The sequence below is a fragment of the Podarcis cretensis genome (assembly GCF_951804945.1).
Source record: "Podarcis cretensis genome assembly, chromosome: 14".
NCBI classification, from domain to species: domain Eukaryota; kingdom Metazoa; phylum Chordata; class Lepidosauria; order Squamata; family Lacertidae; genus Podarcis; species Podarcis cretensis.
The window spans coordinates 54260139-54331352 of NC_137183.1; the positions used below are offsets into that span (position 1 = coordinate 54260139).

A 71214-nucleotide genomic window follows, 5' to 3' on the forward strand; every position below is an offset into this window, starting at 1 on the left:
TAACTGTAAGAGAAGAATGGGAAAACTTTGGAGAATATTTAAAGGATTATAACAGTTGCATAAATCTCCAAGCAGGACTAGATATATGAACAGCAGCTAAATTAATTAGGTGTAGAAAGATATGCAGCACAGCTAAGAGTAAAAAAGAGGGAGGGGAGGGGAAGTCAATAATGTAGAAGAATATTGTGAAATGGATGTACCAATTTACTGTAAAAGCATAAAAAAGGAAAATGCATGGAGACTCCCCCAGAGTCTATAAAATCAGTGTTTTGTTAAATGTTAATGGAGGTCTATTCAGTCCTGATGTATCAATATGAAAACAGCAAAATCAACAGTGTTGGTTTTAGTAAATGTTATATACTGATTACTGCTTCATAAAAAAGGAATACTGTGCTTGTTGTTGTTGTTGTTATCCATTGCACTTCTATACTGCTCCAAACTTTTAATTTTTTTAAAAAATAATATTTATTAACATTTTAAAGACTACAAAAGAAAGAAAAAGAATTAAGCAAAACAATACGATACAATACAAAAACAAAAACACCACATAACACTAACACTAAAATATTAAATTAACAAAACAAAACAAACACAGTTTAAAACACATCCAATAATTTCAGTATCTTATCTTTCATTCACTTGTTTCAACAACCTCCTCACGCCTCCCTTTTTGTATTCCACTTTAATTAACTGTTTCAGCAATTCCTTTCCATCTTCCTCTGTTTTCTGTCCTGTAATTTATCTTAACATATTCTAACCTTATTTTTTCCCTTTAATACATAAATAATCTATTTGTACTTAATTCCTTGTAACATTTCTGCTAAAGCCATATAACTTCATTCCAACATTTTTCTAGCATTCATTAATTTTACAGTATTTCCGTAAATAATCTTTAAATTTTTTCCAATCTTCTTCCACCGACTCTTCTCCCTGGTCTTGAGGCATCTAATCCTAAGCCTGCATTTTTATCAAACTTATATTTTGATCAGGGCCTGTATCTTAAAATGAGCTTAAAGATCTTCAAATGTTTCATGCCAGGCAGAAGAGCAGCTGCCTAAGAACCTTGGCAATGTTTTTCCTCCTAGACAAGGGGGCCCCCTGATTTATAGCAGAAAACAATTCTCAAAGTCAAAAAGGGAATTACAGGCTGAGAGCGAGGACACTGACCCTACATATTACAGAAGATAAAAAAGTAGAGATAAACATAATTAAGAGTGGGTAAATAGTAAAATAAAACCATGTGCCTCCCATTAAACTTGAGCCATATTTTCCTAAGGTTCAAAGGTCAAGAGCAATGGAAAAGCATCTAGCTGGCAGAAAGGAAGAGAGTATTTTGGGAAGTCTTTTTCTAAAGTTGTTTCTTTCTTAAACTGAGATCCTTTTAAGATTTCTTTTCCTTTTAAAAGGTTATTTATGTTATGTATTAAATATATTGGCTTAAATGTAATATGCAAAGGATTTAAGAAATGATGGATTCTTATTTCATATAGTTGGAAGAGATCACAGGGGCCATCAGCCACCAGCCCAGCCCCCCTGTCAAGCAGGAAACATCATTAGAGCCAGTGAACTCAAGATCCTTGACATCTGTTTAAGATAAAAATTTAAGATTAAACCATTTGTTTTGGAGGGCAATAGGGCGAGGTGAGCTGGTAATTAAGGTTCCTTGTTGAGACACATGTAAGATATATTACTACTTATTTGTCATTTATAGATAGAAGAATATATATCTTTTTGATTCCCATAAAAGGGCAAGAGGAAATGGGTGTATCTTTTGTGATTGGTTCTAGCAAACAGCCAATAGGAATTTCAACCAGGCTGATTGGACAGAGGCAGCCACAGGAGGAGCAAGGGGGCTGGATTAAGGAAATATAAGTGCTGGCCAGAATGGCAAGAGGCCAGGCCAGAGCTTGGTAACCAAATACCACTGTGCCTCTCATTTATTTGTCTGACAAATAAATTATTATTTTAATTTCTCTATTGCTGCGTTGAATATTTCATTCCAGCTAACCGTTAACCACAAGCAGGGTGCTACAGTCTCGGATTCTGCCAGTCATTTCCGCCAGTTCCATATAGTCCATCAACTTCATCTGCCACTCTTCCCGGGTGGGTAAATCTTGTGTCTTCCAATACTTCACGATGAGTATTCTTGCTGCTGTTGTTGCGTACATAAAGAAAGTTCTGTCCTTCTTTGGCACCAATTGGCCGACCATTCCCAGGAGAAGGCCTCTGGTTTCTTCAAGAAGGTATATTTAAATACCTTTTTCATTTCATTATAGATCATCTCCCAGAATGTCTTAATCCTTGGGCATGTCCACCAAAGGTGAAAGAATGTACCTTCAGTCTCTTTGCATTTCCAACATTTATTATCGGGCAAATGATAATTTTTTGCAAGCTTGACTGGTGTCATTGACTGGTTTCTCTTCAGATCGTATAAATCTTTCGCCTTTTGCTCCAAACTTTTAGTGGGGGGGGGGGGGAATCCATTAAGCAGTTTGCTTACTACATTCAAAGGTCAGGCAAAAAATTCAGGGATAAAAACGTTACAGAAGAAAATCAAACAGACGTTGAAAAAAATCTCATCTTGAACGATGTCAGAATATGGTATTTTATGAAATTGCCTGCGGTTATCTATTCACCACTGGTGCCTATTTATTTATGAAATAAAGAAAAGGAATACCCTGTTGGTTCAATGAAATGTTTGTGGTTACGTATATATTCTTCGCTGGCCCAAATAGGACTAATTTAGCCAGCTAGCCCTGGTGATAATCTAATGTTTATTGGATGGATTTCCCCCTAAATTGATTTTTGAATTCTGAATTTATTGTTATTCACATTTCATATTGTATTTTATGCTGTTGTTTGTTGCATCAATTAAGTGTTTTAAATTTGTTGTTAGCTGCCCTGAGCCGGGTTTTCTGAACCAGGGGTATAAATAAAAATTTATACCAAGGTGAAGAGTTGGTGGAAGAAGATTGGAAAAAATTTAAAGTTTATCTACAGAAACATTGCAAAATTAAGGAATGTTAGAAGGATATTGGAATGAAGTAATGTGGTTTTAGCAGAAATGATATAAAGGATTAGGTAAAAATGGATTTGTTAATTGGTGAAGGACTGAGGCATCTAATCATAAGCCTGCATTCTTATCAAGCTTATATTTTGATCAGGGCCTGTATCTTAAAATGAGCTTAAAGATTTTCAAATGTTCATGCCAGGCAGAAGAGCAGCTGCCTAAGAACCTTGGCAAAATGTTTTTCCTCCTAGACAAGGGGCCCCCCTGATTTATAGCAGAAAACAATTCTCAAAGTCGTAAAAAGGGAATTACAGGCTGACAGCCAAGGTTACACTGACCCTACATATTACAGAAGATAAAAAAAGAGATAAACATAATTAAGAGTGGGTAAATAGTAAAATAAAACCATGTGCCTCCCATTCAACTTGAGCCATATTTTCCTAAGGTTCAAAGGTCAAGAGCAGTGAAAAAGGCAACTGGCTTGGCTGGAGAAGAGAGGTTTTCTTTCTATTTTTGAGGCTGGAAACTGTTCCTTACTTTGAAAAGGTTTATTCTTCTAAAAAGCTATGTTATGTAATGTATTAAATATATTGGCTTAAATGTAATTATGCAAAGGAATTAGAAGCTAAGAAATGTTAAATCCTTATGCTAGATTCTTATTTCATATAGTTGGAAGAGATCACAGGGGCCATCAGCCACCAGCCCAGCCCCCCTGCCAAGCAGGAAACATCATTAGAGCATTTGTCAAGCTTTTGTTTAGAGACCTCCAAAGGAAGGAGATCTTTCAATGATGATCCTTGACATCTGTTTAAGATAAAAATTTGAGATTAAACCATTTGTTTTGGAGGGCAATAGGGCGAGGTGAGCTGGTAATTAAGGTTCCTTGTTGAGACACATGTAAGATATATTACTACTTATTTGTCATTTATAGATAGAAGAATATATAGCTTTTTATTTTCCATAAAAGGGCAAGAAGGAAATGGGTGTATCTTTTGTGATTGGTTCTAGCAAACAGCCAATAGGAATTTCAACCAGGCTGATTGGACAGAGGCAGCCACAGGAGGAGCAAGGGGGCTGGATTAAGGAAATATAAGTGCTGGCCAGATTGGCAGGAGGCCAGGCCAGAGCTTGGTAACCATATACCACTGTGCCTCTCATTTATTTGTCTGACAAATAAATTATTATTTTAATTTCTCTATTGCTGCGTTGAATATTTCATTCCAGCTAAGCGTTAACCACAAGCAGGGTGCTACAGGACGAGAATGTAAAATTACAGTATATTAAGATAAATTATTAGGATAAAAACAAAGCTGGAAAGGATTTGCTGAAATATCTAATTGAACTAGAATACAAAAAAGGGAGGTGTGAGGAGGTCAAGGAAATAAGCAAAGGAAAGAAAGTTATGTAAAGGTTTGATTTGGTTTTTTTTCTTAATTGTTTGTATTTTTCTGTTGTTTTTTTTGTCTGTTTGTATCTATTGTGATGTATTGTTTTGTTTTTTCTTGCTTAGTGTTTTCTTTTTGTAACCTTTAAAACTGGAATAAATATTATATATATATATATATATAAATATAAATAAAAATTTATTATTATTACTTTTGTCTCTTTATTTTTTTTAAAAAAAACAACCAGTGCTTTTTAAAGAAATACTGAGTAATAAATAGTTGCTGATTTGAAATGTCCTTGTTTCATTATGTGGGACTCCCTAATCTGACTTCTTTCTCAAACTTCTGTCTTTTCTGCCTCGTTTTGTGTGTTTCTAAAAATTCCCCTCAGGCACCTCGAGACAGAAAGCCTTTCGCGCCAAAACCCAACAGTCTCGGGGAAGCTGCACTGCGCGCGCGCAGAAAGACCTCGCGCACCATACGGCGCACGCGCGAGCCCTCGTCCCGTTCCCGTCCCCCGCCTCTCTCCGGAAATCGCGCAGGCGCACGGGCGCTACGGTGGCCGGTCGCGAAGCGCCCGCCAATGGCCGGCCCGCTTTCGCCGCGGCGAGGAGGGAAGTAGGCGGGTTGGCGCAGGCGCGCTGAAGGCTCCGGCCACTACCGGAGCGTAAACAAGGCGCCGCTGAGAGGGATGAGGAGGCGGCCGGAGCCGAGCGGGGCCGGGAGCCGTCGAGGCTGACAGGCCTCTTTCCGCTGCCCTCCCGCCGGCCGGGGACGGGGGGGGCGCCGCCGCCGCCGCCGCCAGGGAGAGCCATGAACTTGGCCAGTCAGAGCGGCGAGGCCGGCGCCGGCCAACTGCTCTTCGCCAACTTCAACCAGGACAACACGTAAGGCCAGAGGGGGGAGGGGGCGTGGCCGAGAGAGAACGCGGGGGGGGGGAGCGGAAGGAGGGGGGAGGCGAAGGTTCGAAAACGGGGGGGGGGCGGGGGAGGATCCCCCACCTGGAACCCCGGTACTGCGCGTGCGCGTGCCTGAGTGGCTATACCTGAGATCCTGCACGCATTATTATTATTATTTTTATTGCTATTGTTATTATTGTTCCAGTTACAGGTAGGTAGCCGTGTTGGTCTGCCATAGTCAAAACAAAATAAAAAAAATTCCTTCCAGTAGCACCTTAAAGACCAACTAAGTTAGTTCTTGGTATGAGCTTTCGTGTACATTCTATACAAGATCTCAAAGTAGCTGTTCTATTACAAAGGAATTTCAGAAATAGACTGGAAAGAGAAGCTGCTGAATTGCAACTTATTACCAAACTTAAAACCATGGAGAGACCTGGTCTGAACAAAGACAATGGATTCTTATCTCATTATACATGACAAAGCCATTTTTCACCTTCTCACCCCTTGCTTTTTCCTGTAAGACCTATTGCAGTCGTTAAGAGTCGTCAACAGGCTCATCACAGCTATCTGCCAATCACCCATTCCCACCACCCTTCTGAGTAATACCCCTCCCCACCTTCTCACTATATAGAAGGGTCTGGTGACTTCTGTTTCAGTGTATCTGAAGAAGTGTGCATGCACACGAAAGCTCATACCAAGAACTAACTTAGTTGGTCTTTAAGGTGCTACTGGAAGGAATTTTTTTATTTTGTTATTATTGTTGTTTGAATTTATATACCGCCCTATACCTATAGGTTTCTGGGCGGTTCACAAAAAAAGATGGCAATACAGTATATAAAATCAAAAGAAAAACAATAACCCAATAACACCCCCTCCCCCCCAGAAAGAGCCACATTTTAAAAAAGTATAGGATGTCAGTCAGGTCAACCAAAGGCCTGGTTAAAAAGGAATGTTTTTGCCCAGCTCCTAAAGGTGCATAATGAAGGTGCCAGGCAGACTTCTCTGGGGAGAGCATTCCACAGACGTGGGTTGGCAGTGACAACAGATATGTCCTATGCTTATGGTAATATGTTATATCTTGTTAATTATGCTGTTTTAAATGTGCAGTGTATATTCCTTTGAAAGAGGGAGAGTTTGGAGAAGAAATGTCCTTAAATGAGGCGGGGGGCGGGAGGAAGAGAAGGCACGCACACCGAGGATTTATTTGTTTCTTAGTTTATTTTTATTGCTTTCTTTCTTTTTTAAAAAATCCAAGGAGATCGTGCCAGGTGTATTATGGTTCCCACTGCCTCTCCTTTTTATCCTCAAAACACGCCTGGGAAGTAGAATTGTAGGGATGCTGAGGATCATCTAGTTTAACCCGCTGCAATGCAGGTATTTGCAGGGGCTTTGTGGGGATTGAACCTGCGACCTTGGTGTTATCAGCATCAGGCTCTAACCATCTGAGCTATCTACTTGTGAGTAGGTTAGACAAAGAGAGAACGGGGGACAGTTGGCTGGCTTCCAAGGTCGCTCCCAGTGAGCTTCATGGCTGAATGAGGATTCGAACCCACTCTTTCCCAGGTTCTGGTCTGATCCTGTATTTATTATTATTATTATTATCATTATTTATTCATTTAATCTATATCCCACCTTTTTCTCCATGGAGCTCAAGGTGGCAACATTCGTAGATCTCCCTCTCCTCATTTAATCCCCACAACAGCCCTGTGAGGTAGTTCAGGCTGAGAGGCAGTTGACTGGCTTCCATGGTCACCCAGCCAGCTTCATGACTGGGGATTTGAGCCCCGGTTTCTCCCATGTCCTGGACCAGTGCTCAACCATTGCACCAGTGTTCCTATGCAGTGTTCATATTTTGAGTGAAGTAAGAATTCACATGGTATATTGGATTTTGTAATCATTGCCTTCAAAGTTGGCTGCTGCTGGTGCCATATTTACCAACTAGCTTCCCCTATTTGATTCTCTCCAGATGTTTTGGACTGCAAGTCCCATCGGCCAACATCTGGAGAGCACCAGGTAGAGGGGAAGGTTGATCTAGCATAAGGAAGAGTTCTGGATAATTCCTTTCTTTTAAAGGAGGTTGCTGTGTCTTGCCTGAAAGATTCAGATTATCCTTTTTAATGTGTGTTAAAATCCTAGCCTTACAGATAAATGTTGTGGTTTGCCATGGAGGTTAATAATTTTAATGTTCATTATTAGGTTTGTGTCTCTTACTCTGTCATTTTTATTTTTTTTATACATGTTGCTGTGTTACTTTCATAAAAGTATATTGCTCCCTTTGTTAACTTTTGCTTAGTAACATTCTGATGACTGAACGCAAATAAATCTGAATCTGGCCAATTCTGTGAGTGACTGGGAGTTTGCCAAATTATTCAGATGGCCACTGTTTTATTTAGGGATCTCAGGTGGGTGAGAGATAACCACTGCCAAGCTGTTCATGCTGTTGCCAAACCTGCCTTGTTATTGGTCACTGTAGCTATGTTGTAATTGTCCCTGTATGTCCTTTTTCCATTTCATTTCCCTCTGAAATCACTTACCTACCTTTCCCAACCATGTGTTGGGGTGTGTGTGTGTGTGTGTGTGTGTGTGTGTTTTTGCACGCGCACACACAGTTGTGTGTACTTGCCAGTTCAGGATTTGCAATTCATACATCTGACAAGATGAACAAAAGTGAAAAAAAAGGTGAAGGACCCCTGACAGTTTACAGTATATATTGGTTAGCATTGTAAGATACCGCAAATCTCATTTTTGTTTTTTGCTACAACAGACTTAACACGCTACCTGTCTGGAAGGCGTATGTGCTGCAAGATGCTTGTGTTTTTAAAACAGGTTCTTGGCAGGGAAATATTTAACTTGCAATTCTTTCTCCATTGTGGAGGTGCTTTGATGAGGGTTAGAACCTCGAATCATCACACACACCCTTCTTCTTGAGCTTAGAGCACCTTGAGGGTTGCTTAGAAGCAAGTTGCTGGGGATCATAAGAGGGAGACTGCTAAATCTTCAGTGTGTCTCACTGAAGAAGGCTTCGGAAGGTGCTGGTGGAGAAAAGATCACGACTCATGGCCTGGGCAGGTGGAGAATGAGGGATTGGTGGTGGTGAAGTGGAACTCTTTCTTGATGCCTGCAATGAGAGCAGATCCCATAGAACCCAGTGTGTTCTAGCACTTCAAAAAGAATGAAAGGACGGGTCTGTGCCTCGAGCTTACAATATAGAGGATAACACAAGGGCCACTGTGGTGTAGTGGTTAAAGTTTTGGGCTGGGAAGGACTGAGGAGACTAAGTTTAAAGCCCCACTTGTCTATAGAGCTTACCAGGTGGCATCACGTCAGTCACTACCTCTCAGTCTTATCTCACAGGATTGTTGTAAGGATAAAAGTGTGCGCAGGGGGAGGGGGGCAAACTGTGTATGCTGCCTTGTGCTCCTTGTAGAAAAGTTGGTTCGTAAACTAATAATTCCCAGAGGAAGGGTAGGCAGAATATACCATGTTGCACTTACGCATACCTGGGTTCAGTTTAATTGCAGTATGAAAACTTCACTGGGAAGGCTTTGAGGAGGGGTTTGAAGTCCTTGGCAAGCACTTCAGGCACAGTTCTGAGTAATCCCAGTTTGGATTCAGCTGCAATCCCCAAAGCAACCTTTCTTGGGGATATGAAACTGCTTTTTATACTGAGTCAGAGGTTTGATCTATTTAGCCCTGACTTGTCTACTCTTTGCAGTCTTGTGTTGAGGCCTGGGGGTGGGGTCCCAGGCTTGTTAGACTTCCCCACAAGTCCCATGAGTGGTAAGGGATGTGGGGGTGGGTGTTGCAGGGGGCAAGCCTTTTCTGTTTCAGAGCAGCCTCTCTGATCCACTCACTGAGAAACTTACATTGAGCTTCCCAAGAACCTCAGGGTTTCCTGGAACATAGTATGAAGGCCTTTGGTATGAAGAGTGTAAGAGATGCTCTGTCCAGTTCAAGGCAACCTTTGCCAACCTGGGGCCCTCCAGATGTTTTTGGACTGCAGTAGAGTTATCACACCTCTCTTGTGTGGACAGTGCTCAAACATTAGGTGCATTGAAGTCAGTGGACACCCAGTAGTTTTTCCTGGAAGACACCCACTGCCCTGATGCAGTTAGCCTTCAGGGGGGAGAGAGGGCCCTAATGTTTACTCAGAAGTCAGCCCTGCTTTGTTAACGAACCTTACCCTGTAATTCTAAGCAACTAACTTTGGAGTAAGTCAGGAATGGGACATCTGTGGCTTTCCAGGTGTTGCTGGTCCACAGCTCCCATTGGCCATGCTACCTAGGGCTGATGGGAGTCTGAATGCAGCAACATCTGGAGGGCCACATCCCTGCTGTAATCAAGCTCTTATTCTTTGTATATATAAATTTGGTATAACCACCCCCAAATCAAAGACGGTGTGTGTGTGTGTATCCCCGGGTCTCCTCTTTCCTTCTCCTTGTCCCCAAATTTGTGGCTTTCTGGGCCTGGCGTTGGTGTGGGGGTGTGGGACTTCCTATAATGGGAGCAGAAGCAAGCTGAAACACTGCAGAGTTCTTGCCTCTTGAATTCAAAGTAGGGCTCACACTGAAGTGCATGGGAAAGAAGTTGGAGTATGTAATCAGAGTGTGAGGGTTTTGAAATGCTTAAGAGGCAATTGATGGGGCAGTGATAAATAGGCCATTTTGCAGGGAGGAGCATCACCCGTGGGAAGTGAATAAGAGGAAATGATCGGGAGAGCTGTGCCGTTGGGCTGTTTTTGGTATGACTGCTTCCTTTGTGTACAAGGGAAGCCACACAAAATTCCTTTCCTTGATGCTGGGTGACTCGCTGAGATCGAAGGGCCCAAAGGTCTAGTAGCCTGATCCTTTCCTCAAAAGCTTGGCTCCTTCCCACCGCAACCCTTCCACAAATAGGCTTGCATAGTCTGTCCAGTGTATGAAATTCTTTAGTCAGTGTGTGTAATAGAAAACCGCTCTCCCTGTGAAAGAAAGTGATCCAAGTTCATATCCCTAGAGAGAAGTAAATTCTGTGGCCCAGTACAATGATATTAAATATAGTACGATTGCACCTTGCACGCAATTAACTTGTGTGATTTCAACCTTGCGTGACTGAAAGCCAGCTGGTTGAGATCTTGCGGATAAATTGCACACATGGGTTCTGGTATATGTGTTTTTGCATAGTTGCACCATCTTAACCCCTGCACAAAACACACTAGTACTGTAGATAAAACTAAATGACAGAAAGTGTAAGTGACAAAACTTGGGAATTTTAGCACTATGGTGTGGACTTATTTAAATAAAAGCACTGAATTTATGATTAGGCAGAGCTCTGCCCCCCCCCTTTCATTGCAGGAATGTGAAACGAGACCTTCCTGTTGTGGTACAGAGGTTTGTGGATATCATTTGCTGTAGGTTCACACTGAAATAAAAGTGTGTGGAGTGAAAGAATTGATTTCTGTGATTATTGTTGATAAATTCCCCAGCACTGAGTACATCTTGAGCAACAATAAAAAGAAGGGTTTTGATATGAAGAACAGTGTTCTGTTTCAGGTGGATATAGGGGTTATCTTGAAAGAAATGTTGTGGTCTCTTGTTCTTACATTGTACTCTGGTCTTGTATGCAGAATGCCACAGTCCCACTTATCGCATTAATAATAATAATAATAATAATAATAATAATAATAATAATAATAATATATTTGAGGCTTAGTGGGACGCGGGTGGCGATGTGGGTTAAACCACAGAGCCTAGGACTTGCTGATCAGAAGGTTGGCAGTTCGAATCCCCGCAATGGGGTGAGCTCCCGTTGCTCGGTCCCTGCTCCTGCCAACCTAGCAGTTCGGAAGCACGTCAAAGTGCAAGTAGATAAATAGGTACTGCTCCGTCAGGAAGGTAAACGGCGTTTCCGTGCGCTGCTCTGGTTTGCCAGAAGCGGCTTAGTCATGCTGGCCACATGACCCGGAAGCTGTACGCCGGCTCCCTCGGCCAATAAAGCGGGATGAACGCCGCAACCCCAGAGTCGGCCACGACTGGACCTAATGGTCAGGGGTCCCTTTACCTTTACCTTTATTTGAGGCTTGTCAGATAGGCTTAGTGTATGTTTTTTAAAATGAGAACCACAATATTTACCAACCAGAGCTAGGTGCAAAGGATGTTCAGTTAGAACAGGATACTTCTGAGCACTTTCTGAGCCCAGGAATTTGTATTTAGTATCAGAACTGAACTGGACCAAACTCAGTCCTTTCACCTATAAGTCTACTCATGGTTTGCTTTCTTCAGGTCAGCAGCCTAATTTGGTGGGGAAAGTTGATGTCGTTTAAAACATTTGGAGTCTTGCCCACCTGTGACAAATTACCCAGAGATCTGCCAGCAGATCCTGAGCCGCCTCCTCATGCGCAGAGTACCTGCTGTTGAGAGACTTGTGGAAGATGCTCAAAGGAAATGTTTTGCAACCACAGTGTGTGTTTTGTCTTCTGACAAGTGTAGTCTTAATTATTTACAACCACATATCACAGCATGTTAGTAATCGATCTTTGGTGCTGTTTGGAAGGATAATGGCACAGGAAGAGGCTGTTTATCTTTCAAGCCAGTTCTTCCAATCAGACCTCAAAATGGGGGCTGGGTGTTGCATGAACAATTCTCCCCTCCCCCTGTTTCATTTTCTCTTCGTAGCTGCTGTTCTCGCAGGCAGCACGATGGCATTGCTAGCTCAGAGATCCTAAGGAGGGGCGGGGAGAGATGGAAAGTGGGCAGAATTATACCATGAACACCAGAATCCCTAGTCCTTTAGGACAGGGATGTCTTACTGGTCGATCGCGATCTACTGGTCCATCGTGGGGTGTCCCTGGTCGATTGAATCTCAACAACTCTGGTCAATCCAACGGTAGATCACTGCCAGTTTTTTTATAATGGGAGTAGATCGCAGTCTCTTGGAAGTTGGATGTGCCTGCTTTAGGAGAAGGCCATAGCAAGATGTTTGCCTCGATCCCCCTAGGTACATACTTGTACAGGGAAGTTCACATCCCTAACAGGACAGGGAACAGGGCGTGCCAATGTGAGCTACAGACTGGGTTGAACATGCATCCTCTTGCCAGTCAGTGGAGACACTACTGAGCGAGACAGACCCAAAGGTCTGACATAGTGTGAAGCAGCTTTCAGTGTTAGGTTCAGCCTTCTGTTGGGGAACACAGTGCTTCTCTGCTTGCTACCCCCAGCTTCTAAATGACAGGATTATCGCTGATCCACTTGGCTCTCCAAAAATCAGGCCTTTTTGCTAGGTCATCAGCACAACAGCTTGTTGTGGGGTTTGGTCATTTGATTTAGCGTCTGATACAATTGACAATGGGCAGTGCAAGTTGCAGAAACCTCAGAACAACAAATGCCTTAAAAATAAAGGCTTTCGCTACATGGCGCACATTACAACTAAGCATTTCAGCTTCCCCAAAGAGTTGTGTCTCTTAAGGGGAAATGAATTGTCATGTGATTTGTGTTCATGTGTCACTTACTTGGTCTGGTCAATATCTAACTCTCTTGAGGACATGCCTTAGTAATAACTTTGGAAAAAGCAAGCACTTAAGTTTCTCCCCCTCCCCAGGCCACTCAAAGAGAAACAATTTGCCCCAAGCCAGGAATCCAGTATGCAAAGAAAGCACTATCTTACGGGTGCAAACAAATCACACAGCTATTATCAATATGCACATAGTTCTGTGTTCAGCTCTTACTGCTCCTTGCAGCATGCTCTTTTTGAACCTTGGTCTGCATTTATTTTTGCAGTAAGGCAAATAAAGAAAAGAATGGGGCTGCTATTTTGGTTTTGCAAGCAGCCACGTACTTGGATGATGAAATTGGTGAGCGCGTGATGATCCAGGACAAACTGTGAAGTTGCACGTGCTTGTGAGAGAGCTTGGGGTGTTCTGTTGCAATCTTTGCCAACCTGGTGCCCTCTGGATAATTTGGGCATGACTCTCACCAGCCCTAGTGAGCACAGCCACTTTCACTGGGGCTGATATAGTCCAATACTTCCGGGAGGGCATCAGGTTGGTGGAGGTTGCTGCTTGGTTTTCTGTGTGAAACGGCGAGTTTGTTCCGTTCCCGTGCTTCATTGACCTCATGTCTTGCTTTGCAGGTCCTTAGCTGTTGGCAGCAAATCTGGTTACAAATTCTTCTCCCTTTCTTCTGTGGATAAACTGGAGCAGATCTATGAATGCAGTAAGTGTATATTTTAATTCCCCTTCTGCCCCACCCCATGCCCCCTTCCATCTTTATGTTGTGGTCACCTTTTGGACTGAGCAGATAGTTTCTTGGAAGAATCCCATCTCCTCCAATTGACTGCCCCCTGCTCTAGTAGCCTTACTTACCTAATTGACTGGATCCCTGGGCTTGCCCTCCTAGCTGCAAGGACAGCGGCCAGATCCTTGACCCCAAACATCCAAGCTTGTATGTTTGGTACTTTTCTGGAGCTTCTTTCTAAAAAGTTCTCTTTGCATCTCTTATTCCAGAAGCCTCCAAAGCAAAAGAGGGAGAGAGAGATGTTTGGGCCACCTAAAATGGTAGTCTCTAGCCCCAGCACATGCAAGATCTTCAACATTGCATTGCTGACTGCAGGCAGAATTCCAGTTGGTGCCGGCTGCTGGGGGCAGCTGCTGTTGCACTGCTGGCAAGCAGCGAACCTGTCCTACAGGGTTGTGGTTCATGACTTCAGTGAGAGATAATAGACCACAAGTGGTATATTGGGGTCCCTGTGGCAGCTCTGCCACTTCCAAGAAGACGATGCATCTGTGATTAATGGGGGTCAAAGGTGGCTTGCTTCTGCCCAACTCTGCACCTTCATTAAAAAAAAATAAAAATGACTTGGCCTCAACATGGGTTCAGCAGATTTTTCATTCTGCATTCCCATGATCTGCAATTGGTCCATTTACATGTTGCCCTTGCCCCAAGTGAACAGCTCAACATCCCTGGGTCCTAACTCCCCCTTTCCTGGCACAAATGTGTTCCTAGCTTGTGTCCATGTGTCTCAACCACCAGACCCAGCCTTTCTCTAACTGGGAGGTCTCATTTGCCTTTTAACAACTCACGTCATGCTTTGCATCAAACCAGAAGAAATGTGACTCTTGAGTTATTTGCGATGTCTGTCTTGAGTCCTCCCTGACTTGGAAGCTTTGATTCTGAACAGAGGGTGGAGGGGAGTATAATAATAATAATAATAATAATAATAATAATAATAATAATAATTTATTATTTATACCCCGCCCATCTGACTGGGTTTCCCCAGCCACTCTGGGCGGCTTCCAACTGAATATTAAAAACAGTTTCTGTTCCCCTCTGTCCCCTCTTGCCACCTTTTGGGTGTCTTATGCTGTTTGCTCCCCCAATGTGTTTTTGACATTACCCCACCCATTTTCAGCACAAAGAGGATATCTGGCTGCATGGTGTGGCCTTGGCTGGAGCATTGGTATCTTCTCACATTACCAAGCATTTTATGTAGTTGTGCAGGAATACGAGATGAATCATGCTCAGCTCTTTGAACAGTGGTGCAAAGGTACCCAAGTTCAAGGATGGCTTTGTAATTTACATGGGAAAACATGTTTGCTGTTTGTACACAGATGTTTTCCCAGAGCAAGCGCAAACCGTGACAACATACGGGCATATACATGTACCTAAGAGACATGGTTGTACCACAGCCTGCAACGTGTGTGTTGTGCAGAAAACAAACTTGTCACACAAAAGTGTGGTACTGTCCTAAAGGACAAAATCCCTGCGTGGTGCCGTTGTTTGTGTTTCACACTGCTGGGTTAATTGGGTGTGTTTCGCCTCATTCGATGGGCAGGCATTGATTAGGAATTGATGAGCCGCTGCCCCCCAACTCACACCTCTGCTTAGTGTGGGGAAATCCACCCACTAAATCACACAAGTACAGTTTGTCTTCTTTTTTTCATTTTCGCTCAGCTTTTGGAGCAGAGTCTGAAAGGAGTGAATTGCCCTTGGTAATGGAAATGGCGCCGCTTGCTTGATAGACCCAGTAGATGAACCAGAACCCCTTCAGGCTTTAACTTCTGGCAGTTTTCCTAGTTGGCAAATGTCAACCGTTGCACCGCTTGATACAGTTAAGATTTATACTAATGGTTCTGGCCAGGAAGCCTCCGTAGCTGCTTGGAATCTGTTCCATGGCACATGCTTTTAGCAGGCTCTTTATTTACAGCTTGCTCATCTTCAGCAAGCAGAAGGTTGGGCTCCCTCCCGTTCTGTTGTCTTCCCCCACTTAGCAGCTTTGCTCTTCCTCCTGTAATATTAAGGTCTATTTACAGCCAGCCTAGCCTTGGATATGTCAATCTATTGATCCTCAGGGAAGAGCGAAGCTCTAGCCAGCTGCAGTTTAGTCAAGCACCTGCATGTTCTCACCCAGTTCAGTCTCTCTCCCTCAAACCTTGTGCCTCTTTAAATAGAAAAATAAGGTAATTGTGACCAGACGTGCCTAAAGTTTTGGATGGTAGACCTTTAGAAGCAATCTTAACACCTTGATCCTAGGCACACTTTCTTGAGAGTATGTCCCATTTGATTTCCATGGAGTTCCTTTGTAAGTGTACACACTAGCAATCTGATATGAGCATTTTAGGTTAGCCCTCTTGTCAGCAAATGGTTTTCAGATTTCCCTTCCCTCAGGGAATCCTTTGCATATAGACTTGCCGTCTGATCAGCCACTGTCCATGCCACAGAGGATTCTAATGGGTTTAAGTGACAGGAGCATGGATTTCGGTTGAATATTAGGAGAATCTTCTTGACGGTGAGAGTAGCTGAACAGTGGAACCAATTTCTTAAAGCAGGGGGGAGGCTTCTCTTTCCTGGAGAGCCATATCCTGGGGATGCTCAAGCTTTAATAATAATAATAATAATAATTTATTATTTATACCCCGCCCATCTGGCTGGGCCTCCCCAGCCACTCTGGGCGGCTTCCATAGAAAGCAAAAATACAATAAAATATCACACGTTAAAAACTTCCCTGAACAGGGCTGCCTTAAGATGTCTTCTGAATGTCAGGTAGTTGTTAATCGCTTTGACATCTGCTGGAAGGGCGTTCCACAGGGCGGGCGCCACTACCGAGAAGGCCCTCTGCCTGGTTCCCTGTAGCTTTACTTCTCGCAGTGAGGGAACCGCCAGAAGGCCCTCGGCGCTAGACCTCAGCGTCCGGGCAGAATGATGGGGGTGGAGACGCTCCTTCAGGTATACTGGACCGAGGCCGTTTAGGGCTTTAAAGGTCAGCACCAACACTTTGAATTGTGCTCGGAAACGTACTGGGAGCCAATGTAGGTCTTTCAAGACCGGTGTTATATGGTCTCGGCGGCCGCTCCCAGTCACCAGTCTAGCTGCCGCATTCTGGATTAGTTGTAGTTTCCGAGTCACCTTCAAAGGTAGCCCCACGTAGAGTGCATTGCAGTAGTCCAAGCGGGAGATAACCAGAGCATGCACCACTCTGGCGAGACAGTCCACAGGCAGATAGGGTCTCAGCCTACGTACCAGATGGAGCTGGTAAACAGCTGCCCTGGACACAGATTTGATCTGTGCCTCCATGGACAGCTGTGAGTCCAAAATGACTCCCAGGCTGCGCACCTGGTCCTTCAGGGGCACAGTTACCCCATTCAGGACCAGGGAATTCTCCACACCTGCCTGCCTCCTGTCCCCCAAAAACAGCACTTCTGTCTTGTCAGGATTCAACCTCAATCTGTTAGCCGCCATCCATCCTCCAACCGCCTCCAGACACTCACACAGGACCTCCACCGCCTTCACTGGTTCTGATTTAAAGGAGAGGTAGAGCTGGGTATCATCCGCATACTGATGAACACCCAGCCCAAACCTCCTGATGATCTCTCCCAGCGGCTGCATGTAAATGTTGAAAAGCATGGGGGAGAGGACAGAACCCTGAGGCACCCCACAAGTGAGAGCCCAGGGGTCTGAACATTCATCCCCCACCACCACTTTCTGAACACGGCCCAGGAGGAAGGAGCGGAACCACTGTATGACAGTGCCCCTAGCTCCCAGCCCCTCAAGACGGTCCAGAAGGATGTTATGGTCGATGGTATCAAACGCCGCTGAGAGATCCAGCAGAACTAGGAAACAGCTCTCACCTTTGTCCCTAGCCCGCCGAAGATCATCAACCAGTGCGACCAAGGCAGTTTCAGTCCCATGATGAGGCCTGAATCCCGACTGGAAGGGATCCAAATAGTCCGCTTCTTCCAGGCGTGCCTGGAGTTGTTCGGCCACCGCTCGTTCAATCACCTTGCCCAAGAATGGAAGATTTGAAACTGGGCGATAGTTGGCCATCGTGGCCGCATCTAAAGATGGTTTTTTAAGAAGCGGTTTAATAACCGCCTCTTTCAGCGGGTCTGGGAAGGCTCCCTCACGGAGGGAAGCATTCACCACCCCACGAAGCCCATCGCCCAGTCCTTCCCGGCTAGCTTTTATAAGCCAGGATGGGCAAGGATCCAGGAGACAGGTGGTTGGCTTCACTCGTCCAAGCAGCCTGTCCACATCCTCGGAGGTAACAGATTGGAATTGATCCCACTCAACTTGACTAGACAGAACTCTAGCACTCTCCCGCCCCGGCCCTGCTCCCACGGTGGAGTCTACTTCTTCCCGAATCTGAGCGATTTTATCTGCAAAAAACTTTGCAAAATCATTGCAGGAGAACATGTGGCCCGTACTGGGCCCCGATGTTGCAGGTGGTTCCACTAAATTGTGAACCACCTGAAAAAGTCTCCTGCTACTGTTTTCTGCAGATGCAATAGAGGCGGTGAAGAAATTCTTCTTCGCCGTCGCTATCGCCACTTGGTAGGCTCGACGTTGAGCTCTAACCTGTGTCCGGTCAGATTCGGAATGAGTTATCCGCCACCGGCGCTCTAGCCGTCTCAACGATTGTTTCATTGCCCTCAGATCCGTGGAAAACCACGGGGCTGTCTGGGCTCCATGCAATCGGAGAGGGCGCTTCGGAGCCAAACAGTCAATAGCCCTGGTTAACTCCACATTCCAGCGGGCCACCAGGGAATCGGCTGAAAGGCCATCAACATGGGATAAAGCATCCCCTACCACTCTCTGGAAACCATTTGGATCCATTAAGTGGCGGGGGCGGACCATCCGAATTGGTCCCACCTCCCTGCAGAGGGGATGGGTCGCAGAGAAGTCCAGTTGCACCAGGAAGTGATCTGACCATGGCACTTCTTTCGTTTCGCTTTTACTTAGTGTCAGATCACCAACATCCATAGAGGTAAACACCAGGTCCAAGGCATGTCCGCGACTATGGGTTGGGCCAGACTTATTCAGGGACAGCCCCATGGAGGCCATGCTTTCCACGAAGTCCCGAGCAGCCCCTTGTAAGGTCGTGTCGGCATGGATGTTAAAATCCCCTAGGACGACCAAGCTAGGTGTCTCCAGGAGAACATCCGCCACGACCTGAAGCAGCTCGGGCAGGGAATCCTTGGTGCAGCGGGGAGGTCGGTACACCAAAAGGAATCCTGTACTGCCCCTATTGCCCAACTTCCAGAACATGCACTCGGAAAACTGGGTCTTCCCAATAGGACGCCTGGTGCAAACTAATGACTTCCTAAAAATCACTGCAACCCCCCCCTCCCCGCCCACATGACCTGGGTTGCTGTGCGTAAGAGAAACCTGGTGGACAAGCAGCGGCAAGGACAGGCCCATCTGCTTCATCCAACCAAGTCTCTGTTACACATGCCAGGTCAAGTCCTCCATCCATGATCAAGTCATGGATGGCAGTAGTCTTATGAATCATTGACCTGGCATTGCACAGCAGCACCTTCAGGTCATGTGGGTATCCCTTGCTGATTCTAGTATCCATCCGGTCAGGACCAGACCCGGAGGCAGGGATAGTCCTCAGACAACGACTAAACCTGCCTCCTCTGTAATGACATGGTCTGGTCTTAGCGTAACTCCTCCTCCTACCCGTGATCACTGAGATCGGTTGTCCCAGTGCATCCCCCCCTGTGGAACATGCCCCAGCCATTTTGTGGGCTGGGGCCCACTCCCCGGCAGCCCTGAACCCTCCCCCTAAGAACAAAATAACACCTTAAACAAACAAAACCAATAAAACAATACAAACAAAAAATGTAAAAATTACAAAACATCAAAAAAATAATTAAAAAATAATAATCCCCAAACCCAACCAAACATCCATCCCACCCCCACCCCCCACATATAAAAATTTTTTTAAAAACATTTTAAAAACACTCTGCCCCTCTGGCAGTAACAACAACTGTCCTAGTGAGGCCTGTCAGGCCCCGCCTCAGGCCAGGTGGTAAGTGGCAGGAAGGAGCAGGACCCTCAGGCACTCAGGGGAGTCCTCCTGGGCAGCAGGCAGCAAGCAGCAAGCAGTCCTTGTGAGGCTTCAGGCCCCGCCCCAGGCCAGATGGTAAGTGGCAAGAGCAGGGCCCTCAAGCACTCACTCAGGGGAGTCCTCCTGGGCAGCAGGCAGCAAGCAGCAAGCAGTCCTTGTGAGGCTTCAGGCCCCGCCCCAGGCCAGATGGTAAGTGGCAAGAGCAGGGCCCTCAAGCACTCACTCAGGGGAGTCCTCCTGGGCAGCAGGCAGCAAGCACCACGCAGTCCTTATGAGGCTTCAGGCCCCGCCCCAGGCCAGATGGTAAGTGGCAAGAGCAGGGCCCTCAAGCACTCACTCAGGGGAGTCCTCCTGGGCAGCAGGCAGCAAGCAGCAAGCAGTCCTTGTGAGGCTTCAGGCCCCGCCCCAGGCCAGATGGTAAGTGGCAAGAGCAGGGCCCTCAAGCACTCACTCAGGGGAGTCCTCCTGGGCAGCAGGCAGCAAGCAGCAAGCAGTCCTTGTGAGGCTTCAGGCCCCGCCCCAGGCCAGATGGTAAGTGGCAAGAGCAGGGCCCTCAAGCACTCACTCAGGGGAGTCCTCCTGGGCAGCAGGCAGCAAGCAGCAAGCAGTCCTTGTGAGGCTTCAGGCCCCGCCCCAGGCCAGATGGTAAGTGGCAAGAGCAGGGCCCTCAAGCACTCACTCAGGGGAGTCCTCCTGGGCAGCAGGCAGCAAGCACCACGCAGTCCTTATGAGGCTTCAGGCCCCGCCCCAGGCCAGATGGTAAGTGGCAAGAGCAGGGCCCTCAAGCACTCACTCAGGGGAGTCCTCCTGGGCAGCAGGCAGCAAGCAGCAAGCAGTCCTTGTGAGGCTTCAGGCCCCGCCCCAGGCCAGATGGTAAGTGGCAAGAGCAGGGCCCTCAAGCACTCACTCAGGGGAGTCCTCCTGGGCAGCAGGCAGCAAGCAGCAAGCAGTCCTTGTGAGGCTTCAGGCCCCGCCCCAGGCCAGATGGTAAGTGGCAAGAGCAGGGCCCTCAAGCACTCACTCAGGGGAGTCCTCCTGGGCAGCAGGCAGCAAGCAGCAAGCAGTCCTTGTGAGGCTTCAGGCCCCGCCCCAGGCCAGATGGTAAGTGGCAAGAGCAGGGCCCTCAAGCACTCACTCAGGGGAGTCCTCCTGGGCAGCAGGCAGCAAGCAGCAAGCAGTCCTTGTGAGGCTTCAGGCCCCGCCCCAGGCCAGATGGTAAGTGGCAAGAGCAGGGCCCTCAAGCACTCACTCAGGGGAGTCCTCCTGGGCAGCAGGCAGCAAGCAGCAAGCAGTCCTTGTGAGGCTTCAGGCCCCGCCCCAGGCCAGATGGTAAGTGGCAAGAGCAGGGCCCTCAAGCACTCACTCAGGGGAGTCCTCCTGGGCAGCAGGCAGCAAGCAGCAAGCAGTCCTTGTGAGGCTTCAGGCCCCGCCCCAGGCCAGATGGTAAGTGGCAAGAGCAGGGCCCTCAAGCACTCACTCAGGGGAGTCCTCCTGGGCAGCAGGCAGCAAGCAGCAAGCAGTCCTTGTGAGGCTTCAGGCCCCGCCCCAGGCTTTGGAGTTCTGCATCAGGATGAGATGCCTTACAGGCCACCTGACATTTTTTTTTGCGGGGGGGGGGAGGGGATGACTCTGGAGGATGTAGGGCCACAACCAGGCTTACTGGGCGTCTCCGTTGTGAATGGATAGGGTGACACAGAACATGCTCTCCTCCCCAGCAACTGCAAATTGCAAAGTTCTTTCAGCAAAGCTTGTCAAAAATGACTACAGTGGTACCTCGGGTTAAGTAGTTAATTCGTTCCGGAGGTCCGTTCTTAACCTGAAACTGTTCTTAACCTGAAGCACCACTTTAGCTAATGGGGCCTCCTGCTGTCGCCGCGCCACCAGAGCACGATTTCTGTTCTCATCCTGAAGCAAAATTCTTAACCTGAAGCACTATTTCTGGGTTAGCGGAGTCTGTAACCTGAAGCGTATGTAACCTGAGGTACCACTGTACTGACAAGAAGCACCTCTTCAAGGTTGACCATGTACATACGCAATAAACAATCTTTATAAAATCCCTTCAAACCATAACAAGTACAAAATGAAATCTTTAGTCTCAAAGTCTCTGAAAATCTTTAAATGAAGCGAGGTACCAGACTTACATGAGCGCTGTTCCACAGCATTTAATATTTTCATTTACATACATTCATTTGATATAAGATGGGTTTATGAAGCAATTCTATATCCTCCCACCACGCTGATGACGAATTCTACGAAACAGTAGTCAATATCCGGAATTCTGTAACCTGAAGCGTATGTAACCTAAAGCGTATGTAACCTGAGGTACCACTGTAAACCCTTAAAGGGTTCCAGGGAACCCTAAGGTTCACCTGAACACAGTTTTGAAACCACAGCGTCTCCACACACATTAAGAAGGGGGTATGACTCTTAATTACTGTCTTTTGAATCGTGTTGCATCTTTGCTTTTGCTGGTTCTGGGGTGGGCGGTGCAGGCAGATGAGGCAGGAGAATGGGGCAGGTCAGCAGCAAGAGGAGTGACTTGAAATTCTGATTTGCTGTGTGAACAGCTCCTTTGCACACCTTCATCCTTCATTTTGTCAACGTTTTCCTACATCTCTCCTTTCCACCCCTGCAGCTGACACAGAAGATGTGTGCATTGTGGAGAGGCTCTTTTCCAGTAGCTTGGTGGCCATAGTGAGCCTCAAAGCCCCTCGCAAGCTGAAAGTTTGCCACTTCAAGAAGGGGACAGAGATTTGCAACTACAGCTATTCCAATACAATCCTGGCTGTCAAGCTTAACAGGCAGGTGAGTCGTGATGCTTTTGCGTCATCTCAGGCTTCTTTTGTTTTTTATTCATATTTAGTATTTTATTGATTTGGTTAACCAGAGTTCAGATCCCCACTTGGTCATGAAGCAGACTGGGTGACCCTGGGCCAGTCACTTGCTCTCAGTCTACCCCACCTCGCAGGGTTGTTGTGAGGATAAAATAGGGAGGAGAACTATGTCAGGCACCTTGAACTCTTTGGAGGAAAGGCAGGATACAAACCACAGCAACAAGAGAAAAGAGCCACCGTAACAAAAAGAAAGAAAACAAAGAATCAGAAATGTAAAGCATAAAGGACAAAAGGCCTATTTATTTGTGGTCAGTCCAGTGTCTAGGAATAAGTTTGAAACTGTGGTCGCAAGTTGGGTGGGTTTTGTGGCACTGGTACTTTCTAACAATAGAAGGGACAGTAAAACTTCTTTTTCTGGACACACTTATGCTGCAGATAGGGGCCTCTTGTGACTTGAACGCTTCTCCTTGCACCAAACAAACAAAAAACTATATATCTCATAGAAAGCTAACCTATAAGAGCAATATTATATGCTAGTTTTCTATGTACAGTGAAGACAGGAAAATAGGAGTTGACCCTGTTTCTGGACTCAGCTGCTGCAGGTAGGGGCTCATGCAGATGAATTTCCTCCTGTCCCTGTGACATGCTCATATCGGCCATGCATAGTTTCGTTAAGTGATTTTTGTGGCATCAGAGACATTGGAAAGCGGGGGGGGGGGGGATAGTTTGGTAAAATTTCCCTGGAGGCAGGTTTTGCTTGCTGATAGCAGCCAGGCAAGTGCCTGTTTTCCAGGCCTCCATTCTCAGACTAGAACATAGCACCACTAGCTCTAGCTTAACAGGGTGACTGGTGAGTAGTCAGTCACTTGATCCAATCCAATAAATAATTATCGTGGAATTTTTGTTGGAATCTTGCTTAGTATTTTGTCCCTTGATGGACTGCAAGAAATTCTAATCAACCCTTATTTATTTTGAGCACAGATATTTTTGTTGTGCTGGGCGAGGTGATAATTGCACTTCCTTCTGTCCCAGAACACAAACACACATTGCTTGTAGGGCGAAGAACAGTCAGGATCTTTCTTGAATTGAGGTCAGGATCAGGTGAGGCCTCCTAATAACAGGTGATCACAGTTGCCTCGCCTAAATTGTGGGAAAGGAGGATTTGCCTTGCGCTTCTAAATCAACATAATCCAGGCTGGCAGATTTTAAAACTGCCTTCACTAGTCACTAACTTCCTTCTGTAGGAAGCTTCACTCCGAAGGTTTTACGCTGCTTCAGGATTTTCTCTTCATTCTCTTCCCTCTCCTTTTTTTATTTCCCTCCTCAGCGATTGATCGTGTGCTTAGAAGAGTCTCTTTACATACATAACATCCGGGACATGAAGGTGTTGCATACCATCAGGGAGACGCCCCCCAACCCCGCAGGTAAGGGAGACCATTCTCTATTTCCCACACATAATCTTTGACATAGTGAAAGCACCACCCAGCTGTAATTCTGCTAGGAGGGTAGCTCAGTCAAGAATTAAATTTGTGTTTGTATAGTCGACCCTCCTGGTTGCATATTCTTCAAGGGGCAGCAGCATATGAATACAGACATAAATGTGCTGGTTCTCTCCCTGTTGTCCTTCTGCTGGCAGGTGTTTGCTCCAACAGGCCTTGGGGAACTGACTTTTTAAAGGAAAAGGCTGTGTGGTTTTTAGCTTTTTGTATTTTACCAGCGCTGTCCGTGCAAACTGCCTTGAGTCCCAACCACAAGGCCACCTTAAAATGCTCCCTGTCACCCACAGGAACTCCAAACCCTGTCCTGCAAGCCTTGGTGATGGCTGCTTTCCCTTCCCAATCCTCCTTGATGTGTTTGTAGCCTGAGGCAATGCCCCCCTTTTCTCTCTGTCCCTAGGCTTGTGTGCGCTGTCCATAAACAACGACAACTGCTACCTGGCCTACCCAGGCAGTGCCACTATTGGGGAAGTCCAGGTCTTCGACACCATAAATCTGGTGAGGTTCCGCAAGCATCTTTCCTGCTCCTGTGCCCAAGGAGATCTTCCCTGTTTGGTGCTGGCTGCGCCTGTGCTAAGCTCTTGTGCCCCTTTTTTCTTCTTCTGCAGAGAGCTGCTAACATGATCCCTGCTCATGACAGTCCTTTGGCTGCGCTAGCTTTCGATGCGAGCGGCACAAAACTGGCCACGGCGTCGGAAAAGGTGAGGGCCTGATACACTGACTTCCGTTTTGAACGGGAACAAAGGCAGCATTTCTGTGTGGGTTTTTTGAAAGAGTGAGTTGAAGTGCCCAGAAGCCTCCTGCAGTGTTTCTGCTTGGGAATAATCCAAAATGTCAGCCCAAACCTCTCACCCTCCAACTTAGGACTTGAGCCGCTGTTTCAGCTATGAACACCCTGTCATGCTAAGCTGTGCATTGGTTCTTTTTATCAGGTGGGGTTCTGCCCGCCTTTTAAAGTATAGCTGTATTGTCAGGGCTTTTCCTGCAGTGGTACTATGTTATTCCTGATGATCCTTCTCACAGATCCTGGCAGGAAATCTCTCCTGTTTCCCCTGTCCCACCCCACAGTAGGTACAGTGCTGTATCTTGGAATTAAACTCTGTGATGCAGTAGTGACGTTGATGACAGTCCTACACTTTCCAAGCTTGCTCATCCTCTCAAATTAAGGTTACCAGACGTCCTCCTTTCCCGGGGACAGTCCCCAGATTTACAAATCATTCCCCTGAAAACTCATTTGTCGTCCCAAGTCTTTGCTGGCAATGAATACCAGTCTGTTCTTAATCTGTTTGCTTTTAATTTACTGTTTTGTTTTTAATTCCATTGGTGTTGGTTTTATGACAATCCTTACGTTGTGCTGTGCACAGCTTTAGTCTTATAAATAAAAGACGATGTGAATGTCTTCTGCATGAAGGTTTTAAACCCCAGTGGACACGGCCAAGGATCTAAAAATTGCTCTTTCGACCCCAGCCATTTTGGTTCCTCTCAGTATAACCGGGGTGGGGAACCTCTGGGCTGTGAGTCAAAGGTGGCATACCAGACTTCCCCATTTTGCTTGACAGGCCATTGTGGAGAAGCCACACACCTCTGTACCTGATGTCAAAGGTGATGGTGCAGGAGGGGCGAGGCTGGGACTTCAGGGGAACACTCAGGAGCTGGAAGTGGGCTCCGGATTGTTCCTTCTGTTGGAGCAAGGCAGGAGCAGGCCTTGCTCAAGGAGGAGGAAACTGTTTCCATTAAATCGAAACAGCTGTTTGAAGCCTTCCCAGCCTCTTCTCCCATTTCCATCTCCAACACTGGGGGTGGAAAGGAAAAGCCTAGGGAGGCCTCCAGAGCCCAGGGCTCCTACCACCCCTGGCCACTGTTGTCTCCATGCTTGGGAACCCCACACAAGAGAATTTTGACAGGCAGGCAGGTTGACCTGCCTGTCAGAGTTGGCTCACAGGGTGGAGACAGCCAAAGATCTCTCTCTCAGAGCTAGATAGGTTCAGCCCCTCTGCTCTCGAACTATATTGGGACTCTGCAGCAGCTATTTTAAACTGAACATTGAAGTCTTTGTTTCTCACCTCCTTTTTCCCAACAGGGGACGGTGATCCGGGTATTTTCCATTCCAGAGGGACAGAAACTCTTTGAATTCCGAAGGGGTGTGAAGAGGTGAAGTAAAATGCTCAGTCTCAGAATCTTGCTCTTTGCAGGAGGTTCCCCCCCCCCAACACACATATACCTCAGCAGTTGAACCTGTGTCATAGGTAGCTGTGTTTCTTCATGGCGGGGGGAATCCAAAATCTGCAGAAGGGCGAAAGCTTTGTTTTGCAGCAGGAAGCAGTGAGCAAGTTTTCGGGTGCCTCAGAATTCCCCAGCAGTTAAATGGGTGGGACCCTACCTAGGCCACTGTAGAATGTGGAGCAGTTGCCTCTGTCTAGCTGCCGCCTCTTCTTCCTCCAGCTGGGATGTGGGAACTGACCGGCTGTTTTCTTTTCTGCTTATTCCCTCCAGGTGTGTGAGCATCTCCTCTTTGGCCTTCAGCATGGATGGCATGTTTCTGTCCGCATCCAGTAACACGGAGACAGTGCACATTTTCAAATTAGAAACTGTGAAAGAGAAGTAAGGAAACCTTTCTTTCCACAGCTGCCCACTTAGATCCAGGGTGGCCATAGGGTGGGCTGCAACTCAGCTCTGATCTCTCAGGCTAAGGGCTTTCAGTGTGGCTGGGTGTGTGTGTAGGATTTGCCACGTTCCTCTCTTGTTTCGGAATATTCTCCCCAGCCACTATTCATCAGGCCCCTAAGTTAAATAGAGCTTGTGTCCAACTAATGTAGGCATGTTCAAAGTCCGTATCAGGGGCCTAATCCGGCCTGCCGGTCAATTTAATCTGGCGCCTGTGGCAAGGATTGAAGCTCAACAACTTCAATCCTAAAAAAAGCTGAACAACTTTGTGGGAAAATTGTAAAAATAGCTCAGCAACTTTGGTCAGCCCTCACACATGTTCACTTCATCAAATCTGGCCCTCTTTGAAAAAAGTTTGGGCACCCCTGAACTAATCCATACCAAGAGTAGACCCATTTAAATCAGTTGTCTTAGGTTTGTCACATTCATTGATTTCACTGGGTCTGTTCTGAGCATGACTGAGTGGTAAGTAGGTCATAACAGTGGTAGCTTTTTAGGAGCCAGTTTAAATCTAAAAAAAATCCCAACCTTTTGACGTGCTGACTCTAGGGTAACTTGCTTTTTGCTTATATATTGTCCAGGATAAATGAACTGTTCTTCCTTGTTCAGAATCGTTACTACCTGTTGTGAGCATCTGCAGAGCTCTATATTTGTTAGCAAAGCAGGATATAATAAACACTTTTGATAAATATTCGTTTTGACGTAGAATCGGGGTGGAACTGGGCTGTTAAGGCAGTGTGCACACACAACAACCAATGATACCGTTTCTTTAAAATTTGTGCTGTTTGTTGACATAAATATAGGATAATTTTTAAGGCCACCTTGTTTTGAAGCAAAAACCCAATGCAAGCAGTGCTCTAGTAAACTGTATAGTGGAGAGAGAACATGAAAGAAAAGGTTTTTAAAAAATTAAATAAATCTGCCTTTGGAAATAAAGTAAAGCTAGATCCATCTGCATCTCCAGAGGCAGAACGGGGAAAGTCCCATCTTTTCTGTAGAGGCCAGTCTATTTCCCAAATGCAATGGAAGACTTGTGCTAATGTCTTGAAAGAGCAGCTGAAGCTTAGAGTAAGTTATGCTTCTGCCTGTGGCTGTAAGCCAAGACATACTCAAATATGGCAGAATTGTTAAGTGGTGCAGGTGTAATTTCCACTCTCCTTCCTTTCTTGCAGACCTCAGGAAGAGCCCACGACTTGGACGGGTTACTTTGGGAAAGTCCTGATGGTCTCCACAAACTACCTGCCTGCCCAGGTGACAGAAATGTTCAACCAAGGCCGAGCTTTTGCCACCGTCCGCCTCCCTTTCTGTGGGCACAAAAACATCTGTGCATTGGCCACGTAAGTATGGGAGCGCTGGGTGGGGAGGGGACTTCTCCCCACATCTTTCACAAGCACCCTACAGGTAGAGGTGGAAAGGAAGGCCACGTGACCCTCTCAACATGTCTGTGTTTGTTTGTTTTTAACAATTATACTGCATTTGGATAATGCACAAAACCCAGGTTCCTTTGTGCACAATAGTGAGGCTTGTGAGGCTTAATTGATCAGCTGACAGCAAAGTCCTGTGCATGTTTAAAAGGGTAAAGGGACCCCTGACCATTAGGTCCAGTCACGGACGACTCTGGGGTTGCGGTGCTCATCTCGCTTTATTGGCCGAGGGAGCCGGCGTACAGCTTCCGGGTCATGTGGCCAGCATGACTAAGCCGCTTCTGGCAAACCAGAGCAGCACACGGAAACGCCGTTTACCTTCCCGCCGGAGCGGTACCTATTTATCTACTTGCACTTTGACGTGCTTTTGAACTGCTAGGTTGGCAGGAGCTGGGACCGAACAACGGGAGCTCACCCTGTCACGGGGATTCGAACCGCCGACCTTCTGATCGGCAAGCCCAAGAGGCTCAGTGGTTTAACCCACAGCGCCACCTGCATCCCCCTGTGCATGTTTACTCTGAATTAACTCCCATTCGGTGCAGTTGGACTTACACTGATCTTTGTAAAGTGAACTTAGCTGCTGGGAGGAAAGCAGCAACTTTAAAAACCACACACACATAGTTTAATCTTACGTAGTAAGGTTTTTAAACTTGACTAGGATTTACTTGTAGAATCCAGAAGATCCCTCGGCTGCTGGTAGGAGCTGCAGATGGGTACCTGTACATATACAACCTGGACCCCCAGGAGGGAGGCGAATGCACCCTGATGAAACAGCACAAGTAAGTCTCCTGTCCTCCTTCCTTCTTGTGAGATGCTCCCATATTTTTGTTTTGAGATGTTCCATTTCAGAGCTAGGGTGAAGCATTGCCTTCATACAGGTGGCTGTGGTAGCCATACAGTGATGCCTCGCAAGACGAAATTAATCCGTTCCGTGAGGCTCTGCGTATAGCGGTTTTTTCGTCTTGCGAAGCAAGCCCATTGACGGCTTAGCGGATTAGCGCTATTAGCGGCTTAGCGGATAAGCGGCTTAGCGGCTTAGAAAAGGGGGGGGGGAGGGAAAAAAACCCGCAGGAACTCGCAAGACATTTTCGTCTTGCGAAGCAAGCCCATAGGAAATTCGTTTTGTGAAGCACCTCCAAAACGGAAAACTCTTTCGTCTAGCGAGTTTTCCGTCTTGCGAGGCATTCGTCTTGCGGGGCACCACTGTAGTTAGTTCTAAGGCACAGTTTGCTAATTTTAATTCTGTCATATTTTTACACCACCCTTCATCAAAGAAACGTGTCGGGGCAGTGTACAGCATATGTACAACTGTAATGCAGAACAATAGGCCCAATGCCTACAACAATTTTAAAAAGCTAGCACAAGGCTGAGCAAAATACACTGTCGTGAGTTGGGAGGGGTCAGCCTGGATGATGCCCTGAGTCCTTTCCAGTTTTGGGGATCCTATACCTGGCGGTAGAAGGCATGAGAGCAAGGTTGCCAAACCAGTCCCATTGTCTAAGTCCAAACTTTTTTCAAAGAGGGCCAGATTTGATGAAGTGAAGGGCCGTGAGGGCCAACCAAAGTTCTTGACCTTTTTTAAGGATTTTACCCCATAATAATGATCTATTATTTATACCCCGCCCATCTGGCTGGGTTTCCCCAGCCACTATGGGCGGCTTCCAACAAAACACTAAAATACAATAACCTATTAAACATTAAAAGGAAATAGACTGCCACAGGGGGCAGATTTAACCGACCGGCGGGCCGGATTAGGCCCTCGAAACAGACTTTGGACATGCCTGGTCTAAGCAATGGCTTTGGCTGACCCGTTAAACATAATTTGCATAACCAAAGAATGTGTCGTAGAGCAAATGGGTGGGCCTTTCACCTGCCCTCCTTTAACTGCTAGGTAGGAGAGCCATAGCCAGAGTAGTGTGTGTGAGCTGAGCCAGAAGCAGGCTGGAAGCTGGACACACAGAGATCCGCTTGCTCTGTGCTGGATCCAAAGCTGCGACTGATGAAGGAGACTGATCTGTTGTAGCGTTAGTGCTGTGAGCCCCTCCATCTTAGGCTCAGGTCGTACAGGTTGTTAATACACGGCGAGTATTAACCGCTTTCAATTTTAACCTGAGGATTGTCATTTGTCCAGTTTTAACTTTAATTTTAATTTATATGAATTAATTTTGGGTTGCATTTGAATCGATTGATTGCTTGTTTTTATGCATATTGTATTATTTATATGATGTTAGCCGCTCGTGAGTCCAGCTCCGGCCGGGGAGGGCGGGGTACAAATAAAAATTTATTATTATACGTGTAGATGAAACCATAAAGACAACACGGTCTTTCTTTCTAAGGATTGCATTGGTCACCATTCGCTCTCTGGTTCTTACCATAGGCTGGATGGCAGCATGGAGCCAGGCAATGAAATCCTAGAATCGGCATCGCACGACCGGCCGCTAGTAGCACAGACGTACAGCACTGCTGTGACTAAAGGTACTTACGTGCCTTCTTCGCCTACAAGGCACGGTAAGGATGGGACCGGGGTGGCTGAGTGAGGAGCCTGCAAGGGGGGTGCCCACAAGTTCCACGTGGCCTTCCCCATAGGGCATAGAATCATAGAATCATAGAGTTGGAAGAGACCACAAGGGCCATCGAGTCCAACCCCCTGCCAAGCAGGAAACACCATCAGAGCACTCCTGACATATGGTTGTCAAGCCTCTGCTTAAAGACCTCCAAACAAGGAGACTCCACCACACTCCTTGGCAGCAAATTCCACTGCTGAACAGCTCTTACTGTCAGGAAGTTCTTCCTAATGTTTAGGTGGAATCTTTTTTCTTGTAGTTTGGAACCATTGCTCCGTGTCCGCTTCTCTGGAGCAGCAGAAAACAACCTTTCTCCCTCCTCTATGTGACATCCTTTTATATATTTGAACATGGCTATCATATCACCCCTTAACCTCCTCTTCTCCAGGCTAAACATGCCCAGCTCCCTTAGCCGTTCCTCATAAGGCATCGTTTCCAGGCCTTTGACCATTTTGGTTGCCCTCCTCTGGACACGTTCCAGTTTGTCCGTGTCCTTCTTGAACTGTGGTGCCCAGAACTGGACACAGTACTCCAGGTGAGGTCTGACCAGAGCAGAATACAGTGGCACTATTACTTCCCTTGATCTAGATGCCATGACTCGCCTTCCTTGCCCCTTGGGAGAGGAAGACCACCCTGGTCAAGAAGGCCGCTTGAGCCACTCGGCCTGGTCCTTTCTTTGCTCCACTCCTTGTCAGAGGCAAGAAGTCAAACATCGCATCCCCCTTTATTATGAATAAAGCATTGACAAAGCTTGAATGTTATGTAATCCAGTCTTTGGGGAACGGGCTGTAATTTAGTGGTAGGACAGCGGCTTGGCATGTAGAAGGTCCCAGGTTCAATCCCTGGCAACATCTCCAGGTTGGGCTGGGAAGGTCCCCCTGCCTGGAACCTCGGAGAGCAGCTGCCAGTCTGTGTGGACTACACTGGGCTAGATGGACCTACCATCTGGCTTAGTATAAGGCAGCTTTCTGCCTGCCTGCCTGCCTGCCTTCCTGCCTTGTATTGTTATGGTAATAAATGTATTAAAATGAAATGAATTGAAATGAAATGGGGCACAGGGATACCCAAGCCAACTGACCATTTTAAAGAGCATTCATTTCCCCTCACCTGCACTCCAGAGTGCTGCTATGTCAGGGTGGCTTGGCCCAAAAGGCTGAGCAGTTCAAATGCCACTTTCAGGAACTTGGGGTTGCGCTGCACCAAGGGTACTTCAGTCCCTTTGGGTCTCTGGGTAGGGAGGGGAAGAGGCTGTTGACCCCTGAAGCCACCTCTGCCCCATCCTGTGTTCTGCCTTCAGCCTCTGTCTTGGCCATACCCACCCCTACTGTGGCCAAACTGCCTGGTGTCACCGTGGACAGCCAAGCCTTTTTGATTACCTGGGTCTCCAGAGATAGCACTTGAGGCTGCCATCCTAAGCATTTTTTTTAGGAATTAAATTGAATTTCCCTCTTTGCAAGCATGCTTAGGCCTGCATGGCAAGAGATCTTCAAGTATCTGTGTTTGGGTTGATGCTGTGGTATGTGATGCGTAATTTCCTAGTGTAGCCTTTGCCAACCTACTGCCTGCCTGGTTGGCGTGGGCTGTCCATATGTGTATCTGTGCCCGTCTCCGTGTCTGCCTCCTGAAACCTTGTGCTTTGCATTCATCTTCCAGCCTATACCGAGGACCTGGGTGCGGTTGGTGGCGCTTGCCTGGAAGAGGACACCAGCACCCTGCGGCTGGACGAAGACAGCGAGCACCCCCCGATGATCCTTCGGACGGACTGAACTTTGACCTGTGAACTCCACTCCTGAAGCCGAGGACGCAGGCCTGACCCCTCTGGAGGATTATTGTGTCTGTGCTGCTACGAACCTTGACCCAGGCTGAGAGCAAGAGGGAGGACGGCGGACGACTCTGAAGTCATTTTAAAACAAACACACACACAAACCATTGTAGCCGTAATGCTGATTTGATGCCATGGAGGTGGGGGGGGTAGGGTGGGGGGGAATATATGGTTTCACTTCAGTGGCTTTTAAATCCTGCTTTACCTTTTAGCTGTGAGGATATATGCATATATATTTTTTGTCGTTGTTCCTGTTGCCAAAACCTGCTCTCTCTGTGCAGCCTTCGGCACCTCCTAGCTTTGCATGCTGCCTTGTGCCAAGCAAGCAGATCACTTCATAACGAAGAAGTTTGCCGAGTTCTGGGGTTCTCTCTCTTTTTTTTTAGAAGACAAATACATGTACATAAATAACACTTGGCATCCGTGAAGGGAGGAGCAGCAAAGTTTGCTTCTGGGTGCTTTGACTTCTTCCAGTGCTCTTCAGCCTGGGGATGGTCATGGATGATGGGGGTTTGTAGTCCCTCCACATCTGGGTGCCCAAGGATTTGAAGGACATTGGCCTATTCTACTCGGACAAAGGTTCCAGGTAGTTTCTTGCGCATGGGCTTTCGGTTGCAACTCCTAGAAACATGCAGCGATCTCTCTCAATTTTTCTTTTCTCAGGTTCTTCCCATCACACAACCTCCCCCCTCCTGTCCAGCTTCACAGTTTATTCCCTCCTTTCTTCCCCGCCTCCTTCTCTCCTCCTTTTTCCCTGGACCATTTTGTTAATTAAAAACTCCTTCTAAATGCTGCCTTGCTTGTGGGACTGTTGTGTTCTCTTCCGCAGAGGGGATGGTGTGCCTCTGCTCTGGATCTTGCTTCTTTCTCTCTCTTTGGGGACGTGAAATGGAGAGAGTGACCAATTCAGGCTGGACATTCTTTGGGAGCAGGGGAATCTTCTCCCTTCAGTTCTGTCTTTGTCTGAAAGTAGGGTCAGAGTGTTCCAGTTTCAGAGGTGTTGGCCAGTTAACTCAGAAAGCATCTTCATCCTTCGGTCCTTCATGTCCATCTGCTCATCTTGCTTCAATCCTTGCAAAGCCTTGCATCCTCCTTCAGCTGGAGCTCCCTTCACAATCTGTCGGCCCTGCTCTCTTGACTTCTCCCTCTCCCGCGCCACCTTCAGATGGCCACTATTTGAGCTTTCCCCGAGTTCCTCCAGGGCAAAGTGACATGCAGAGCCGCTGTCGAAATCCGCCGCCCTGTTCCTGGTACTCTCCATCTGCCTTCACACCCTGCACTGTGGTACCACTTCAGTCAGTCATGGCTTCCCCCCACAGAATCCAGGGAGCTATAGTTTGTTAAGGGTGCTGAGAGTTGTTAGGAAACCCCCTTACAGAAGTACAATTCACAAATGGTTGCACCACCCTGAGAACTGCAGGTCTGCGAGGGGAGGGGGTGGTCTCCTCCCAGCTCCCAGAATGCTTTGAGGGAAGCCATGCCTGTTCCAAGTGGTATTGTAGCGCTTTAAATGCATGGTGTGAATGTGGCCTCACTCCGTAGCCCATAGTGGGGCTTGGGAGATGGATAGCATTGGGTACTGAAACATGGGGCAACTTCTGCCATGCAGCACTGGAGAAGGGAGTGCTTGCTTCTGTTTCCAGGGTTGGCCCTGTGATCCCTCATGTAGTTGTGATTCCAGTCAAGGACCCCAAACCTCCCTCTGCAGTCCGTGGCTGCACACCTGAGCTACAGCTCATGCACCTGTGTCTCAGTCTTCATCCCTTGGCTCCCAGACCTCTCAACCTCCAATTCTTTATGTAATCTCCCACCTCCTGACCGCTGGAACAGCAGTTCCGGCGTCAGGAGGAGGGGCAGGTTTTTGTGGAACTGCAGGGACTTGCGAGGAAGTGACCAAAGCTGGGCAAAACTGCCGCCCTCTTTTACAGAGCTGTAATGTGCCTTTTTTGGTTCTTAACCTTCCAGTTTGTTTTCAGTGAGCAGCAATGTGTGTGTGGGTGTGTGCGTGCAAACCCTTTGGGTGTGAACCTCTTGTTTTCCTTAGATTGTCAGCCAGCTTTCTTTTTTCTTTTTCGATTAAATTATTACTCACTCTCCCTTTTTTGTGGCGTTCTCTTCCAGGCAACGAAAGAATCGTGAAACCCAATACGATGGCACTCTCGAGGAAGGGAAAATGGGTTTACCTCAAGGGGGAAAGGGAAAACATGCCCGTGGGTTTCCAGGCTCAGTTCAGGCAAGAAAGAATGCTCTTTGTAAAACCGAGCGAGCACCCAGTGCATTTTGCTGCCCAGGTCTTTATCCCACCCAGCAATACTTAAGCAGAAACTAATATGAAACAATGCTTTGTAATGACATATATATATATATATATATATATATATATATATATATATATATATAGTGGCTTGATTAATGGGGTGGGGAATGCTTCAAATCTAGCAACATTTAGTAGTGTGCTTTTGTACCTCCCAGCATCTAGCAGTTTCTCGTTGTGCCACTAGATGGTAAACCTCTCCTGGTTTTTTTTTTGGGGGGGGGGGGCAGAATGCAGCTATAGACATCATGCGAAGTCATGACTGCACCACAGATTATTGGGAGGAAAACCTTGTTGCTCATACAGCAGCCATGGAAAGACAGGTAGCGAGTCGGTGGCGCTATTCTGCAGAAGGATGTTTGCCAAGATCAGGAAGGAAGGCAATGCTTGTGTGAGCAGCAGATGCAGGGTGTGGTCAAGGCCTGGGGGCTGTAAGCTCCCTCTTCTGACCTCTCCGTGTGACCCTTGGAGCACTTCCCAGGCCAGATGCCCCACAGGCTTTGCCTCTCGGGTGTCTTGTCTACCTGGAAAGCAGTGGCAAAGCGTGGGTTGCCAGCATCCAGGGCAAAGCAAGTATCCTTGGCACTGCTCGCTGATAGGCTGGAATAGGGGTCGGCAACCTAAGGCCCATGGGCCAGAAGCGGCCCATGGAGGCCGTTTAACCAGCCCACAAGCTGCCCCTGAACCGATCCGCCCACTCAGTGATACCCTGCACGCTACACTAAACCGGGACAGCGTGGCGCGGGCACCCATGGGCACCAAGCACAACAGAGAGTGGGACGTGGCATTGGTTGGGAATGGGTGTGTTTCTAAAAAGCCTGTGCAGAGTGCGCCCTAGCAACTGGTTGTCGCCCAAATCCACTCTGCAGTCTTCCCACACAAACACTGGGAGATTTTCCGTGAGGGAGAGGGTGTGCTCTTTTTTATTTATCATTGCTATCTCTTTTGAAATTTTGCACCCCTACGAATTTTGCATCCAGCGCAACCATCCCTGTAGCCCTGCCCATACTACCCCACTGCTGAGAAATATCCTTAGACATACAGTGTGAGACTCGGGTTTGAGCCCCACGTTGGGTCAAAGTTTTCTGCCTTGCAGCAGGTTGGACCTAGATGGTTCTCCTGGTCCCTTCCAGCTTTACGGTTCTGTGGTCCGAACTCTGATGATGCCTCTTGCTTGTTTGGGGAGAATACACAGAGGGGTGGAAATTAGGCTACTATGGTATAAAAGCAATATTACCCTATTTTTCGCTCTATAAGATGCACTTTTCCCCTCCTAAAAAGTAAGGGGAACTGGAAAGGGCTCTGTTTCTCCTCCCGCTTTGCTGGAGAGGCGCTGAGCAGAGAGGGAGAGAATATTTTTTTTCTTCTCTAAAACTAGGTGCATCTTATGGTCGGGTGCGTCTTATGGAACGAAAAATACGGTAGTTTTCATTGCTCCGCCTGCTTTCCCTTCTCGCCCTGCAGAGTTGCTCAGAAGGAAATGTGCCCCACAGGATGAAAATAGTTCCCTACTCATGTTAAAGGGGGCTACCCTTCAGACCCAGGGTCAGCGCTAGGGGATATTTTTGGGGGAGGGAGGGTTTAACAGCCAGTCCCTTTCCCCAGGGAATTCAAAGAACAGTCACTCTGCAAGGGGAATAGTGGTCTACTAACTTTATGCACCTGTAGAATCGTAGAATTGTAGGGTCCAAGGGAACCCCAGAGGCATCTAGTCTAACCTGCAATGCAGGAATTGCAGCAAACTACAGCTCCCAGGATGCTTTAGCCACCCAGAGCGGCTGGGGAAACCCAGCCAGATGGGCGGGGTATAAATAATAAATTATTATTCTTATTATTTAGGAGGGGAAGCTACAGTTGCTTGAAATGTCTGGGGTGGATTTGGACAGAGAAAATGGCTAAACGTAAGCCATCGAGACGTTGGCTGTTTTGAGCATCCTGGAGCAGGATAATTCCATTTGAATCCAACCCCCTTAAAAACAAAACTGTTGTTCAGTCTGAAAGAAAACTTGCCCAAAGCAGTTGAAATATGGAAGAAAGCTGAAAAGCAAGGGCCTCTTCTCTCTCCCTCCGCCACTACCCCAGTTCTCATTTGATGTTCTCGTTGAACTCCTTGCAATCTTAATTAGGAGTAATTGAACATCAAAGGTATTAACATGGGGATTCAGGCAACGAAAGGGCCCCTTTTTGTAGATGACGAGATTGTAGGGTTTTTTTCTCTACAGTAAGAGCTGACATGATTTTGAAACAAGTTAATGAACATGACACTTTTGTGGAAGGCAGGGAATAAATTAGACCGGGGTTGGGGGAGGCAGGCAAGAATCTGCAGCCTTCATTTCTGTTGACTCAATATCCATGCCGGAAAATAAACACCGTTAGCTTCAAGTCACTCCTGCTAGCGTTAAATATCCAAGAGATCAGGATGACCTTTAAATGAAGAAAATGAGAATGTTTTCAGCGGCCAAACCTTTGGCTGGATCTTTTTCAAGCCAGCATTTGAATGCTCACCTTCTCTCCCCCCCCCCCCCACTGCATCTCCTCGCCATATTTATACATTAATTATCAGTTATTATGTTTATATTCCTTTAGTGCAAGGAGCAAAGACGGATTACATAGTCCCCACCCTTTGGTTTGCCTGCATCCCACCAACGCAAAAGGATTTAACTCTGATCATTAGCTGATGAGCGTGGTTCATTTCTGGGGGAAATTAAGTGAAGTATTTTATTGGGGGGGGGGTAGTCTAGATGGTGCCCTGAGCACCTTCCAGTTCTTGGGCTCCTGTACCCAGTGAGGATTAGAATCTAATAGAAGAGCCTATTGCTGAACATGTCGAACAAGATTCTTTGTAGGACCTTAACTGGCCATGTGAGTGTCCTCACCAGCAACCCCAAAGAATGATCCAAGTTGCAAGAGCTGCAATTGAACGATGGGACCCTCAAGGCTAAGGGGTGGGCCTTTCCTTCCCCCTCTCTCCTAGCTGCTAGGTAAGAGAATAATAGCTGGTGTGAAAGCAGCCTGGAAGCTGGAGACACAGAGACCTGCTTGTTCTGTGCTGGATCCGAAACTGAGACAAATGGAGAAGCCAGATCTGTCAGAGTGTCAATACTGCGAGCCGCTCCATCATATGCTCAGGTTGTAAGGTAAAGGGACCCCTGACCGTTAGGTCCAGTCGCACATGACTCTGGGGTTGCATGCTCATCTCGCTTTACTGGCCGAGGGAGCTTCCAGGTCATGTGGCCAGCATGACTAAACCACTTATGGTGATCCAGAGCAGTGCACGGAAACGCCGTTTACCTTCCCGCCGGAGCAGTACCTATTTATCTACTTGCACTTTGAGGTGCTTTCGAACTGCTAGGTTGGCGGGAGCAGGAACTGAGCAACAGGAGCTCACCCCGTCACAGGGATTCGAACCGCCGACCACCTGATTGGCAAGTCCTAGGCTCTGTGGTTTAACCCACAGCTCCACCCGCGTCCCTTTGCTCAGGTGGTATGGATATGTAAATGAAACCATATATCCTGAAGACGCCGCAGTCTCCGCTGACCGATGTTCCAAGTAAACCGAAATGAATGAATGAATGAATTCATTTACGTCAGCCATTGGCCGTAGCGATAAAACAATGATACAATGTACAAAGAATATAAAATAAAAAGTCAATTATATAAAATAACATTCTGGGGTTTTGAATCAATAGTCAAATATTGGGTCTTCTTCTAATTGCCCCAGCTAAAAACCTTGCAACCTTTGCTGTCACCTGCTCATCTGCCAAGAGAAAGGACACGTTGGCAGTGCTGGACAACCCGGAATGGACAATGAAAAGAGGGGTGATAATCTCATTCCTCAAGTCTTTATTAAGAGTGCAGGCCAGAAGGACATGTGCCACCGATTCGGTACTGCCATCTCCACAGGGACAAAAGCGTTTTTCGTGTGGAATCTCTTGGAATTGTCCCTCAAGTACAAGCGAAACCCGGGATGAGTGCTTGCAACCCCTGGGGTTTCTTCACTGTTCAGAGATTGGGGTGGCTGGTAACAATACAGTGGTACCTCGGGTTAAGAACTTAATTCGTTCTGGAGGTCTGTTCTTAACCTGGAACTGTTCTTAACCTAAGGTACCACTTTAGCTAATGGGGCCTCCTGCTCCCACCATGCCGCCGGAGCACGATTTCTGTTCTCATCCTGAAGCAAAGTTCTTAATCGAGGTACTATTTCTGGGTTAGCGGAGTCTGTAACCTGAAGCATATGTAACCCGAGGTACCACAGTATCTTTCTCCCTCTGCCCCGCCCCCCCAATCCCACACTATCTTGCTTCTGTTAATTACCAGCACGCTCTGAAAGAACAAAGTTGCTCCAGGAACGGCAGAGATTCTTTTGCAAAAAGAAGTCCAGCCCTCTTGCCAGCTAATTAAGGTAAGCTTTGGATGAGGTCAGCTTCGAGCCAAGGAAAGATTAAAATTCAAATCACAAACAGGGCTGAACAAAAGTTTAAAAGCTGCAGCTCAAAAAAAGAAAGAAAAAGCGATACCAAGGGCCCTGGCGATTTCATTCCCATTATGCACCTATCTGTTTATTTTAGGGCACAACCCTATTAAGGAGTATTGAGGACTTTTCAGCCCCATTGATCTTGGTAGAGATTTATAGAGCAACCCACTACATGCCTGCTCATAACTAAATATAAGACGCAGTCTTTAAGACAGGCTTAATTCTGCTGATTGCAGTCACTAGGGGGCTTCCAGATTCAGTGTTATTTATGTATTAAAAATACATACTTCCCTTAAAAAATAAAAGCCAGGGTGCAAGAAAATATAAGGGAAAAAATACCTTAAACGGTAACCACTATGCCGCCATTGGCTCACGATCATGTGGATCAGTTCAGAATCTTTTCTGCACACTTGTGGAATAGTTAACCCAAGGGTAGGCAAACTAAGGCCCAGGGACCGGATCTGGCCCAATTGCCACCTAAATCCCACCTGTGGATGGTCCGGGTGTCAGCGTGGTTTTTACATGAGTAGAATGTGTCCTTTTATTTAAAATGCATCTCTGGGTTGTTTGTGGGGCATAGGAATTCGTTTTCTTTCTTTTTCAAAATATAGTCCGCCCCCCCCCCCCCGAAGGTCTGAGGGACAGTGGACCGGCCCCCTGCTGAAAAAGTTTGCTGACCCCTGCTTTAACCTATGGAACTCCCTCCCCCAGGAGGAAGTGAAGCCTGTCAATTTGAATGGACAAATTCCCGCAATAAAAAGCTGTCAGTGGCTACTAGCTGTAATGGTTATGCTCTGCTTTAATGGTTAGAGGCCGCAAGGCTTCTAAAAACCAGTTCCTGGAAGCTGCAAGACCTGATCTTCTGTTCGAATCCTGTTTACGGGTTTCCCACCATGGCTTGCCACTGTGAGAACAGGATGCTGGGCTAGACAGGCCACTGGGCTGTTTTGGCAGGCTCTCCTTATGTCCTTATGAATCTCCCTTTCTGTATCCATCCTTGGTATTCTCTGCAGTGCCACTCAAGGTGCCAACCTCTTTGGTTTTGCCTCAAGTGATAGACGCTGCCAACGTCATGGGGCGAAGGGGAACCCGGAGCCCTGGGTGAGAAGCTGGCCTGGTACATATAACAAGTACCTATGGGACCGCCTCTCCTGGTATGCCCCACGGAGGACCTTAAGGACCACAAATGACAACACTTTGGAGGTCCCAAGTCGCAAGGTGGTTAGATTGGTCTCAACTAGGGCCAGGGCCTTTTCAGTACTGGCCCCGACTTGGTGGAACGCTCTGTCACAAGAGACTAGGGCCCTGCGGGACTTGACATCTTTCCGCAGGGCCTGCAAGACAGAGCTGTTCCTCCTGGCCTTTGGTTTGGACTCAGTCTGACCCTTATGTTTCCCTCCCCTTATGGTCTTGATCTATGGGCTACTTTTTTAAATGAGGCTGCATTTTAAATTGCATTTTAACCTGCATTTTAAATTGGGGTTTTCTCCTATTATGTTTTTAGTGTAATTTTACTGGTGTTAGCCGCCTTGAGCCTGGCTCTGGCCGGGGAGGGCGGGGTATAAATAAAATTAATTATTGTTGTTGTTGTTGTTGTTGTTGTTGTTGTTGTTGTTGTTAGTCTTTGCACAGACAAACTTGGCAACTTGTTTTGAAGGCCCCCCTCCCATCATGACAGACAAACAAAGACTGCAAGGGCTGAACAAGCAACAAAGGGGAGCAGCCCTGAGCTCTTGCCTCCCATTATTTTCTGAGAAAAAATATTTAAAATAAAAGAGGAGAGGGGGGAGAGAGAGATGAAGACTTTTTAAAATGTCGTATTAGAAGCACTCTTTCATGTGCCCCGGCTGAACAGTCATTTGCATATCAAGAGGTCCACATGGAACACTTGCTTTCATATACACGCCTAAATTAAAATAACTTTTGAAGCCATTAAAATATGCAAAGGGAAACGATCGCCCCCCCCCACCTCCTGTCATGTGTTCTTTATCTGTTCCATGTTGTTGTTTTTCTAATTGGGAAATTACTCGGGGTTTATTCTTTATTCTTTTTAAGGAAAATTAAAACTTTTGTCACATCATACGGCACTAGTGTGTGTTTTTCCCCTCTTTCCAATTTGCATTTAGAAAAAAGTCACCCTCCAATTCGGCTTGCAGAAACAAACATGAGTATCTTATTTCAAACCACAACGCGGTCATTTAGAACAGCAGCTACGTTGGACAGCCACCCGCTTACACAGAAGTATTAGAAAATAAAGAAAAAGGGTTAGTGGCATCCATTTTTAAAAATCACAAACGGAGCCCAGCATCTGCATTAAAAACAACTCAGAATAAATGGTGTTTCAAGGGCTGTTTCAGGGCAGGACCAATGGAGCCATAGGGAAGCGAGTCTCGCCAATCAGGGGCTACCACAGAAAAGGCCCTGTGTCAGCTACTGATCCTACTTAACACCCATCAAACTAGCAAAGATGTACAAAATGAAAAATAAGAACTGTTGGAAATGCAGTGTAAAAGACGGAAATTTTCTCCACATGTGGTGGTTGTGTGACAAGGTGAAGACTTTTGGGGATAGTGTATATAATGAGTTAAAAAAGATATTTAGGTACAACTTTTATAAAAAAACCCAGAGGTATTTTTCCTAGGAATGGTTGGAGAGGACATTAAAAAGGAAGATCAGAAATTCTTCCTGTATGCCACAACAGCAGGAAGACTACTCCTCGCACAGAGATGGAAACAACAGGATATTCCGACAATTGAAAAATGGCAACAGAAAGTATAATAGCAAGGCTAACTGGAAGAATCCAACAGCAGGATGATGAGAAATTCCAAAAAGAATGGTCCAAATTTATGGTATACTTAGATAAAACTGTACCCAAAAAAAAGACACTCACAGGACTGAAATAAAACTCATAATGTTTATTGTAAACATTTGCTTAGACCACAAGACGTAATGCTGTAATATAATAAGGAATGTACGTCTAAAGTATAATACAAAAATTTGTTAAGGAATTATGGACATTTATAGAATGTATATATAGTAATCATGCTCAAGTAAGAGCAAGGTAGAGAAGCCAGAAGAGGGGTGGAGGGAAGTTAATTCGGATAAGATATAGATTGAAAGGAGAATAATATTGTTAAGCAGCATTGTGTTTAAGATATTTGGAAAAAATTAATAAAAATTATTGGGGGGGGGGGAGGTGGCCCCACAAGGAGACCCTCTGAGGCTGATCTTGTGGGATGCATCATCACTGAACCAGTCAAATACAACATTTCCTGTTTCCTAGAGTGGACACACAGGGGAATGTTGCTCAGACCGGGAGGACTTCCTGTCATACCTGCTCTGGCTCATCCTCCCTCTGTGTGTGACCAGGTAGATGGGTGTCACCCTAGCAGACCCTACAAAAGGGCTAGTCACGCAGCCATCTTCCTCTTCGGCTCTTTCTGGTTCTTTTGCCACCTTCCTACATTCCTAGAAGACCTCCATTGGCTCCCAGTATGTTTCCGAGCACAATTCAAAGTGTTGGTGCTGACCTTGAAAGCCCTAAATGGCCTTGGCCCAGTAGACCTGAAGGAGCGTCTCCACCCCCATCGTCCAGCCCAGACACTGAGGTCCAGCTCCGAGGGCCTTCTGGTGGTTCCCTCCCTGGGAGAAGCCAAGTTACAGGAAACCAGGCAGAGGGCCTTCTTGGTAGTGGCTCCCGCCCTGTGGAACACCCTCCCATCAGATGTCAAAGGGGAAAAACAACTACCAGACTTTTAGAAGACATCTGAAAGCAGCCCTGTTTAGGGAAGCTTTTAAGGTTTAACAGACCACTGTATTTTAATATTTTGTTGGAAGCCACCCAGAGTGGCTATGGAAACCCAGCCAGATGGGTGGGGTATAAGTAATAAATTATTATTATTATTATTCCTCTCTTCCGACTCTTAGCCAGCAGCACATGGCTCATCCTTACAGAGGATGGAAGCTACAGGGTGGAAAGTCTGAGACCTAGCTCAGACTTCTTTTCTGTGCAAATGTAACTGTAACCGCAAGACAAAGCCTGCCTTCAGAGCAGGGCCAGATTTAGGTTTGATGAGGCCCTAAGCCAGGCTTCCTTGGCCCTCCAGATGTTTTTGGCCTACAACTCCCATGATCCCTAGCTAGCAGGACCAGTGGTCAAGGATGATGGGAATTGTGGTCTCAAAACATCTGGAGGGCCGAGGTTGAGGAAGCCTGCCCTAAGCTACTGAAGGTAATGAGGCCCTTTGTATGTCCAGCTGTCCTTTGTCAACAACAAATTAGGTGAGCTTTGCTGGGTGGAGCAAGTTGTCTTGCTTGGAGCTCTCCGAGGTCCTGAAAGGTCTTCTCTGCCTGCTCGTCGTCATGGCCAGGAACCTCTAGGAGTCGCAATAGATATAGGACATAATATAGATTTGAATCTCGGGGGGGGGCGGGGCTTCGGAAGAGCGATTTGAAGTTCACTGCCTGTTATTCTTTGAAGGAGAATTACATGAAAATGATTTATAGATGGTATTTAACTCCAAGCAGACTTGCAAAAATGTTTAAGTCCAAATCAGGTAAGTGCTGGAGATGGAATGAGGTTGAGGGTATGTTTCATCATATGTGTTGGAATTGTAAAAAGGTAAAAGAGTACAGTGGTACCTCGGGTTAAAAACTTAATTCATTCCAGAGGTCCGTTCTTAACCTGAAACGGTTCTTAACTCTGAAGTGTGCTTTTGCTAATAGGGCCTCATGCTGCCGCTGCGCTGCTGGCGCTTGATTTCCGTTCTTATCCTGGGGCAAAGTTCTTAACCTGGAGCAACCACTTCCTGGTTAGCGGAGTTTGTAACCTGAAGCGTCTGTAACCCAAGGTACCACTGTATTGGGAAATGATATATTTGTTGTTGTTTAGTCGTTTAGTCACGTCCGACTCTTCGTGACCCCCTGGACCAGAGCACGCCAGGCATTTCTGTCTTCCACTGCCTCCCGCTGTAGCACCCTGCTTGTGGTTAACGCTTGGTCGAACTCATGCTGGTAGCTTCGAGAACACTGTCCCACCATCTCGTCCTCTGTCGTCCCCTTCTCCTTGTGCCCTCCATCTTTCCCAACATCAGGGTTTTTTCCAGGGAGTCTTCTCTTCTCCTGAGGTGGCTAAAGTCTTGGAGCCTCAGCTTCAGGATCTGTCCTTCCAGTGAGCACTCAGGGCTGATTTTCTTCAGAATGGAGAGGTTTGATCTTCTTGCAGTCCATGGGATTCTCCAGAGTCTCCTCCAGCACCATAATTCAAAAGCATCAATTCTTCGGCGATCAGCCTTCTTTATGGTCCAGCTCTCACTTCCATACATCACTACTGGGAAAACCATAGCTTTTACTATACGGACCTTTGTTGGCAGGTTGATGTCTCTGCTTTTTAAGATGCTGTCTAGGTTTGTCATTGCTTTTCTCCCAAGAAGCAGGTGTCTTTTAATTTTGTGACCGCTGTCACCGTCTGCAGTGATCATGGAGCCCGAGAAAGTAAAATCTCTCACTGCCTCCATTTCTTCCCCTTCTATTTGCCAGGAGGTGATGGGACTAGTGGCCATGATCTTGGGTTTTTTTTATGTTGAGCTTCAGACCATATTTTGCGCTCTCCACTTGAATTGAAAAAAAATGTTTAAAAGTACCTTTCCAAAAAAACCAGTCCTTTTTGTAAATTAGAAAATTGTATGTATGTGTGTTTGTGTGTGTGTGCTTATAAACCTCCAGGAGTCCTACAGCAGGGTCCCCAAAATTGAGGAGATAGACCCACTCTCCATGCCCTTCCGATTTGGGTCCACTGGCACTGTTATTAATTAACTGATTGATTATATTTATCCCTCTGAACCCCAGGGAGGCAATCCTGCCACCGGACTCAGATCACTGGACTACAGACTCCTCAGAGGATCTGGAAAGAGATGGGGAACTTTGTTCAAAGGGGTCCCTTGAAACCCCAGGACAAGGGACAAGATAGAAAAGGCACTGGCCAAATGTAGCACTCGGTGAACGAATTTCTCATCTTAACGATGTAGCTCAGATTATCAAACTATTCCTGTTGCTCCGAGACACTGCTAGGGAAATTTGCTTTTTCTGCCTCGACTGCAGGGCAGCAGACTCTGTTCCTGACCCAGCTGACATGTTTTAAATTTACTAATGACTTCCAAGTAATCCTGAAATGACTTGCAAATATGTGGTTTGCATAGCCAGGAGCTCAGTTAGTTCAGCCGTTTGGCTCCCAAATTAACAAGTGGCGTCATTTGTGCTCTTAAATGAATTCTTTTCTCTTTCATTTTTTGGAGTGAATACACGCTGCACAAAAGTGAAAAGTCAAATTTGTAATCTTATTTTATATGCATGAAGTAATTTCTGATCTTATTTTGAACCGGGCGACATGTGTTTGGATCTGCCGTTTGTGTATGCATGACGGCAAAAGCTAGCAAATAAATTGGATTTGGATGCAATTTGTATTTGACTGTCTGTGGTCTTTCATTTGTTGGCAGCGAGATGAAGCATGGCATTGTTTTTCTTCTGAATTAAAATGAGAGGCATACTTTGTGTCTACAAGAATAAGCATCCACTGGCCTTAGGGTAGACCACCTCCTAGTGGCCAGCACCCAAAACAACATCCGCCTACCCCACTAATTCGCAAAGCAGTTTTACAAATAGTGCTTAAGTGCTTGTGTGACTGGGCACGGGGCCATCCTTCACAATGGCTCAGTGCAAAAGATGCTATATTGTGAGGTCAGCCCCCCCCCCCCCCAGTCCCTCTTGGGACTTTGACATCCTGCCACGCTGTTGGCTGCAGTTACAAGGAAGCAGCAAAGCATATTTTTATGAGGTTTTTTTTTTTGGGGGGGGGTCCATCTAGATGATACTATGAGTCCCTTCCAGGGCCTACTTCAAATCTAACAGAAGAGGCTGCTGAACCATCTAAGCCAGTTCCTTTGGCTGGCCAGTTCAAAGAAACAATTTTTATGATATTTTTTTAAATAGAAAATTTACCCATGAACTCTCAATCTACCTTCCATGCTCCAGGCCCTCAATCTCTTCACAACTGTGCACATACTTTACCTATAATGTGTGGGAATGTTCAGGGATGCAGGAGAGGATATATTGTTTGATTATAGCCTTTCCAACTTGTGTTAACAAGTTCACAATTTAGCAGAGTAACATCCCCCCTTTTAAACTCACAGCGGATGCGTTTGCTCAGGCTTGCTAAAGCCTCTATAATAATTGTTCTGGTATTCTCCCCTTATTCCCTCATAAAAGATAAGACATGACACAGTCTTCTATAAAAGTATAAAATGAGTTTACTCACTCACATTCTGTTCACAGTTGGATCCCAGAAGCCAGACTTAGCTTAGAAAAGTAACATACACCTGGAAACTATCTCATAAGAAGACAGTCCCTTTGTTGTCTCTTGGCTGGAGGCCAAGAGAGCATCTATGGCTAAGCAGATGTTGCATCTTCGATGAAAGTAGTCACAGAGAAAGAGATGGCTGCCCTGCCCTGTGCTTTTGTCCTTACCTGCACAGGTGAGGCCCCGCCCACCTCTAGTCACATGCAGAGGAAGTCTGTCCCAGCCCAGAAGGAAACAGGAAGTTTACTTGCTGGCTGGACAAACACTCCTCCTCATGTGTAAACATGTTCACTCTAGGAATGTGGTACTTGACTGCTCCTGTGTTTCACATCCCACATAATGCTGCTACAAATTGCATAAAATTCCTGCTGGGTCTGTTCCTATTGAACAGGTTATATACCCCTCAGTTCCTACATTCCAGTCATGGGTTTCATCCTACGAGGTTTCAGGAATGCCTATTTGATTGCTATTTTGTATGTATTGCCTAAACACCAGCTTCCAGGTTGGGTATTTCATCACTTATCTGTAGGACAGTGTTATATTCTGAAAGAATTTATCAACTTGCAGGACAGACCCTTCAAATATTGGGGGGGGGGAGGGCTAAGGGACTTCGGCCCCTATGCGTTGGATTGTGAGTGCGTGTGTTTGTAGTCTGCCAAGTCATCTTCCTGTTCTAGGTTGGGGGCAGGAGGAAGAACGAAAAGCGAAATGTCTTTGGATCAATTTTGGCTCAGATCTCAAAGCATCAGCCGATGTGGCTGCAGCTGCTTCCTTGCGCCTGCTGTGCACTGTGGAAAGGCAATGCGAGGGCCCTGCTGCCAACATGGAAAGGGTTGGGTTTGCTTTTTCTTGGGGGGGGGGCTGGTGGCAGGAGATAAGTGTCCCCCTGCAGTGCTGTGTGGCTGAGAAGGAAGGGAAGATGGGGCCTGACCTCACCCGAATCGTCACAAACATGTTATCTTCAGAGAAGGGGTGTTTGAAGGAAAAAACCTGGCTATTTTTAGCTCTTTGCGTTTGTTCGGAGAGGGCTTTGCTCGTCTGCTGATCGCTTTCGGGTGAGATGTGGCATTTACAGCCAAGAGATAAGCTTAGGAGGACGGCACACAGGCAGTGATGGAGAACACAGGCCAGTGGAGTGTGTAATCCTCTCTTTTTGGGGGGGATTTTTAATGTAAATTCTGCACCCAGAAAGTGTGACTTCCCTGCCACCTGTATGCATTAGGCAAATTGAGCAGATTTGCATCTGTTTTGCTTATGTTGCACATATTTTCCCCTCTGCACCTGCCATTCATGGGACAGGGCCAGAAACCGGACCCCTACACTCCATTATCCTCCGATTCAGTTTAGAGAGAGGGACAAGGCTTATTAGGCTTCGGTTTGGAACCACCAGCTTGCAGTATTGGACAGAGCAGGGAGATTTACGCTTTTGAGAAGGATTTCAGCTATCTCTGTATGCAGATAGCTTGCTACTGTTTATTAGCGGCCTTGAAATAGGCACACTGGAATTAATCAGATTAATGAATGGATTTGTTAGAGTTTCAGGCTGTATGATTAATAGGTCAAATTCTGAATTAATGCCAGTGGACAAGTGTACAGCACCTGTTTTGCATACGAACTGGGAATGTCATTTGTGCCCAGAAGTCATAGCCCATCTAGGGATTTTGGATCCTACAGAAATCACTCAAATGATTAAAATAATTTTTTTACCAGGTTGTGAAAGAGAATCTCCAGCGATTTGGAAAGGTGGGTGCTACTCAGGCTTAGTATTTGGGGTTATGATTAAGAAGAGTCTGCTTTAAAAATGTGGTATAAACACAAACAATTGAGAAACACTAGCCTGCAAGCACTCCAATTGGAGAACAGCCTTTACCAAAGGTGTCATGGGCTTTGAAGACACTCGAACTCAGGGCGCAAGGGAGAAATGTGCTAAGAGGAAGGCACGCTTGGCAAATCTACACCGTGATCAACTCCCGCCCAGAAACCTATGTCCCCACTGTGGAAGGATGTGTGGATCCAGAATTGGCCTCCACAGTCACTTATGAACTCATTGTTAAAACCATGTTTATCGAAGACAATCTTACTCAGCTACGAGGGATCGCCAAAGATGAAGAAGAAGGAGAAAGTATTCAACTGCATAGGCCTGGCAGAATAGAAAAGTTTTCAGCAGGCATTCAAAAGTTGAAGCAGAAGGCACCTGCTGACTCTCCAGTGGCAGGGAGTTCTGCAAGACCTGGCCAATGACAGTAAAGTCCCTGTTTCTCACTGTTGTCAAATGAGCCTCGCCAATTTGGGGAAAGACCATTGACACTCCTGCAAGTGACCTCACCTGTGCACTAAAAGGGGAGGGGAGAGAAGGGAACACATCCAAATTGAAGCAAAGTTATTCTGTATCATCCAGGACGCCAGCCGTCCCCTGAACCTAATCCCCAAGTGGCTCCATGTAGCTCTTTGCTGAGCTCTCTGCGTGCAACATTTGTACATGACAGAGATTGGGGATAAAAAAGGAAGCGTGCGGGGAGAGGAAAAACAGTTTCTCTGTTTTAAATGGCAAAATAATTACAAAGGCTCTCAAACACAGCGGAACCACACTGGGCCTTTTTGACTTCGTGAATAATATTAGCATTTTCTCAGCCCTTTGATGAATCGTCAAGTTCATTTGTTGCCTTCCTGCTTCTGAGGACGGCTGCCTGATTGGTTTTTGTCCCACTTGTGTTAATTAATTTCCTTACTAGCCACGATGGGGTGGCATGTGCCCTCATCATGTGACAGGACACCATTGTGCCCTTCCATGCGAGAGAACAGCGGCCGTTTGGGATGCTGTGAGATCTTGCGTGATTTCTCCCCAAAAAAGCACGGCACTCAAAAGCACACATTTTGGGGCACCATGTGAGATCGTAACCCCCTTAAAACCCTTTTTGGGGGGGAAATCGCAGCACGAAATCGCAGCATCCCAAATGACCACTGTTCTCTCGTGAGAAAAAATGGGATGCCCCATTTTTTCCAGGACAGTTGCGGGGGCTGATGTTGTCACCTGCCCTGGAATCTTAGGGTGAGTCATTAATTATAGCAAGGATGATAAATAATAACTTTCCCCTTGCAGGGCTGTTTGGTCAAAGTCTGATTTAATTAAAAAAGAACCTGCAGGAAGGAAGTGGGCAGAGGAGGCCTTGAAGTTACCTTGAAGTCAGCAGGTGGTACCTGAGCACCAGAATAAACAGGACAAACTGCTGATTGTCACCTTCTCAATCCCCCCCCCCTTTATCCTTAAGATATCAATGACTTCCCTTCTTCTCTTCCCATGGTTCATTTTGCATATCATAAATCCCTGCACATTTTACAGAAACTATACCATTCCGTATTCCATTATTACATCCATCATAACCTACTTACACTGTTGAAATTGTCTGAATGCTGCCAGTGTTTTCAGCTGTACACAGTTATTTCCCATATATTCAATAAGCGTTTTCCAATCTTCTCTAAACGCATGTTCTTCTTATTCTATATGTTAAGTCTGCAAGCTGCACATATTCTGTGATTCTCTGTTTCTATATCCGAAGAGGGGGCTCCGTTAATGTAGAGGCAATTGAGTGGGGTCTGTCGCCACCTCACCTGGCTGGAGGCCACGTTGCCCTAGGATTTGGAGCAGGTCCTACTTCAAACTTATATGAAAACCATTTAGAAACCTTTAAGCGTTAAATCATGCGTAGGCAAACTAAGGCCCGGGGGTTGGATCTGGCCCAATCACCTTCTAAATCCGGCCCGCGGATGGTCCGAGAATCAGTGTGTTTTTACATGAGTCGAATGTGTGCTTTTATTTAAAATGCTTCTCTGGGTTATTTGTGGGGCATAGGAATTCGTTCATGTTTTTTTCTTTCCAAAATATAGTCCGGCCCCCCACAAGGTCTGAGGGACGGTGTACCAGCTCCCTGCTGAAAAAGTTTGCTGACCCCTGCATTAAATAAACAGTGAGAGGACAGAGGTGCAGGGGGATGTGGCAAATTAAATACGTTGTCAGTACAGAGAACTGGGGGCACAGAAGTGATTGTTTAGATCGAAGGGGCAGGGGCGTACGAAGCGGGCAGGGCGGAGGGGGTGGGCCGCCCCGGGTACTACTCAGGGGGAGTGTGACAAGATGGCCCGCTGCTTCCCCCCAGCTGTAGAGCAGCCAAGGGAGTGCGCGAAGTTGTTTGGATCGGAGGGGGCGCCTATGCCCACACCTGTCAAGTCCTCGCCTCTCGCCTGTATTAGCAGCAGTCTGCTGGCAAATGGGACCCAGCTTTCAAGGTATAATGTATCACCGTGGCCGCCCTTATTGCTGCTAGAGATTAGAAGACTGATGCTCTGTTCCCCAGAGCCTCTTATCAGCAGTAGTCAGCACTGAGTCTTCTCCCTGGGAACACCTGCCCCTTTGTAGGTTGGCACCTGTGCTTTTAAGCTTGAGCAACTGTCTGATTCAGATCTCCTGCTACTCAGCGGACCAGTCCGTGCTTTGTTTCTGCTAAATAGAGGGGGGGGGTTACTTTTTGCAGGCAGCCGTTTCGTTTGCATTCATGGCACAAGGCGGGAGCTGCTCAGTTACGGCAGGGAAAGCCAGGCAGGGGCAGCAGCAGAACACACAGTTATTTCCCCCGCATCTTTCTTCCCTCACAACACCCCAGCGAGGTAGGTAGATTAGCCTGGGAGAGACTGGCTGTCCCAAGGTCACTCGGCAAACTTCAGAGCGGAGTATATTTTTCATCTTGGTCTTCCTGGCCCTAATCCAACATGCGAACATCTGTATTATTCAACAGAATGTTTTAGCTTGAGTAGGTTTAGTTGCACTTACTGTCAGATTGTTGCAAATCAAATAGATTCCACATATTTTGGGGGTTGCAGAGGGTTGCTGCTGTGCAAGATAGAGAGAGATCAGAAGAGGACACCTACTTGCACAAAATCTGCAGGTGCTAATTCATATGTATAGATGCAAATGTAGAAATAATTCCTGTAGCTAAGCTATCCACTGGACTTCATGGGGCAATGTTGGTCCCCAAGCTTCTCTCTCTCTCTCTCTCTCTCTCTCTCTCTCTCTCTCTCTCTTTCTCTCTCTCTCCTTCAGTTGTTTGGAAGTAGATTTGCAGGGATGATCGCTGGATGTGGAGCACACTCCCCCTCACAGATAAAGCCACAGCTGTCTGAACATCTTGCCCTCTGTCTAACCTTTTGCCGTCTCAGTACAGTGGTACCTCGGGTTAAGTACTTAATTCATTCCGGAGGTCCGTTCTTAACCTGAAACTGTTCTTAACCTGAAGCACCACTTTAGCTAATGGGGCCTCCCGCTGCCGCCGCACCGCCGGAGCACGATTTCTGTTCTCATCCTGAAGCAAAGTTCTTAACCTGAAGCACTATTTCTGGGTTAGCAGAGTCTGTAACCCGAAGCGTATGTAACCTGAAGCATATGTAACCTGAGGTATCACTGTAGTCTGCGGTGTCCTGTCTGTGACCTTTGTCTCTGAGACCTTTGTCTCCTTCGTCATACACTGTGCAAGGGGAAAATGATGCGGTGGAAACAGGTGCCAAAATAGCTTTGTACCACCCCACGATCTCAGGACTGGAAGATGTGTAAAGGTCACAGCCCAAAATGTATCTGCCTGGGTTTGCATATTGTGTCAATAAAAGGAGCCTCCACAGAGCTGGCTGGCAGCTTGCTTGCAGCTCACCTGTGCACAGCTCACCTGCGTTATCAACTCCTGCCTCATGTCCTTCACTTCATGGATTGCTTAACAAATATGTGGTTTTAGTAGCGATTCATTGCATCCTTCCAGAATCCAGAGGAAAATTGTACAGGTATGTTTAGCCTGGAGAAGAGGAGCCTGAGATGAGAACTATCTTCAACAATCTGAAGATGGAGCAAGTGGAATCAAATGAAAAGAAAGGAGATTCGAAATAAACACTGGGGAGAAGTTTCTGTCGGTAAGAGCTTTTTGTCAGTGGAATGGACTTTCTTGGAAGGTATCAGCCTCTCCTCCACCGGAAGTTTTTAAGCAGAGATTGGATGGCCATCTGCCATGGATTCCTTAGCTGTGATTCCTGCATGGCAGGGGGGTAGATTAGATTATTCTTTGGGGTCCCTTCCAACTCTACAATTCTATGATTCTATATCTGGAAGTGTGTGCTTTTAAATGCCTTACACATTAAGTATACACACAGTCATATGGAGGGGGGGGGAGAGAGCCAACTTTTGCAAACAATACAGGCGGAAGAGAAGTTTTAAACTAAGATGAATGACCAAAATTATATATTTAAAAGTAACTGTTTTTTGGTCCTGCAGATAACTGAGAAATTGCATTTTCAAATGCAAGTCTTCGTAGAGAGTGCAAGCCGTCTTTTTGCAACTTCTGGCTTGACTCCTTGATTTCTAAGATGACTTCCCGCTACCCATGAACGTTACTTGATAATTCCTTTTCCTAAATATCTGTATTCACTTGGTAAGTCTGTGGAGAAACGTTCTGGTTGCCAGTGGGGTTTTAATCTACGCTAAGCCAAGTGATGGTCTGGGAACTTCCATTTTTCATATATTTTAAAAAACATCCCATTCTCTCCTTATTCTCTCCTTCGAATGATTTCTTATTGAGTCTGTAAGTCTAGCCAATTCTAGGTACAGTGGTACCTCAGGTTACATACACTTCAGGTTACATACGCTTCAGGTTACAGACTCCGCTAACCCAGAAATAGTGCTTCAGGTTAAGAACTTTGCTTCAGGATGAGAACAGAAATTGTGTGGCAGCAGCAGGAGGCTTCATTAGCTAAAGTGGTGCTTCAGGTTAAGAACAGTTTCAGGTTAAGAACGGACCTCCAGAACAAATTAAGTACTTAACCCGAGGTACCATGGTATTCACTTAGTTTTAACAGCCATTCTTCCTTTGCTGGTATTATAGACTGAGAAGTTCTGAACTCTTTTTGTTTTCCCTGTGATGGTCCAGGCCGGCGAAGCCAGGATCCTACAGACCCTCATATATTCCGCAAGCTGCTACTTCTGCATCTCCTCCACCTAAATCTCTCTCTGTGTGTTTGTGTTTATATGCATGCACACCCACACCGCTGTGTACATTCTCAATGAATGTGTTATTCAATTAGGAATTTGAACACGCGATCAGATGATGACTTAAGAGGATTTTTCCTAAGTTGGGGTTTTAATAGACTGGTGCATTCAGGCACACATTCTCTTAACGAGTTTATTCCTTTTATCAGATTGCGTCTCCCTCCTTCTCAGCTAAGCTCCTTTTAATGCATTTGGGGTCCCCCCCCCCTTCTTCTTTATATTGTCAAGGCCTTCCTTCCTCCAGGCCTCTTCCCTCCCTCACTTGAGATTATGCAAATCCTCGGTAATGCAGTTTAACGGGGCTGAGTTTGTCATGGAGGGCTGAGTCTTGAACGCTGCAGAAAGGAGGCTTCCACAAATGTCTTCCCTGATTAGCAATGGCAGAGAAAAGGGCGGCCTTCTGAGACGGAGAAGGAGAGAGACCTCTGGCTCGGACCTGACAGCCTTTGCTAGAAATCCTGTTGAGCTGGAGTTCCTGAGGATGAGATATCGATGGGCGCCCTCCCTCCCCAAAAATCTCCGCCACCTTCACTCCTACCAGCTTGTCTGTCACCTGCTTTCTTTTTGACATAACGACATAATGCCAGCAAAGTTCTCCGACACCGTAATCTTACAGATTTATCAAGGAATTTGAATGGAGGGTTTGGAGCCAGCCTTGTCCAAGTCGATTTCTTGGTTGGTCAGTCAGCTGTCAGGGCAGGAGAAAAGCTCCATGCTGAGTGTGCCTTGACGGCATGAAAGAATGTCTTCGGAGACAGGGCCCTCTCTCCCCCCAAGGGAAAACGGTGAGCCCCAAAGAGGGGCCTGGGCAAAATGGAGGTATTTATTTAATCCCTACGATTTCTACACCACTCGATCGCAAAACCTCAAACAAAAAACCCCAAAGGATAAAACAATGAAATGGAGAAAAACTTACAAGACTTTTTAAAATATACAAAAAGTTAAAATATTAAAATGGGTTGAAACTTGCACTGGCTTTCTAAGCGCCTTGGTGAAGCTTACATAATCAAGAATGCTTTTATGACTATTGTTTTTTATTTATTCAATTATATCCCGTTCTTTATCAAAAGATCCCAGGGAGGTATGCAAGCATAATAACAAAAACATAATAATATCTAGAGAGAAAGAGACATTGCACATTATTTTGTAATCCAAGGAAATCTTTATTAAAAACTATTTCAAAAGTAAAAATTAAATAACCATAACAGTCCCACCCCCCAGCTTTAACAGGCCATAGATTAGGCAGGTAAAAGGGATACAGTGAAGGGCCGTGCTTGATATCAATAGGCAGGGAGTTCCGGAGTGTAGGTGCTGCCACACTAGACAATCGAATGCTTACAAACATGGGATGGGGTCCCGTGGCGCCTTGCAGTCAAAGAGAACACTCTCTTTGTGGTCTGTTCATGAAGCACAGTCCCACAGCTAAACCCGGCCTTCCTCATGATCAGCTGGATAGCTCAGTTGGTTAGCATGTGGTGCTGATAACGCCAAGGTTGCAGGTTCGATCCCCATAAGGGATAGCTGAATATTCCTGCATTGCAGGGGATGGACTAGATGATGCTCAGGGTCCCTTCCAGCTCTACATTTCTATGATCCTGCCTATTGTATGTTTTGACTTATTACAAAACAGGCATCCCAGAATATAAAAAAGCCGCAGGAATTACGAAGGCGTGGAAACCTTATGGTCAAAACTCTCAGATCCGCAGTGTGGATGAATAATTTGTGAATTTCTCTCTCCACAGACTATTATAATGTGCTGCTGAGATTAAATTGGTCTGTGGGCAGCAGTTTTCTTTGGCCCAGATTTACGAAACGTGGAGATCCTGCCTTCCTGTTGGGCTTCAGCTCTTCCAGAGAGATCTGAGACTGGGATCAGTCAGTGTCTATCCCATATGCAGATCTGATACAGGCAGGGAGTTTGGGAAACCTGGTTTGTGTGGTGGAACAGCAGCACCTGTGCCTGTTGGTTCCCTGAAGCTAAATGAATGCATAATGGTTATGAGTAGCGAAACAGAGCAAGACACAGTCAGAGAGTGTTGCAGGAACCCCCCCACCCCAATCATTCTGTTTGTATAAACTTCACACACACACACACACACGCCACATTTCTGTTATAAATTCATAGAAAAATAGAAAATCAATCATACATCGGATTTGCACTGTTTCATTTTATTTTTACTCCATATGACAAGAACTAACAAAGGAGGGTGACTTAGTCCTGGTCAGCCATAATCCCTTCACTGTCTCAGCACATACACAGGAGCCCTGCCCATACCAACCCTGATGATCCCAGACAGAAGACAATCAAGATCACAAAGAACTTGCATATGGGAGTGGATTCAACATGGACTGAAACAAAGGACAATGATCAGATCTTCCCTCAGGGGGCAGGAAACTGTGGGGAGGGGGGAAAGGAGGAACCAGCCAGGTGACAAGACACTCAAGTTACCACCAACTCCTCCCTCAACCCCTCCTTTCTGTAATGTATGCATGATGTTTCTGGGGGTGGGCTAGACCTAGAGGAGGGGAATTTCAAAAGTTTTTATAAGACTTTGCACACTATTCTTCTGGGTCTTTCCTCTCTCCTGCACGTGAGAGGAATACCCTGTTGCAACAGTTCAATAAAGGCCAAGCCTACAGGCTGCTGTTTTGCTCCAAGTTATCCTGGTTGGTGTCTTTGTTTTGTCCAAGGGAGCCCTCGGATTTTTCCGGTAACAGTTTGGCGACCATGCTCAGGGACACTTGGTTCTCCTGCAAAGGTGAGAGGGGAGATAGAGGGGATCGGGCGCCACTGGGCAACCTTAGCCCAGGGATCCTTCTTCCTCTCCCTGCCTCCTCTTTGCGGGCGGTAATCAATCGTCACCAAAAGCCCAACCAGGGGGAGCAAAGGCGAGGTCAAGCCGGCTAAGGGGAAAGGATCCCGGGATCCGCGGGGGACATCTTCAAACGTGAGTATGGTTTGAAGTAAATACATTGGGAGGGGGGTGGAGAAGCAGCGTCCTCACGACAGCCAGACTTTCCTTCTTTCATTTCCGACGTTCCCTCTCGGGGTCGGCCAGGAACGTTCAGCTTTATCCTTTTCTCCCCCGACCCTCCCCTTTCGGAAAGTGGCCAGGGAGGTCGCGGAACTTTACTGTCTGACGTTCCCCCTCGGGGTCGTCCAGGAACGCCAAAACCTTTCCCTTTCTCTCCCCCCAATTTCTTACGCGGAACGTGTCCGGGGAAATTGTGGTACTTTTACTGTTTTCCGACGTTCCCCCTCGGGGTCGTCCAGGAACGTCTTAATCTCTCTATCCCTTTTCTCCCCCGTTTTCCGTCTTGGAATTGAGTCCGGGAAAGCGTGGCTCTTTACCGTTTTTCTCTGACGTCCCTCTCTCGGAGTCGTCCAGAGGCGTCCTTCAAAGCACTCTCTCTCTCCTCTCTCTCTCTCCTCTTTCCCTTTCTCTCCCCCCAATTTCTTACGCGGAACGTGTCCGGGGAAATTGTGGTACTTTTACTGTTTTCCGACGTTCCCCCTCGGGGTCGTCCAGGAACGTCTTAATCTCTCTATCCCTTTTCTCCCCCGTTTTCCGTCTTGGAATTGAGTCCGGGAAAGCGTGGCTCTTTACTGTTTTTCTCTGATGTCCCTCTCTCGGAGTCGTCCAGAGGCATCCTTCAAAGCTCTCTCTCTCTCTCTCTCTCTCTCTCTCTCTCTCTCTCTCTCTCTCTCTCCTCTAATTATGCAAACAAAGCTGCCCCTCCTGCCTGGCGACCTTTGTTAGGGATGATCCGGGTACGTGAGAACGCAAGGTTGTTTGTTTCCTTTCCAAACCTTCATTTTCTCGGGCCTTAATCTGGCATTGCACTGCGCAAGCGTCCAGTAGGGGTTCCGAACTTAGTCTCAAAGGCTAGGCAGGAGGCTGTCGTGGAGGGTAGAGGGGGAAATTGTCTTGTAAACAGCGCTGAGGTAAGGAATTCTGGGCAGAGAGACCCGTGGTTTAGTTTCCGGGCAGAGAGACCCGTGGTTTGAGTTTCCGGGCAGAGACCCGTGGTTTGAGTTCCCGGGCAGAGAGAGACCCGTGGTTTGAGTTTCAGGTTCAGGTTTGAGATTTCCAGAAATTAATTCGTGGTTTATAGATAAGTAGGAATTGTGTTAGTCAAGGGTACTTTGAGTACTGAAAGGATCTTTTATCTGTCCCCCCTTTCTTTCCCATTGCCCCTCTTCCCTTGTGTGTGTGCGTCCACTCTTTCTGTCTTTAGCGTACTTCGTTAACGAAAAAAAAAGAAGAAAAAAGCCTAATAATAACATATGAGAGAATGGGAGCTCACTAAACACCCTAACTGGACTCCTCCTGGCAACAAAGCTTCCTTGAAGCCTTTTTGCCCCAGAGAGGATTCTAATATGCCCCTCCAGCTTGTCATCTCCAATTGGGAAAAAAAAAATAAAAAAAAAAAATAAAGGGGCAAAATGGTCTTTCCAAGTACAAAGTATGAGACCATTGTAACTTTTAGTGGGTGGCTTAGGCCCACCACCTGGAACCCAGGGCACAGTGGCCACCCCAGGGATCCTTTAACAAAATCAGGGTTTGAACCTTTAGGGAGAGCTGAACACATCAAATTTGGGTTGTTAAACTATAACCTAAAGCTAGAACATGAAACCGTAAACTTAATGGTGCTCAGAAGGCAGTAGATATAATAACAGCCCAGCCTGAGAGCCCATGCATTTGAGATCTTAGTTTCTCAAAAAAAAAAAAAAAAAAAAGATAAGAGATGTACTCAAAGATTTGGAAATATTTAAAGGGTTTGTGTTTACATTGGCTCCGGCATCCACAGACTGTTCTTAAATGCACATAGTTTTTAAATTGCAAGCATGCTTCGAAATTTTAAATCTAAGGAAGCCATGTTGGGCCTCATCAATCTTAAACAGGACCAAAAATAAATAAATAAATAAAAAATCATTAGAATGAAGTGCGCAAATGTTTGTTCTTTGAGAGAGGCTCCAAGGAGTCTTCCTCTGAGTAGCTTGAGTGAGGAGCATGATTTTAAGTTGATGGTAGATAATGTTTTGTTGCAACTTTTAAGCTTGTGAGTCTACATCTGTGTTCCAGTCTTTTTTCTAGTATTTTGAAATGTGCTGTGAAGAAACTAATGTTTCTGCTGCAAAAGCCTAGTAGAGCCAACTGCTCTCTCAAGCTAAAATGCAGTGTGTGTATTTCATAAGTATATGCCTATGAAAATGTGTCCTTTCTAAGAAAATTGGTATTAAATGTAGAGGCTTCCATGGCCAGCGAAATTGTCTATCTGAGTCCAGTCCTGATATCAGTCTCTATAAGACTTCCTGGCCTCTTTTCTTAGAAAATGCCCCCCTTGTTTCATTCTGTCTCTTTCAGGGTTTTTTTTTTCCTTCTTCTTACTTCTGTGCTAGGTAAATTTACTCCCAAGTAAGCTTCCTTTAAAGGAAACTGCAAGGGGGGGGGCATAGATTAGGCTTACTATTCCTCTGCAAGTTCAGGAAAAACTCACTTTTGTATTCCTTTTAAATCAAATCTATGGCTGTTTTAACTATGTTTTATAAGAGATCCTCTCCCTCTTAGGAAAAATGTTCACTTCAATCTTCCTTTAAAGATAATTTCTCTAGGAACTTGAAGGAAGCAAACTCACTCAAACTATCTCAAGATCTGCTAAAACGGTTCTGTGTAAAGTTGGCTACTTTTCTTTTTCTCTTCCTTAGTACATGATACGAGCATAGATGTTTCCTTTCCCAGTTGAAAATCTGTACTTAAATGTATATGTCCTTTTGGTAGTGCAAATCTTGCTTTGAAATCTTGCTATGAACACTGTATTTAGGGTTGGACTAGATGACCCAAGGGTCCCTTTTAGCTCTCCCAGTTTGTGGCTGTGTGGAGGGCCATGTGTCTGCAAGCATGTGATGAGTTGAAATTCAGCCCAACTTTGCTCTTTGTTTTTCTTTAAAAAAAAAAAAAAAAGGGGGTGAGAGGTAAAATCCGTGATGTTTTGAAGCAGAACTGGTAATTTCAAGCATTTGAGTAATTACAGTGTTTATCATTTTCTCTACTATTAAAAATAAAAATAAAAAATCAAACTTCAAAGTCAATTCAAAGTTTAAGCACATAAAATACATATGAGTCTTGACCATTTATCCTGTAAATAAAGGGCAGCAAAATTTGTCTGCAAATGGTAAGGCTGAAATGACTGAGAATGTTAAAAAAAAAAAAATCCTATGTTGAAAAAAAAAAAAATAATCCTATAAATTCTGACTCTCTGGCCATTTTTTCCCATATATAAGGGCGTGGCATTGTTCCGCGAATTGCCAGAGGGATATTAGCCCTTTCCTGTACATAAAGGAAGCAATCCCTTTTGCTTGGGCTGCAATTGCTAGCTTTTGTGAATACTTAAATTGCTGAGTTTCTCTTTTTTGTTTTAAAATCTAACCCTATTTTTAAAATCTACTCCTTACCCTTCATTCCCTTTATTCAAATGGTAATTTAGCCAAAGGTTTCAACATTTTCAATAGTATAAAAGGTTTGCTGAGACATGAACTCTGCACATGCACAGAGGCTAGATCAGCAAAAAAAAAAACAAAGGGGGGGGAAGAGATAGAGAGAGGAAGGAGGGGGAACTGTAGGAGCTTGGGCTGAAGGGGGAAATTTATCCTTATGTAAAACTTGGAGCCACTGAGGGAAATCGCCCTTAATGTTGGAGCCACTGAGGGAAATCACCCTTAATGTGTCTTTTGCTCCAGGGGCTTCGTAAGACAAAAGGTGTTAAGTACTGGACCATCAAAGTCAAGAGGTTGCCAAGTTTCAAATCTTAACATGATTAACATGCCAAATTCTTTTCACAGGTAAATATCAAAGCACTCCCCCCCCCAAGGGATTTAAATCACAGACTTTGTGTGCATTTTAGGAACAGCATTTCCTCACAGGCTTCTCACATGAAATAATTTTTCCCTTTTAACAGGATATGTGAACCCCGATAACAAAGTGTTTGTCCCTTCTTTTCTCCCACAGCAACTTTCTTTCCTGTTCTGTGAAACAAGTCTGAATCCCTGCTGTATTAGTGACTTCCATCTCTTTGTGGCTTTGACGCTTTAAGTTACAAATAATCTCTTTTCATTTATTTAATCAGTTTTTCCATGATGTCTATGAAATTAATCGAAGCACAACCAAACATTGTTTGTGGAATGGTATTTGTTTACCTTTTTGCCTGAGTATTATTATTTTTGGTTCCTCATAGGTCATTGTGTGTGTGTTTTACTCTGGGGACATGTCCATCACATATTGAAAGTCATTTTAAGCCCTTTTCCATTGTTTTCTCATTCTTTCGGTCCAGTAGTAATCTGTGGTTTTGATAATATCTTTGTATTATTTAATAATAATTCTTTTCTAAATCTGATGTCTTTGTGTCAAGTCTGTTTTCATCTGACTGGTAATCTAATTTTTGGCTTTCTTTTTTATTTTTTTAACCTTTGTTGTATTTTTACAGTCCTCTTTCTATACATGTGGAGTAATTTTTAATTTAATAATATGAAAAAAACAACAACAACAACAAAACTAAGCGAAGGAAAGCAAACAAACTTAGCAGATAATAACAGTAATTATATGGAAATGTGATAATAATATTGAAATGAATAAAATGCTTAATCCGCAAAGATTTTTATTATTTGCAGCTTCCCATGGAAACTGAAGGACATCCTTTTTCCCTTTTGCCCCTTCCCCTTACTAACTCCTGTCTTTTTAAGTCTCCAAAACCCTGCCCCTTACAGGATGTCACTTCTACAGATGTGTTACTACAGACCTATGATGAAAAAGCTTCGCCACCACCTGCAGCAACAGACACCAAAGTTTTCAAAGTGGCCACAGCTATCTCTTTCAAAGGATATAGACTGCCGGGGGAGTGGGGCTGACAAAGGGGGGAGGAGTTGAATTGCAAGGACATTTTCTCACTTTTGAACCTCAAGATACATGCGTAAAAATATCACAATTGTCTCAAGATATGCAACTGATACTATTAGTTTGTTTTGTATTATGTTATTATGTAGGAATGTTGAAATGTGTCTGACAGTGTGTTATTTCCACAAATGAGGGGAATTGGGGCTATTTTTGTGGCTATTTTTGTGTGTAATTGTTTTTATGTTTAATGTCTTATTCCTTACACCCCAGTGGAGGATTCTCATACATTTTATGCTTTTTACAGATCAGGCTATTATGTAGTCCAATGTTTAGAATTAGATAAATTTATAACCACATTTAGTTATTTCACCTGGCACTCTGCCAACTTCCCTACCCATTTTAAAAATGTGCTAAAACTCACTTTACCAAGGAGAAGCTTCAGGAAGGTGTGTATGCTTTGGTTTAGCCGGAATAATCCCTTATAGAGTTAAATTGACTTATTTGGACAAGTGCCCTTTTAAGAATGGGTTTCTTTTAACAGATTGGTTTGAAAAGTTGAGAACCATGGGGCAAGAAAAATTCAAATTGGACTCAGTGTGAATTGGGCAAGTGTATCCAGGCTGCAATTAGCTTTTTGGTCCTTAATGTGCAAGTGAGCAACTTCCCATGACTGCAAGACCAGAGCCTGTAATAATAAAATCCCATAGAATGGCCAGGCAAGGACATTTCTCTCCTGACGTGCCCAAACCTGTGCCAGCTGTGGTGAGTGCCAGGCAACATGGTTAATATGAAAGCCCTAAGTGGATTCACCAGGGATTGCTACTACTGTTACACCAGGCCGGTGTGAGACCACAGAAGAGCTACCTTGACACCTGAGAACACAAAAATGGCGGGGGACAAAGCAAACTGCATTTTTCAGTCATTAGTGGACCTTCCTGCTAAATGTAAAGCATACGCCACTATTGAGAAAATATTTATTCCAAGGTGCTAACATACCACAAGTAACTGAGCAACAAAATATTGATTTTACGTGATATCCTATGTCTAACTATGAGCACTGTTACACTGTTACATTTCTATGCAAATATCCTTGAGAAATGTGACATCCAAGTCCCTTTCAGGTTCACATGGACACACGCATCTGGGAGGGAGAATAGCAGGTTACTTTAAATTGTGCGGAGAAAAGGATTGCAAAGTAGCCACCTTTGCAATCTTATCTCCGAAGGGGGGAACTGTTGCAGGAACCCCCCCACCCCAATCATTCTGTTTGTATAAACTTCACACACACACACACACACGCCACATTTCTGTTATAAATTCATAGAAAAATAGAAAATCAATCATACATCGGATTTGCACTGTTTCATTTTATTTTTACTCCATATGACAAGAACTAACAAAGGAGGGTGACTTAGTCCTGGTCAGCCATAATCCCTTCACTGTCTCAGCACATACACAGGAGCCCTGCCCATACCAACCCTGATGATCCCAGACAGAAGACAATCAAGATCACAAAGAACTTGCATATGGGAGTGGATTCAACATGGACTGAAACAAAGGACAATGATCAGATCTTCCCTCAGGGGGCAGGAAACTGTGGGGAGGGGGGAAAGGAGGAACCAGCCAGGTGACAAGACACTCAAGTTACCACCAACTCCTCCCTCAGCCCCTCCTTTCTGTAATGTATGCCTCCCTCAACCCCTCCTTTCTGTAATGTATGCATGATGTTTCTGGGGGTGGGCTAGACCTAGAGGAGGGGAATTTCAAAAGTTTTTATAAGACTTTGCACACTATTCTTCTGGGTCTTTCCTCTCTCCTGCACGTGAGAGGAATACCCTGTTGCAACAGTTCAATAAAGGCCAAGCCTACAGGCTGCTGTTTTGCTCCAAGTTATCCTGGTTGGTGTCTTTGTTTTGTCCAAGGGAGCCCTCGGATTTTTCCGGTAACAAGAGAGAGATGGAAATTACCAGCAATAAGACAAGAGGACAAAAATATCTGGGTTTTTAAAGACAAAGTTATAAATGAGCTGAGTGGCCAGTGAAGCAAGGAGAGAAACATAAAAGCTCCTTCAGAGAATCATGCATTTGGACTCTCGTATCTCTGCCTAATAAGCTCCTCTCTGCACACAGCAATTAAACGGGGAGGTGTAATATACCACAGTTTCCCAGTTTTCCCAAACTGGGAAACTCTGGTTAGCAACTTCAGAACAAGCCAGAATCTTAGACCAACTTCAAGCCTTTAAGGTTTAAGATCTTAGCCTTGTTCCAAAGCTGAGAACCATAGTTTTCTGGTCTCGATGGTACGGGGAAACTATGGTTCATTCAAGATTGCCCAGTTTGATTGTAGCTTGTGGAAAGGGAAGTGTGAAGGGTCTGCATGCGTTAGCAAAGGCTCAGACATATAATGCCATATTATTTCATCCGTTTGGGGACAAATGTGGCTACGTGCTTGGAGCTGTCAGTATTACATTTGTTTAGGTTTATTTATTTCATAAGAATGATACACAGCCTGACGGTTAAAAAACAACAGCTCAATGCAGTTTACAAAGAGAAAAAAACAATAAAATTATCAGTAAAAGCAGCTCTTTAAAACATCTGAAAGATACAATCAGCAATAAACGAAAGAACAGATTTAAACATACGTCAACTTCTACAGATCTGGGTAGGTAAGGATGTTTTTAGCAGGCCCAAAAAACAGTACCGTGAAGGCTGATATCAAGAGGCAGGGAGTTCCAGAGTTTAAATGCTGCCACATGAAAAGATCGATTTCTCACAAATGTGAAATGGGTATCATGTGACATTTGTAACAGCACCAGTTTGGCTGATTGAAGTGGTCGAGAGGTCATATACGGATGCCTTAGTTGTGATTCGCGCATTGCAAGGGGTTGGACTTGATCACCCTTGGGGATCTCACCCAGCCCTACAATTCTGTGATACCTGGAGGCATGGCCAGTCAGTTTCAGGGGCTTAATCATCCAGCCCCTGTAGCAGTTTATTTCCTGGGGTAAAATGCTTAAAAAATCCTCAACAACAGCCTTAAAAAAAGCTTAACAACTTCAATCCTAAAAAAAAGGTTGGCCCTTTGGTTGGCCCTCATGGCCCTTCACTTCATCAAATCTGGCCCTCTTTGAAAAAAGTTTGGACACCACTTCATGGGGTCAGGCGATATTGCAGGTTACATTCTCACATGCGGCAGATCTGTATGAAGGTTCAGACACACACAAGGGAGGCCGGCGGCTTGTTCCTGGCACACAGGTGCCAATGTTAAGAGGGGGTCCCGGGCGACCCTCAGGGATTTCAGTGGGCACCGGCGGGGGGGGGGGGCAGGAAGAGCTGGTTATGGGTTTTGATGTACGTTGGGCCCAAACCACTGAGCAGGAGAGGCTTTGTCGGACCTGGTTTTCAGACTCTTCTGAACTGGAAGCGAGTGAGCTGCGTTTTGTCAAATCCTGCGGCTCGTTTGTGTTCCTTGCAAGCTTCGGTGGTTCATGAATAACAGAGCACCACTGCGCACGAGCTGCTTCTTCGCCGTCTTAGGCTCCGCTCTCGAAAAGGGGCTTTGTTGCAAAACCTCTTTCCCTTTTTTTCTGCCTTCCTGCTCTCGCTTGCTCTCCTGAGCTGCCCTGGAGGAAGCTGCGCCCCTGGAGATGCATCTGAAGGCGCGGGGTGTTTATTTTAAGAAGCAGAATCTTCCGAGCCAGGATGGCTGGGCTGTAGCTGGGGGAGCCCATTACAGGAGGTGAACCCATGTGGAAGACGAAGCAAAGGCGAGGCTTTCCGTGGGGAGAGCGCTGGCCTTCCCCCCCATTTGAGAGAGCCGTGCCAGGCTGTCAGTTGAAAAAGAGAGAGAGAAAAGCAGAAAGGAGAAAGATTTTTGTTTTGTTTGCTGTTTTGCATTGCTTAATTGAGTAATACGTATTCTGCAAGGCCTAAGCCGCCCCATGGTGCTAGAGGGAAGCTGGATCCTTCCAGCGATAGCACATTTTAAAATGGTGTCCCCCATCCTTGGCCAATTGTCCTTGCTCTCCAGGTGAGGTCGGAATTTGTTGTTGTTGTTGAGTCATTTAGTCGTGTCCGCCTCTTCGTGACCCCCTGGACCAGAGCACGCCAGGCACTCCTGTCTTCCACTGCCTCCCGCAGTTTGGTCAAACATTCATGCTGGTAGCTTTGAGAACACTGTCCAACCATCTCGTCCTCTGTCGTCCCCTTCTCCTTGCGCCCTCCATCTTTCCCAACATCAGGGTCTTTTCCAGGGAGTCTTCTCTTCTCATGAGGTGGCCAAAGTCTTGGAGCCTCAGCTTCACGATCTGTCCTTCCAGTGAGCACTCAGGGCTGATTTCCTTCAGAATGGAGAGGTTTGATCTTCTTGCAGTCCATGGGACTCTCAAGAGTCTCCTCCAGCACCAGAATTCAAAAGCACCCATTCTTCAGCGATCAGCTTTCTTTATGATCTAGCTCTCACTTCCATACATCACTACTGGGAAAACCAGAGCTTTAACTATTGGAATAGGCAATCCCATTTGTCTCTATGGTGACAGAGCAACATCTTGGGATGTGGCAAATAGCAGCACTGAACCCGCCAGCCAAAGCTGTTGCCTTAACAAAATTCTAGATTGCAAACATCACTGGATACCGGGTCACAGGCGTGGAAGGGACCTAGGGGGTCATCCAAACTGACCCCCTCTCCAAAAACAACCTATAACAATAGGAAGCAGAATGGAACCTAAAGATTTCCAGATATAGGCTTGTGCAGCTGGAAAAGCAGGGAACCCCCTGTTTACGGATTCATCAACACACCAGTTTCCAGTTCCTCTCTTTCTGGATATCAGAGACCTTTGAAAAACATGTGAAAAATAAAATAATGTGTTAACGGAACTGCACCAGACAATCTTCTCTAAACCAGCCACTACTGTCTGTGCTGTTTGTACAGCCAACGAGTTCCCCTACTCAATTCATACTCACACTAAATCCCTGGCAGATTTTGCACCTCTCTTAATTTTGCAGTACACTCATCTCAGAAAACATACCAAAAATCCTCATATTTAGGAACGAAATGCATTTAGAATTCAATACGTTGAGATTAAAATAAAAGCTGTATTAAAATATGCAATTTGCAAATGTTTGTGAGGGTTTTTTTTTTTTAAAAAATGAAAGTTTAAATGTGCTGATCAATGTGGCAATGGGACAGAGCAGACTTATGAATACAAGCAACATTCACACGGACAGGGAATTGGCTGATTCCATCTTTAACACCCAGAAATCGAGGTGAAAAGCGAGGTGTGTCTCGTCAGGCTCTCACAGCATAACTGTTCCTCTTAATCATTAAATCCAAACGACGAACCTTTAAGGTTCATTGTTAACATGACTGCACCCCAATCTGACATTTGCGGGGAAGCAAACCTTTCCGCTCTGCAACCCATTAAAGGCCAAGGCACATAATTGGAGCTGCACATCTCTGCACACCTCCCCCCCCCCCCAATGATATCTCCCACCCTGCTTATCGCCAGCCAGGGCGAGAAGCTCCCCGTTCTGCTCCGAAATCATTCGCTGACTTCATCTCAGCTCCGAGATCCTGTGAAATGAACAAACATTTGGTCTGAAGGGGAACAGAACATGTTGCTATAAATGGGAAGCAGCTTCTGCGAAGGGAGGCGGAGGAGGCCAAACAGTTGCTCTTTCATGAGGAAAGTCAGATGGTGCCACGAAAAGAAAGTTTCCAAAAGCGTCAAGAGAACGGAATGGATCGTTGGTTACATAGAAAGCTGGCTTATCCTGAGTTGGACCTTTGGTCCATCTCAGGGGCGTAGGAGAAGGAGGTGCGGTCCGCCCGGGTGTCATCCTGGAGGGGGGTGACAAAATAGCACGCCGTGGGGAGGGGGCAGCACTGTCAGTGTTTGAAAAAGAAAAGGTTCTGACCTCCTTTTTACTCCTTTGCCTAGTCCTCAGACCTTGGTTGGCACAAAAGAGTCTTGGAGAAAGAGTATTCTTGCAGAGTATTGCTGCTTTTATTCTTAAAAAGTCTTCTTCTCCAACCACGGCCGACAGCTTTTACACACACCAAACACAAGCAGCTTTCTACCATCCAACCAACCCACACCCAACACTAACACTGACCACTCTATATATACAGGTAAAGCTAAAGGTAAAGGGACCCCTGACCATTAGGTCCAGTCGTGGCCGACTCTGGGGTTGCGGCGCCCATCTCACTTTATTGGCCGAGGGAGCCGGCGTACAGCTTCTGGGTCATGTGGCCAGCATGACTAAGCCGCTTCTGGCAAACCAGAGCAGCGCACGGAAATGCCGTTTACCTTCCCGCCGGAGCGGTACCTATTTATCTACTTGCACTTTGATGTGCTTTTGAACTGCTAGGTTGGCAGGAGCAGGGACGGAGCAACGGGAGCTCACCCCGTCACGGGGATTCGAACCGCCAACCTTCTGATCAGCAAGTCCTAGGCTCTGTGGTTTCACCCACAGCACCACCCTCGTCCCTCATATATACAGGTACAATTTGATGAAAGGTTGCATGAGTCATTGTAGGCCGCTGACTCATGCTGACTTAGTTCTTTTAGCATTGAAGAAACAGCGGCCAATTTTTAGCCGTGACAGGCACTTACTGTGGGACCCAAGCCACACGTCTCTCCTGGGAGTGACGCAGTGGCTCGGGGTCCCACGCTGTTCGAAACGGCAGCATGGGGCTTGCGCCCCACTGCCCCTGTGGCTGGCTCACCCCACCCCCGCCACTCCGGGTCCCAGAGCAGCTAGCTATACCCCTGGTCCATCTGACTCAATATTGTCTACACTGGCTGCCAGTGGCCCTCTAAGATTTCAAGCACAGAGTCTCTCTCAACCCTACCTAGAGATGCCATGGGGAATTGCAAGGCGGGTGCTCTACCATTGAGCTATGGCCCTTCCCTAATGGAGGTGGGGGGTGTGCAATGCCACCCCACCATCTTCCAGTAGAGTTAAAAATGTTTAGGAGATCAATGGGCTGGCATCAGGACCATCAAGAAGTCAGGTATATATGGGCTATGCTCCTGTTTGCTCTGCCCACCAACCCCTCTGCCTTCCTCCCCACGCATTAACCCCCCAGAGCTTCCCCTTCCTGCCCAATGCAACTACACTAAGCTCGCTTTCCACCCACCCGACCTCATTCCTTCATGCAAATCCAGGAGTGTGATGCAGCACCAGAGGTCGTCCAATACTGCCAGTGTGATGACAGCATTACGTTTCTATGTATATAGGCAGAGATGATAGATAGATAGATAGATAGATAGATAGATAGATAGATGATAGATGATAGATAGAAAAAGTGTACAAAATGTGTACTGAAATGTGTCGATGAGGGGAAAGTGTGGATGAAAATGCATCTGTTCATGAAAATAGTATTCAGAAGGCTTTGTTAGGGAAAATTGCACATTGAAGTGCACACTGAAATGCACACTGAAGTTTTGCGAGGACTACATAAATAAATAAACTAAAGTGGAAATTTGGAAAACTGAGTTTAAGGCTGGGGGGGTGGGATAGAAATGGATAGAAAACAAAGTTGGCAGGTTTGTCCATCTCTCCTTACAGAAGTCTCAGAGGCCAATCTGCACCTCAGCTTAATGTGGAATAGGCACCCCTTGTGCTTCCTGTAGCTCCCCATTGTTCATACAGTGTTCACAGAAACAGCTGCTGTCCCAGACTTTCACTATACTAAATCCAGAGTTTCTCTATCCTTGGAAAATCTGAAAAGGATGTTTGCTCCAATTCAAAAGTGCTTGTACCAGCTTTCTATGGATTTCTTTCTTTCTTTCTTTCTCCCTCCCTCTCTCTCTCTCTCTCTCTCTCTCTCTCTTTTTGGTAGTGGGGCTATTTTTTTAAATGTGGAGCAGAGGCAAAGGTTGCTTGAAACAGCAAATACTGGGAAATGTAGAGGATGGACAGCAAAACTCTGGATTAAAATCACATCCAAATATAAGCCACTCAGGTATGGATCTCCAGGGCTCAAATCAAATACGGAAAATAGGGATTTTGGTGGCAGGTTTGGATGGGCCCTATGTTTGCACCGCAACTGGGTCTATTACCTATTGGAAACCCTTCACATGCAAAATGAGCAGCGTTCGGCAGGTGAATCTTGGTTAGAGAGCAGACTGGTTGCAATTGCACAGAGAAAGAGATGCTTGTGGTGTGAGACAAACAACAAAGTAATTTATTGTAGGAAGTGCATAACTTGGGTAGAAAAGTTGGTAGTTCTAGTGTAACCAACTAGTTTGGAGAAGAAGGAGGCAGCCATACTTGGTCCTTTGCTCTCTCAGGAGATCTCTCCAAGGTGGCCTCTCATCTTGGGGTCGAAGAGAGAAGTGGGAGGAGGAGGAAAATGTGCAACCTCAGGACCTTTGGTCTGACACCAAAGAGTTAGGGAGGTCAGCTCAAGAGGTACCGGGGGTAGTCTGGGAATCTGGGGACCCCTAATTCTGTTTAATAGGATGTCCCTATTTTCACTGGAAAGCTCTGGTTTCCCCAGTAGTGATGTATGGAAGTGAGAGCTAGACCATAAAGAAGGCTGATCGCCGAAGAATTGATGCTTTTGAATTATGGTGCTGGAGGAGACTCTTGAGAGTCCCATGGACTGCAAGAAGATCAAACCTCTCCATTCTGAAGGAAATCAGCCCTGAGTGCTCACTGGAAGGACAGATCGTGAAGCTGAGGCTCCAAGACTTTGGCCACCTCATGAGAAGAGAAGACTCCCTGGAAAAGACCCTGATGTTGGGAAAGATGGAGGGCACAAGGAGAAGGGGACGACAGAGGATGAGATGGTTGGATAGTGTTCTCGAAGCTCCCAGCATGAGTTTGGCCAAACTGCGGAAGGGAGTGGAAGACAGGAGGGCCTGGCGTGCTCTGGTCCAGGGGGTCACGAAAAGTTGGACACGACTAAACAAAAACAACAATTTTCACTGGAGAAAATTGGCTCGTGCAAACTCCTCTTCTGCAAGCTGAGTTTCACCCAGACTTCTAGCGCATCATGTTACCTGACGCAACAGCAGCAGGACTATCCCTGGGTTAAGCCACTCTCAGAGGCCACGCGGGGCTATTGCTTGCCCAGCTGCACAAGCCGTCCGTTGAGGAACGCTGCAATAAATAAAGTTGCTCTTTTGCACAGGCTTATTGTGTGCTTGTGGGGGTTGTGTGCACGCACTGATCTCTCGCAGACACACGCTACTCAGAATTTCCTCCGCACCATAATTGGGTTGCTCCAGATTGCAAACCGATCTGTCAAAACCGTGTTCCCTGAGATGTTGCCGAGAGGAGTTGGGTCGGACTTCAGAAAGGTGCACTTGACAGAGAAAAGCAGGCAGGAGCACCAAATGAGGGTGCTCGCTACAGCTCCGGTAGCTGATGCATGTGGCGGTGGAAAGAATGGCTTTCGGAATAATAAGGAAGTTGTCATGGTATCACCAGGGCTGCAAATTCCTCGTAGTTCAGAAGCAGCTTTTTGATCCCGGTGGATATAAGATGGAAAGAACAGAAAGTGACGGGGATTATTTTAACAAACCTGTCTGTGCTGCATGTCAGGGAGCGATGAGACTTTAAACCAGAAACCTCGATGGAGCGTAGAGAGAACAAAAACGTATGGTAACATCAGTGCTGTTGTGCCAAGGGAAGAGACAGCGATGTCTAGGCTTCTGTAAAAAGGGTCATCT

General features: G+C 46.0%; 1 protein-coding gene across 2 annotated transcripts; it reads left to right on the forward strand.

Annotated features, from left to right (window-relative positions):
- Positions 1–4972: 4972 nt before the first annotated feature.
- Positions 4973–34516, forward strand: WIPI2 (WD repeat domain, phosphoinositide interacting 2). 2 transcript variants are annotated; one of them, XM_079953906.1, is made up of 12 exons: positions 4973–5282; positions 13401–13483; positions 22252–22421; positions 23778–23874; positions 24347–24444; positions 24555–24647; positions 26027–26097; positions 26440–26547; positions 27783–27947; positions 28706–28813; positions 30412–30509; positions 32252–34516. In XM_079953906.1, exons 1-12 carry the CDS (start codon positions 5209–5211, stop codon positions 32362–32364), a joined length of 1278 nt encoding a protein of 425 aa, XP_079810032.1. In that variant the 5' UTR covers positions 4973–5208; the 3' UTR covers positions 32365–34516. The 2 variants fall into 2 exon arrangements, with proteins under 2 accessions (XP_079810032.1, XP_079810031.1); XM_079953905.1 differs by having other exon boundaries at positions 4974–5282; positions 30412–30542.
- The last annotated feature ends 36698 nt before the right edge of the window (positions 34517–71214 follow it).

What these genes read in the sequence shown, in the direction of transcription:
- WIPI2 (XM_079953905.1), top strand. Translation starts at nt 5,209, where the DNA reads ATGAACTTGGCCAGTCAGAGCGGCGAGGCCGGCGCCGGCCAACTGCTC. An exon ending in TGGCCACGGCGTCGGAAAAG is followed by an intron (nt 24,648 to 26,026) that starts GTGAGGGCCTGA and finishes TTTTCCCAACAG; the next exon opens with GGGACGGTGATCCGGGTATT. An exon ending in ACCCTGATGAAACAGCACAA is followed by an intron (nt 28,814 to 30,411) that starts GTAAGTCTCCTG and finishes TTCTTACCATAG; the next exon opens with GCTGGATGGCAGCATGGAGC.